Raw genomic sequence first — 61,238 nt, forward strand, 5'->3', positions numbered from 1 at the left:
ACTGGAAAAGATGTCATGTTCTTGAGTAAGGTACTCAATAATTAAATGGTGTTTATTTTCATAAGGTGAATATTTATTTAGTAAACACTACTCTTGAGAAACCTATATGCAGGTCAGGAAGCAACAGTTAGAACTGGACATGGAACAACAGACTGGTTCCCAATAGGAAAAGGATTAGGTCAAGGCTGTATATTGTCACCCTGCTTATTTAACTTATATGCAGAGTACATCATGAGAAACGCTGGGCTGGAAGAAGCACAGGCTAGAATCAAGATTGCTGGGAGAAATATCAATAACCTCAGATATGCAGATGACACCACCCTTATGGCAGAAAGTGAAGAAGAACTAAAAACCTCTTGATGAAAGTGAAAGAGGAGAGTGAAAAAGTTGGCTTAAAGCTCAACATTCAGAAAATGAAGATCATGGCATCTGGTCCCATCACTTCATTGGAAATAGATGGGGAAACAGTGGACACAGTGTCAGACTTAATTTTTCTGGGTTCTAAAATCACTGCAGATGGTGATTGCAGCTATGAAATTAAAAGACACTTACTCCTTGGAGGGAAAGTTATGACCAACCTAGATAGTATATTAAAAAGCAGAGACATTATTTTACCAACAAAGGTCTGTGTAGTCAAGGCTATGGTTTTTCCAGTGGTCATGTATGGATGTGAGAGTTGGACTGTGAAGAAAGCTGAGTACCGAAAAATTGATGGTTTTGAACTGTGGTGTTGGAGAAGACTCTTGAGAGTCCCTTGGACTGAAGGAGTCCATCCTAAAGGAGATCAGTCCTGTGTGTTCATTGGAAGGACTGATGCTGAAGCTGAAACTCCAATACTCTAGCCACCTCATGTGAAGAGTTGACTCATTGGAAAAGACCCTGACGCTGGGAGGGATTGGGGGCAGGAGGAGTAGGGGATGACAGAGGATGAGATGGCTGGATGGCATCAGTGACTCGATGGACATAAGTTTGAGTAAACTCTGGGAGTTGGTGATGGACAGGAAGGCCTGGTGTGCTGCGGTTCATGCGGTTGCAAAGATTCGGACACGACTGAGCGACTGAACTGAACTGAACTGAACTAAACTGAAATATGAGAGTCCTAATGTAGATCGATTTCATATGCAAACAAACACACACATAAATATATAACAAAGGGAAAGTAGGAAGGCATTATGGTGACTAAACTAGCAAGTAAAGTCCATATAGAAATATGCATGTGTATTATAGAAAATTTTGTGTGGACATAATAGAGATTAATCATAGTATTTAGGTGTACAAGATGAATAGGAGACTTGTACATTAGTGAGGGGGAATTTGTTTTCTATTCCTCTATAAAATTCTATTTTCTTACCAGGAGTTGTTTTAAATTGAAGTTGTTTTAACAAGGTCAATATAAATACTTGAAATGTAACTTTGCTATCTTATTCAGCATCCCAGCTGTCCTCACTTTTATATACTATTAATATTTGGGGGACTCAGTCCTATACATTTCTTCTTCCGCCTTTACCTCTCACTTCAGGCAGCTCAGGGAAGTACCCTGGTAGCATTTGGCACCTAAGGGACATATTCCAAAACAGTTGGAATATATGCAGGATGGAGAACCTGGAAGGGTCTGTGGCATTCACAGGCTGTGAGGTTAGGGTGCCTGGCAGACACTCCCTCCTCTTTCTCTCTTCCCAGGTTCCCATAACTCTGGTCAGAGAGTATCTTGTAGGTGAAGTGCAGAGATCATCGGGAAAAGATGGGATTCCTGGGATGAAGGAAAACTTTTGACAGAGGCTCTTTGGTAGCTTTTGGGTTTTGATATGTTTTAGAGGCAGTTGAGGTGTGTTCTGTTTGTGGGTCACTAGGCTCTGCAGGGCTGAATGGAATCAGGGAGACACAGAAGAGAGCAGGGTCTGGCTATTTTTTGACTGTTTTGATGAGAACCAGGACCTGGGGTCTGAGGGAAGGCCCGCGGGGTGTTGAGAAACTCCTTGCCTCAGGGATTTCAAGTTTGCCCATTTAGAACTTTTCCATGTTCTAAACTTGATTAGCCTCCAGAGAAACAGGGAAAAGTTTCTCTGACTCTCTTTTCACTGATTCTCTAGGGATTTTCTGAACTTAACAGATTTAGTTAATCAGTGAATCAGTCTCTCTAGGGACAGAGAGGTGAAGGAAAAATGGAGAGAGATACAGAGAACCATGTCCAGGCTCTCACAGCACTTTTATCACTAGACTTACCCCTCAGTTGCTGGTGTGAGGTGTTCCCTCTTTCACTGAGAGTGGAGAGAGCAGCAGTTTGCTGTGACCCACAGACCATGCCCAGCACTCATCACCAAGCAGGGGGTACCCAGTGCTGATCCCAGAGCCATAGAACTTTGCAGGCCAGTCCCCTTCTCTGGAGGTGAGTGTCTGCCAGTGGTTCCTCTCTGTGAAGGAGCTAGCAGAAGAGGATTAGGATAGGAGTTCTGGGCTTTGCTACCATGTAGAGGAAAGACACCTGGAACATGAAGAATGGATGATGGGAGCTGCATGGTGAACCCGTGTTTCCTTCAGAGCAGAAAACTCATTTTGCTGTTGTGAGTCCTGGTGACAGACACAGCTCTCTGTCATTACCTGAGACCCTGCTCGCTCATCTCTCCCTATTTCTTTCTTTTGTATGCTTCCTATTCTGTAGGGGATCCCCAGGAAGAGAGGCCACAGATTGACCAGACAAGTCCTCTGTAAATAGAGTCCTATCCTGTCAGCAGAAGGAAAAGCAGGTCAGGATGGATACTCTTTGTTCACTTGTTGACCTGTTTGTGATTCATTCACTGATTTATTTACTGAATAAATATTAAAAGATTACTTGTTCACACTCTGTCAGGCTCTGTTCTTGGCATTGGAGGTGTAATGGTGAACAAGGAAGAAAAAATCCTTGAGGTACTTCAGTTTCAGCTTCTGATGAGAGCTAATAAGAGGAAAATAGAGCTTAAAGAGGGAACAATGTGTGAAGAGGCACGTGTGTAGCTTTAGAAAGTCTGGAAGGGCCACAGGATTTGAGACCTTTGAGATATCAGCTGCAGGTGGTGAGGGCCTTCACTTATCCACTTATCCAGTGGAGCTCAGGGTAATCTTTTTTGATGTTTTTTTGACAGTTTTCCTTATTTGTAGAACTCAGTGGACAGTGGAGGAGTTAGGCAAGCAAATGTTCTCTCGGGACGTTTCCACACTTCCTATAGTACTCAGATAATAATGGGTTGAAATAGGGACGTACTGCACCTTTGGATGTCTCTTCTTCCTAGAGCTAGAAGTCTGAAACTCCAGAAGCCCAACAGATGCTACCATTAAATCATAGCCCCTTTCTAGTTTCTGGTCCCAGATTATGCAGAAGGGATGGGAGTGATGGAAGTTGGCAAAGGGAGTCCCAGCCTCTTCACTCTTCCTGGTCCCCTACACTCTGCAGTCCCCTGTTGACAAGAGGAATCATCAATCTGAGCTGGAAATCACTAACTAGGTTCTGCTGAGGCTCTTCCTGTTAGGAGGAGACACGCTGAGTGAAATGAGAGGCAGAAAGGGACTTTTTCCATTAGAATAAGGAGGGAAAAGTGGAGAGCTCCCTCCAGAGAGCCTGCTGCCCAGAAGTCAGGAAAAGACTCAATAGTTTGTCTCAAAACAGCTCTTATCTTAGGACATCAACCCATCTCCCTGCCTGTCATCCTTCCCAAGAGGCAAAAATGATACAGATAACTGAATTGAAATCTTTAAAGGGATGATAAGGCAAATGAATCTGTGTTCAAAGGAAGGAAGGAGGAGGAAACATGTCTCAGTGAGATTGACTAGGAATACTTTCTTTTAGCTGTTGAGATGCAGGGTTATTTCAGGGCATGGATGTAAGAAGGCAGATTAGGACACTCAGGATGGCAGGGGTCAGACTGTAAATGAGTATGTTGAGGCCTCGGAAAAAGACAAGGTGGTCAGGGATGGTGGCAGAGTTGGAGTCCAAATGTCCAGTGAAATGAGAGACAAAAGTGATTCCTTGGTTTGGTGTGTTCTTATGCATAGAGTGATATTGTTGACTATTTCTTATCTTACTGGAGATCCACACTTATCTTCACATTATCATATACTTGTTCTTGTTTTTCAGTCACTAACTCATGTCCGCCTCTTCATGAACCCATGGATTGTAGCCCACCCTACTCCTCTGTCTGTAGGAATTCCCAGACAAGATACTGGAGTGAGTTGCCATTTCCTTCTCCAGGGCATCTTCCTGGATCCAGTATCTAACCCGTGTCTCGCGCAATGGCAGGCATATTCTTTACCACTGAACCACCAGGGAAACCCTCATATTGTTTATAAAATATTTAACATCAACTTTGTACAGAGAATAGTGAAATATGAACCCACCTGTTCATTCTGTGGAGCCTGAAAGAGCAAGAGATAATATCTTGTCAACCTGTGAATGTCTTTAGTGCTTTGAAATTAGCAGCATGTTGTCTCTCCTTTGCCCTCCAGATTTCATAAAGAACACAAGCACCCAGCTAAATGTTGAAAAATTACTCTAGTAACATTGAATTTTATCTCCTTGGCTTCCCTGGCTCTAAAGAACTACGCAATATTCTCTTTGCCACCTTCTTTTTCTTCTACTCTGTGTCATTAATTGGAAACATGGTCATCATCTTTATGGTCTGTATTGATAAGCGTCTGCAGACCCCCATGTATTTCTTCCTGGGTCACCTCTCTGTCCTAGAGATGCTGACCACAACTGTGACTGTCCCCTTGATGCTCTGGGGTCTCCTCCTTCCTGGGATGCAGGCAATATCCTTGACTGCCTGTTGTGTACAACTGTATTTGTACCTGTCTTTGGGAATGTCGGAGTTAATATTATTTGCTGCGATGGCTGTGGACCGTTACGTGGCTGTTTGTAACCCTCTGCGGTACAACGTCATTATGAACAGCCATACCTGTCTCTGGGTGGTAATTGTGTCCTGGGTATTTGGCTTCCTCTTTGAAATCTGGCCAATCTATGCGACGTTTCATCTTACTTTCTGCAAATCAAATGTGCTAGACCATTTTTACTGTGACCGAGGACAACTGTTCAAACTATCGTGTAATAATAGCCTTTTCACTGAATTTATTCTTTTTTTAATGGCTATTTTTGTACTTTTTGGTTCTTTGATCCCTACAATAGTCTCCTACCTCTACATCATCTCCACTATCCTCAAGATCCCTTCAGGATCTGGCAGGTGGAAAGCCTTCTCTACATGTGCCTCCCACTTCACCTGTGTTGTGATTGGCTACAGCAGCTGTTTGTTCCTGTTTGTGAAACCCAAACAAACACAGGCTGCTGAGTACAACAGGGTAGCATCACTGATGGTTTTAGTGGTGAACCCTTTTCTGAACCCTTTTATCTTCACCCTCCGAAATGACAAATTCACAGAGGTGTTTCGAGATGCCATGAAAAGCTGCTATCAACTCCTCAGGGCTTAGCTGTTGTAAGGACCACCATGGACTCATCATCTTGGGCCTGAGTAATGAGAGCCCTGATTCAAATCAGAAATAATCATTTTCTTCATCAAGTAGTTTATCGTCTAATGTAACTTTTAGCTTTTAATAATCACTTCCTTTTTTAAGTGGGTATATTCATTTATACATATTATTGTAGTTACATGGATATATTAATTTATACACATTATTCTAGTTAAAATACACCTAGCAAAATAAATTTAATAGGATTTACCAGATGGTCCAGTGGTAAAGAATCCGCCTGTCAATGCAGAAGACATGGTTTCAAAACCTGGCCCAGAAGATCCAACGTGCCATGGGCAACTAAGCTTGTGTACCACAAATACTGAAGCCTGTGTACCCTAAAGCCTGTGCTCTGCAAAAGAGAAGCCATCACAATAAGAAGCCTCAACTAGAAAATAGCCCTGCCTCACCCCAACTAGCATAAGCCTGCATGCAGCAAAAAGACCCAGCACGGTCAAAAAAGTAATAATAAATAAAAATAAAACAAATACATATAATTAAAAAAATAAATTTAACAACTAAAAATGTAAAAGATGTTCATGGTTATTAAAAACAATGCTGTGATGTTTGAATGTGAAATGTGTAGAGAAGAATCATTCATTCTCTGACAACTGACCTAAATGTTTGAATCTAGGTGCTGGGTCATCTTCACCTATATTGTCCTGTGTTTCCCTGGTTTTCTCAAAGCCTCAGTTTCCCATATGATTTCCATGAGTGATGCCAAGTCCAACTCCAGGGTCTAACCTTTTCTTGAGGCTTCTGGTCCAGGGTGCAACAGTGATGGTGCCTTTTTGGAGATTTTCTCAACCAGCAGTTGTAAGAGGAATTCACTGTTTTCCAACATCAATGTTGAATGTGTTAATACAGACAAGTCTCTACCTATTATGCTAAAAATTTGTTTTAATATTTAGCTCTAGGAAATGGATCAGAAGACTCAAGCAGAGGGGGAGAGGGACATTGATGTTCCATCATTCCATTTGATTTTTAACTATGACTTGTGCTCATTTTTATGAAAAATGGCAACTGTTTTTGCAAATGTAACAATAAATATTTCAGATGTGATTTTACAATTTTACTTAGCATCTCAGCCATTCTTATTTTTGTGTAGCACTTTTGGGATTAATTTTGAATATTTTTTAAACCTCTATCCGTCAATCCAAGCAGCTGAGGTTTTTGAGCAGGTCTCTGAAACCCAATCGCATTTGAAGACCTAGAGGGAAATGTATGACTGAACAACCCCACCTGGAATGCATGCATGTTGGAGAGATGGGAATGGGCCATGGCATTAACACATTGGGGGTAGAGAAGGTGGCAGATCCTCTCTGTGGATCTCTGACCAGGATCCATAACTATGATCAGAGGCTGTGGGGTACAGAGAGGGTAGAGATCATCTGGGAAAGACAGGCTTCTCGTAACCCTGGAGATGAAGAGAGGAATTGGACAGAAGTCCATTTGGCTGCTAGGTTTTTGACACGTGTCTTGAATCCACTTGTGGGGTCACAGCTTGGGGGTGGCTTAGGCTCTGTAGGGGTCCATGTAATCAGGGAGAAGCATGTAGCAGCTGCGTTGGCTGATTTAGACAGCTGGGAATGTGTGGTAGTGGGTAAGGAAGGTCCAGGGAGTAAGGCAGCTTGTGTGTTGAGAAGCTCCTGACTGGGAGCTTTCAATTTTGCCGACTGCACAACACATCCAGGGTCTCCAACTTGATTAGCCTCAGATGGGAAGAGTGGAAGTGTCTTCAGCTTTTCCTTGACTACATTTCTGCTGTGTCTCTGAACCTGTGCAAATTTTTCCTCAGTGAACAACCATCCTTGGGGGTAGACAAGGGAGAGGAGGAAAGAGGCAGAGAAAATGAGAGAAAGGGAGACGGCCAGATTCCTATTAGCACCATTATTTCTGTACTTTAAGTTTTTACGCTTGGCTATTTATTCCTCATTATGAGTGAAGAGGACAGAATCAGGCTGCCTACCAAGCATTGCCATGTGGGGGTGGCGGTTGATGCCTGAAGGACAGGAGACCTTTTAGTCTTTCCCCTTCTCTTGAGATGAATGTCTTCCAAGTGATTCTCCTCTGAGAAGGAGAGAAGAGACAAGCATCCCTTTGGGAAAGGTGAGCTGGGCTGGCTTCTCAAAGAAGGAGTGAAGTGAGGCAGCTGCAGAGTAGGTCAGCTGGACTTCAGATCATCCCTCCATAGCAAAGAGCAGGGTGAGGATGTGCAGTGCTGGGTGTAGGCACAGCCCTCTGCCTGAGAGACCCACCACCCTGCTCCCTCTTCACCTCTTCCTTGTATCACTTCTCATTTTGTAAAGGATCTGCAGCGAGAGAGATTACAAGTTGACTGGAAAATGCTTTAGGAAAGAATGAGTGGAGGGAAAGCTAGTCAGGTTGGACATTCTTTGTCTATTGTTTTGTTCTTTAATATACTAATTGATATATTCACTGAATAGTATTTATAGAGTACACATTTTGTCATTCTCTCTTCTTATCACTGGTTGTGATACTAGGATGCCAAAGAAGGTGCCTTCAAGGTACTTAATTCCAATGTGGGATTTTGATGTTAAAATGATAAGTACAAATGTAATATGATTTGAGATATTGATGAAAGTGTATAGAAAGATAAATGCAGTTTAGAGAGTTTAGAGAACGAGATTTGTATAATGAAATTGTTATATAAGCAATGAGTGTGAAAGGGGTGAATTGAGCAAAGGTCTCTAGTGAGCGAGGAGCCTGGCAACTAAGGAACATAGTACCATCTGGTTTGGCATTTTCTAACATTTTTCTTGGCCTAGGGCTCTAGACAAAATAGAAAAGTCATAGACAAGCAGATATGTTTTTGCGGCCTTTACACATTGCTCTATGAAGCTGAGATGATGGCAGTTTGGTCCGAGGCACAGACTATTTATTTGAATGTCTAGCTCCTTGCTGCAACTAGAGATTTGGGACCTCGGAATATAGAGAATTTTGTCTCTAACTTTCAGCTGCTTTTTTTGTTTTGTGAACTCCAGATGGAGACTGGGGATAGATGTGTAGGATAGATGGGACATAGGGATGAAAGTCTTGAGCCTCTTCATTTCTTGGGACCTCTCCTCTCTCATGGCATGGGATCACAAGTGGAAATATAATGTCAGAACTTAAGGTCATCAACTTGGAGCTGGCTGGGTTCTTTGTGCTTAGAGGAGACACATTCACTAAAAGCACAGATAGAGGAAGACTTTTATCACAAGAATAAAGTTGAGGATAGTGGATAATCCACACTAGGAAGCCAGCTCCCCAGAAATAAGGGAATGATTCAATACTCTGTGTCAAATTGTTTTATGACAATGTCCTTGATAGGCACAATTCTCAACAGCACACCTAAAGTGATACATAAAACAAGTAACAACTTTAAAATGCATATAATCCCAATGCAGCCTGTGTTCAGTGGATACAAAGAAAAGAAGTAGCCATGTCTGAGTGGGATTGGTAAGGAAAACTTTCTTTCATTTTGTATGCATCATGGGGCTTGCAGGATCTTAGTTCCCCAACTGGGGATTGACCTGGAAACCTTGGCAGCGAAAGCTTTGATTCCTAACCAGTGGACCAACAGAGATGCCCAAAAATATTTGCTTCAACTGTTAATATACAGCAGTTTTTTCAGGATGTCAACAAAACTGGCACAGAACACAGTTGATATCCAATTACAATACAGTGGTTTCCCTGATGACTTCAGTAGTTACTTCTTTTCTCAATCCTTCAACTTCTGAAGTGACAAAGCCATAGGAGCACATCAGGATGGAAGGAAACTATGTTGTAGATGTCCACTTCAGGAGATATTTGCAAGATAATGGTCTTTACTTCAACATCTCTTCCTCCTCACTGTCCTATAAAACAACCTGGCATCCACACCCCTACAAAATGGTTGTTTTGAGACATTAGCCTGCCATCTTCTTGGTCAATTGGCTTTCCAAATAAAATCATGTTCCTTGCCTCAATACCATGTTTCTTGGCTATATTGACTAAAATGATATACAACATGAGAGTTGCCAGTGGGGGAACTCTGGGGGAGTTTTATTTGGGGGCAAAATGAGGACTGAAGCCTGGGAGTCAGCACTTCAGATAGGTCTGAGAAACTGCTCCAAAGAGGCAGTGGGGGAGGGTCATTATATAAGATTTTGGTGAGGGGGAAGTTCAATGCAATCAAATGCTTACTTTACAAAAGATTTTTTGCTAGTCACGAGGATCTGATGTCACCATGAAGGGATTTAGTGCTTTCCTAAATATGAAGAGATGCAAGGATTGGGATCTTGAGATTAGTTCCTGAAAATATCTATCTAAAGACTTGTTCCCTTGGCAAAATGCTGTTAACCTTTGCCCTGCAGTGCATGAGGTCACAAAGAGTCAGACACGACTGGGCAACTGAACAACAACAAAAGACCTGTTGACCAGATTCCTTGGAGCACAGAGTGCCTCACTCTCACGCTGAACTCCCTCAGGGGGTGTTGAAGGCCAGCAGCTTCAGCAGCACAGGGTTCAATCTCTGCAGAAGCAGATGGCAAATACTCTTGGCAAGTGCCAATTTGTAATTGACAGTTAACCAAATTTGTGTTTACTGATTACATCTTCCTTTTGTCAACTAATCAGTATATAACTCTGTTTTCTCTTTGTTTCTATTCAATGCTGCTGCTGCTAAGTCGCTTCAGTCTATTCAATGACACCTTGCTTAATATGTATTATTGATCCATGAAGATTGACACACAGCCAACAGCTTGTAACTCATGCCTGAAGAATTTTACCAAACACATATTTTAAATAATGAAGCTTGTTTAATTCTTATATAAACGTGTTTCTCCCACAAGGCACATAACAGCCTTCTTGCCCTTAGCACCAAGAGATAAGCATTTCAGCATTATGCTTCAGTTCAGTTCAGTCACTCAGTCATGTTCAAGTCTTTACCACCTCATGGACTGCAGCACACCCAGCTTCCCTGTCCATCAGCAACTCCCAGAACTTGCTCAAACTTATGTCCATTGAGTCGGTGATACCATCCAACCATCTGATCCTCTGTCATCCCCTTCTCCTCCTGCCTTCAATCTTTCCCAGCATCAGGGTCCTTTCCAATGAGTCAGTTCTTTGCATTAGGTGGCCAAAGTACTGGAGTTTCAGCTTCAGCCTCAGTCCTTCCAATGAATATTCAGGACTCATTTTCTTTAGGATGGACTGGTTTGATCTCCTTGTAAGAGTCTCCTCCACACCACAGTTCAAAAGCATCAATTCTTTGGTGCTCAGCTTTCTTTATGGTTCAACTCTCACATTCATACATGGCTACTGGAAAAACTATATCTTTGACTAGACGGACATTTGTTGGCAAAGTAATGTCTCTGCTTTTTGATAGTCTGTCTAGTTTTGTTACAGCTTTTCTTCCAAGGAACAAGTACCTTTTAATTTCATGGCTGTAGTCACCATCTGCAGTGATTTTGGAGTCCGAGAAAATAAAGTCTGTCATTATTTCCATTCTTTTCCCATCTATTTGCCATGAAGTGTTGGGACTGGATGCCATGATCTTCATTTTTTGAATGATGAGTTTTAAGCCAACTTTTTCACTCTCCTCTTTCACTTTCATCAAGAGGCTCTTTAGTTCCTCATTGCTTTCTGCCATAAGGGTGGTGTCACTTACATATCTGAGGTTTATTGGTATTTCTCCCTGCATCTTGCTTCCAGCTTGTGCTTCATCCAGTTCAGCATTTCGTATGATGTACTCTGCATATAAGTTAAATAAACAGAGCCACAATATACAACCTTGATGTACTTCTTTCCTGATTTGGAACCAGTCGGTTGTTCCATGTCCAGTTCTAACTGTTACTTCTTGACTTACATACAGATTTCTCAGGAGGCAGATATGGTGGTCTGGTATTCCCATATGTTTAAGAATTTTCCACAGTTTGCAAAAACATTATGCTTAAGCATTATGCTTAAGAGTCATCAAACTGGACAATCTTAAAGGACATCAACCCTGAATACTCTTTGGAAGGACTGATGCTGAAGCTGAAGCTCCAATACTTTGGCCACCTGATGCAAACAGCTGACTCACTGGAAAAACACATGATACTGGAAAGAATGAAGACTGAAAGAGAAGAAGGTGACAGAGGATGATATGGTTGTATGGCATCACAGAGTCAATGGACATGAATTTGGGCAAACTTCAGGAGATGGTGAGGGACACGGAAGTCTGGCATGCTGCAGTTCATGTGGTCGCAAAGGGTCAGACTCGTCTTGGTGACTGAAAAGCAACAATAGCTTAAGCAGCAAAATCACCAACAAAATGCAAACAAATGTCAAAAACATGTTACTAATTGGATAGCCAAAAGACATTTATTTACAGTATAGAAGCTGCAACAAGAGGGAGGTTTGTGCCTTCTTCAACCTCAGTTGAGAACATGTACTCCAGGTGACTCCAGTTTTCTGCTATGAGCATTCATGCCCATGTTGATTAATGACCTTGGAAATTGCTTGGAAATACTGATTTTGAGGCTACACATAAGTTTTTGTGAGTAGATGAATGTGCAGATAGAGAATATGTGAATAATAAAGATTGACACTACCTTTCCTTTGTTGGAGCTATTTGTTTTGTGTCACTTGATGTAATGAATTAAACTGCTAGGAACATGAGAACAGACAGATTTATCTTTTAATTTCTTAGGTAAATTTCTGGGAGCAGAATTGCTGTGTCATAGTAGCTATATCCTTAGCTTTAAGAAACTGACAAAATTTTTCCTAATGGGTTTTGTTAGTGTACATTCCTTCCTACTTTTGAGGTGTCTGTTGAGCTCCCATGGCCATAAACATCACTGTAGGGACATGTAGGGTCAATGAACCATGTTCTGAATTAGGGAAGTTGGCTTTGCAATAAGCATTCTTAGAGGAAATGTCTACCTACCTTACATCCCTCAGATTTCCTCATGTGCAGGTAGCCTTGCTTCACATATTACAAACTGTCTTGATAGAAGCTGACACGTTCAGAGCTCAGAGGCTGAGAGGCAGTAGCTGAGACACCAGTGTCTTGGGCAGCTGTCATCACAGTTCCCATGGGGATGAGGAACCCTGGGATGTTCCTCCCCTTCATAATGTAATTATTGTCTCCTTGTATGTTAGTATGATTACTGGGAAGGTCATATGGTGAACACGAGAATAAAAATTTCCTGCAACTTCCTGTAGGAGTCTGTCTGGATGACCCCAATATAATCTCATTTCAAGATTATAAATTGATACAACTTTTTGGAGGGTGATTGGAAAGCAGCCAAGAAATGTAATATGATTTAGAAGCTGTTACTGTACAAATGTACATGTTACAGGTGAAGGGATTTATAGAGCTATGCATGTGTATGATAGAAAATTTCTGTATGGACATCATAGAAATGAATCATAGTATTTAGATGTATGAGATGATCAGGAGAATTGTACATTTGTGAGAGGGAATTTGTTTTCTATTCCTCTGTAAAACTTCATTTTCTTACCAGGAGTTGTTTTAAATGGAGTTGTTTTAATAAAGTAATTATAAATATTTTAAATGTTATTTTGCTATTTTATGCAGCAATCCAACTGTCCTCACTTTTATATACTATTAATATTTGGGGGACTCAGTCCTGTATATTGCCCCCTCTGCCTGTACCTCTCACTTCAGGCAGGTCAGGAAGGTGCCCTGGTAGCATTTGGCACCTAAGGGAATACATGAATGAGCAGCACAGTTGGAATGTATACAGGGCGGAGAGCCTAGAAGGGTCTGTGGCATTCACAGGCTGTGAGTTTAGGGTGCCTGGCAGATCCTCCCTCCTCTTTCTCTCTTCCCAGGTTCCCATAACTGGGGTCAGAGAGTATCTTGTAGGTGGAGTGCAGAGATCATCGGGAAAAGATGGGATTCCTGGGGATGGGGATGAAGGAAAACTTTTGACAGAGGCTCTTTGGTTGGCTGTTGGGTTTTGATGTTTTAGAGGCAGTTGAGGTGTGTTCTGTTTGTGGGTCACTAGGCTCTGCAGGGCTGAATGGAATCAGGGAGACACAGAAGAGAGCAGGGTCTGGCTATTTTTTGACTGTTTTGATGACAACCAGGACCTGGGGTCTGAGGGAAGGCCAGCTGGGTGTTGAGAAACTCCTTGCCTCAGAGGTTTCAAGTTTGCCCATTTAGAACTTTTCTATGTTCTAAACTTGATTAGCCTCGAGAGGAAAAGAGAAAAGTTTCTCTGACTCTCTTTTCACTGATTCTCTAGGGATTCTCTGAACTTAACAGATTTAGTTAATCAGTGAATCAGTCTCTCTGGGGACAGAGGTGAAGGAAAAACGGAGAGAGATACAGAGAACCATGTCCAGGCTCTCACAGCACTTTTATCACTATAATTTCCCCTAATTTGCTGGTGCGAGGTGTTCCCTCTTTCACTGAGAGTGGAGAGAGCAGCAGTTTGCTGTGACCCACAGACCATGCCCAGCACTCACCAAGCAGGGGGTACCCAGTGCTGATCCCAGAGCCATAGAACTTTGCAGGCCAGTCCCCTTCTCTGGAGGTGAGTGTCTGCCAGTGGTTCCTCTCTGTGAAGGAGCTAGCAGAAGAGGATTAGGATAGGACGTTCTGGGCTTTGCTACCATGTAGAGGAAAGACACCTGGAACATGAAGAATGGATGAAGGGAGCTGCATGGTGAGCCCATGTTTCCTTCAGAGAAGAAAACTCATTTTGCTCTTCCAAGTGCTGGTGACAGACACAGCTCTCTGTCATTACCCAAGACCCTGCTCTCTCATCTCTCTCTATTTCTTTCTTTTGTATGCTTCCTTTTCTGTAGGGGATCCGCAGGAAGACAGGCCACAGATTGACCAGACAAGTCCTCTGTCAAGAGTGAAAGGGAGTCCTATCCTGTCAGCAGAAGGAAAAGCAGGTCAGGATGGATACTCTTTGTCCATTTGTTGACCTGTTTGTGATTCATTCACTGATTTATTTACTTAGTAAGCATTAAAAGAGTACATGTTGACTCTGTGTCATACTTTGTTCTTGGCACCAAATGTGTGACGACAAATGAAGAACAGGCTCCCTGAGGTACGTCAATTTCAGCTCCTGATGAGAGCTAATAAGTGGGAAATACAGCTGAAGCAAAGTCCAGAGTGTGAAGAAGCACATGTGTAGCTTTAGAGATTCTGGAAGTGCACCAGGGTTATAGACGTTTGAGCAATGAGCTGCATGGGGTGAGGGAAGGAATCCAGTTAGTCTAAGGAGCTCAGAGTGAGCCATTTTGATGTTTTCTGACACTTTTCCTTACTTGTAGGACTCAGGAGACTATTGAGGACAGAGATGAGTAAATGCTCTCTGGGGACTCCCATACTTCCCCATATTTCTAGGTCCATTGCTGGTTGAACACAGGGACACATTTCCCATTTGGAAGTCTCTTCTTCCTAGAGCTAGAACTTTGAAACTGTAGACAAGCAGAGCATGCTACCTTATATCATAGCTACTTCCTAGTTCCTGGTTCCAGATTTTGCCGTACGAATGGGAGTGATGGACGTTGGCAAGGAGAGTCCCAGCGTTTCACTTCTCCTGTTCCCCAACACTCTGCAGTCCCCTGGTGACAAGTGGAATCATCATCTCTGAGCTAGAAGTCACAAACTCAGAGCTAGTGAGGCTTCTCCTACTGAGGGGGCACATTCACTGTAATGAGCAGAGGAAAGTGACTTTTACCATAAGGAGGAAAAATTGGATAGTGAGCTCCAGGAAACCGGCTACCAGAAGTCTGGAAAAGACTCCATAGTTTGTCTCAAAATAGCTCTTATCTTATGACATCATCCTGAGTGGACCCCACCCCGCTGCCTGTCATCCTTCCCAGGAAGAATGATGATACAGGTAACTGAATTGAAAACCTCAAATTGAAGATGAGGCAAATGAATCTGTGTTCAAAGGAAACAAGGAGAAGGAACCATGTCTCAGAGACTAGGAGTACTTTCTTGGAACTGTTGAGATGCAATAGTTATTTCAGGGCATGGACACAACAGGCTCAGAAGACAGATTAGGACACTCAGGATGGAAGGGGTCATGCTCTAAATGGGTATGTTGTGGCCAGGGAAGTCGATAAGGTGGTCAAGGAAGGGTGCAGGCAGAATGTCTAGTGAATTGAGAGACAAGGGTGATTCCTGGGGTGGGTGTGATCTTACGCATAGAGTGGTATTGATGATTATCTCTTACTGAACTGGACATGCCCACTTATCTTCATATATTATGCATGTTGTTCATAAAACACTTAACATCAACTTTTTACAGGGAACAGTGAAATGTGGACCCTGCTGCTCATGCTATGGAGCCTGAGAGCAGGAGGGGTATTTGTCAAACTGTGAATGTCTTCAGTGATTTGAAATTAATAGTGTCGTATTCCACAGGTTAAGGGTCAGTGCCTGTGCTTGTGACCATAGATCAGATCAGATCTGGCTATAGATCAGAGGCTCCCCTGACCCTTTTCAACATTTCATTAATTCTGCTCACAGAACTCAGGGAAGTATTTAATTTATTAGATTGCTAGTTTATTATAAAAGGAGATAACTCAAGGACAGCCAGATGGAAGAGATGCATAGGGCAAGGTATGTGAGAAAAGGGTACAGAGCTTCCATATTCTCTGAGCTTCTGACTCTCCCTGAATTGCACATTTTCACCAACTTGGAAGCTCTCTGAACCTCTTCATTTTGGGTTTTTATGGAGGCTTTGTGAAAACAGTTGATTGGATATTGGCCTTTGGTACTTGATTCAATTATCCAGTTCCTTTTCACATCCTGAAAATAAAGCATGTGACTGAAAGTTCCAATCCTCTACTTATGGTTGGTTCTTTGACAACCAGGCCTCCATATTAGGGGATTTCTGGAAGTCACCTCGTTAACATAAACTTAGTTGTGGATGAAAGATCCTTGATGTGAATAACAATACACCCATTTCACCTCTATGGCTCTGAAGGGATTTCAGGCTTTTAGGAGCTGAAGTCAAAATACCAAATATAATAACAAAGGGTGGCTTTTATTGCATAGGACATTTCAAGGATTTTGGGAGCTCTGTGCTAGAAAAAGAGGACAAAAACCAAATATATATTTCTTAATATAAATTACATGTCACAGAAAGACTGTTAATAGAATGGAAAGAAAAGCCACAGTTTGGGAGAAAATATTTGCAAAACACCTATGAAATATAGCACATGTATCCAAAATATTGGGGGATTCCCTGGTAGCTCAGCTGGTAAAGATTCTGCCTGCAGTACAGGAGACCCCAGTTTGATTCCTGGGTCAGGAAGATCCACTGGAGAAGGGATAGGCTACCCACTCTGGTGTTCTTGGGTTTCCTTTGTGGCTCAGCTGGTAAAAAATCCACCTGCAATGGAGGAAACCTGGGTTTGATCCCTGGGTTGGGAAGATCTTTGGAGAAGGGAACAGGTACCCACTCCAGTGTTCTGGCCTGGAGAATTTCATGGACTATACAATCTATACAGTCCATGGGGTTGCAAAGAGTCAGACAGGACTGAGTGACTTTCACTTCACTTCACATCCAGAATATACAAAGAACTCTTAAAACTCAACAATAAGAAAATTTAAGATAAAAATAAAATGGCCAAAGTATCTGAACAGACACCTCCATAAGAACATAGGCAGATGACAATATGCCATGAAAAGATGCTCAGTATCATAGATCATCTGGAAACTTCAGATCAAAGCAACAATGCAATCACACTACACACCTAACAGACAATATGCACATGAACAGATGCTCAGTATCATATATCATCTAGAAATTATAGATGAAAACAACAGTGAAGTCACACTACACACCTAATAGAATGACTCTAATCTGGGACACTAGACATCACCAAATCCTGGTGAGCAACAGGAACCTTCATTACTGATAGTGGGAATGTAAAACGATGTAGCCACTTTGGAGGACAACTTGAGAGTTTCTTTCAAAGCTAAGTACAGAGGGTCACCAACTTCTAATGGCTTGACTTACAATTTTTTGACTTTAGGATGGTGCAAAGAGATATACATTCAACAGAAACCATACCTTGAATTTTGAATCTTGTTCTTTTCCCTGGCTAGTGATACGAGGCATGCGATAGACTTGTAATGCTAGGCAGCAGCAGCAAGCTGCCACTCCCACCTAGCCACTTGATCACAAGGATGAACAACTGATACAACCATTCTGTTTTTCTACTTTTAGTATGGTATGTAATGAATTACTTGAGATATTTAATACTTATTATAAAATGTGTTAGATGATTTTGCCCAACTGTAGACTAATGTAAGTGTGCTGACAAGGTTAAGTTTTACTAGGCTAAGCTATGCTGTTGAGTAGGTTAAGTGTATTAAATGCATTTTTACTTGTGATAGTTTCAATGTGATGAGCTTCTCTAGATGTAACCCGTCATCCAAAAAGGCCAGGAATATCTATATGCTGTCACCATACAATCCAAAATTGAGCTCCCAATTTGCTTGTTTGGATATTTACCCAAATGAGTTGAAAGCTTATGTCCAGACGAAACCTGCACGGGAATGTTTACTGTAGCTATATTCATAATCCCCCCAAATTGGAAGCAACCAAGATGCCTGATATGGGTTGAATTGCATCCCTCAAAATTCATTTGCTGAACTACTAACCCCAGTAGCACAGAATGTGAACTTAATTAGAGATAGATCATTGCCAACGTCATTAGTTAAGATGAGGTTATACTGCAGTAGGCTGAGCCCCATCCTACACAGTTATGTAATTGTAACATGGAAAAGTTCAATGCACACACACATACACAGGTAGATATTATATAGCTGAATATTCAACCCTGTATTTTCATTGGAAGAACTGATGCTGAAGCTGAAGCTCTGTTACTTTGGCCACCTGATGTGAGGAGCCAACTCATTGTAAAAGACTCTGATGCTGGGAAAGACCAAGGGCAAGAGGAGAAGGGAGTGACTGAGGATGAGATGGTTGGATGGCATCACCCACTCAATGGACATGAATTTGAGCCAATTCAGGGAGATGGTGAAGGACAGGGAAGCCTGGCGTGCTATAGTCCATCAGGTTTCAAAGAGTCTGACACGACTGAGAAATTAACATTTTTTTGTCTTCTAACTGTTTACATACAGCAGTCTTTGCAGGATGTGGACAAACAGGTACAGAAGACAATTTAGGGCATTCAGGATGGAAGGGTCATTGTATGAATGAGCATGTTGTGTTCCAGGACTAGAGAGGGTAGCAGAGCAAAGATGTGAACTGAGAGGCAACGGTACATACTGGGGAGGGTGGGGTTTCATGCCTAGGGTGGTATTGGTGACCGTTGCTCATTTTTTTGGACCTATGCTATTATCTTAATATACTGCACATTCCTTCATAAAGTATCAACCATTAACCTTGTATAGAAAATAGTCATGTTGTAGAGCCAGGAGTATGGTGTATTTCCTCAAGTTGAAAATGTCTTTCCTCTTTCTGAGGTTAGAAGTATGTTCTCTCTCCATTGCTCTCTAGACTTCACAAGGAACAAAAGTTCAGAGCTACATGTTGGGGAATCACTCCAGTGCCACTGAATTCTATCTCCTTGGCTTCTCTGGATCTAGAGAACTACGCCATATCCTCTTTGCTACCTTCTTCTTCTTCTACTTAGTGACATTAATGGGTAACACAGTCATCATTGTGATTGTCTGCCTGGATAAACATCTGCAGTCTCCCATGTATTTCTTCCTTGGTCATCTCTCTGCCTTGGAGATCCTGGTGACCACCATTATCATCCCCGTGATGCTCTGGGGGCTGCTGCTCCCTGGGATGCAGACAATATCTCTGGTTGCATGTGTCGCCCAGCTCTTCCTGTACCTTGCTCTGGGGACCACAGAGTTTGCACTGTTGGGGGCGATGGCTGTGGACCGGTACGTGGCTGTCTGTAACCCCTTGAGATACAACGTCATTATGAACAGCCGCACCTGCAACTTTGTGGTAATTGTGTCGTGGTTGTTTGGGTTCCTTTTTCAAATTTGGCCAGTTCATGCCACATTTCAGCTTTCCTACTGCAAATCGAATGTGGTGGACAATTTTTTCTGTGACCGAGGGCAATTGCTCAAACTATCTTGCGATAATACTCTTTTCATGGAATTCATCCTCTTCTTAATGGCTGTTTTTGTTCTTTTTGGTTCTTTGATCCCTACAATTGTCTCCTACACCTACATCATCTCCACCATCCTCAAGATCCCCTCGGCCTCTGGCCGCAGGAAAGCCTTCTCCACATGTGCCTCCCACTTCACCTGTGTCGTGATTGGTTACGGCAGCTGCTTGTTCCTCTACGTGAAGCCCAAGCAGACACAGGCCGCGGATTACAACAGGGTTGTTTCCCTGATGGTTTCCGTGGTCACTCCTTTCCTCAATCCTTTCATATTCATTCTCCGGAATGATAAAGTTATTGAAGCACTTCGGGACAGAGTGAAACAATGCTGTCATCAATTCAGGAACTAGTCTTGCCCTAAAGCTTTTTATATGAATTCTAGAATGGTCTGAAAAACACTTTGAACTGGAGCCTAATCATCATCAAATAATCTGTGTGCAACAGAACTCTTTCACATTATGGCCATGGTGTTTATCATTATAGATTGTTATTTAAAAATTCACTTTATTTTATATATATATGTTTCACTTATGACGCACTGCAAAATGAAATGTTTTAAAATTAAATGTAATAATAATACATGTGATATTTAGCTTTCCGAAGAAGACAGTATCAGAAATATATTCTCTGGCTCCAGAATTGAATAACTTCTTGATTCCAGGTTCTTGAATCATCTTCTCATAGATTGTCCTTAGCTTTATATCCTCTGACTGTGTGAAGCTCCCTATTCCTTCTCTGGCTCCAGCATATTCTCTTGTTTTCCTATCCCAAAGTGCTGTGGCCTTAATACGTCTCTGTACATTTTATTGGCTGGCTCTGAACTCAGTGCACAGTCTGACACCTGTACAGTTTCAGGGGTGGTCGTTGTTTAGGTGCAGACATGCCTCTCTAATCTGTGGACCTTCTCAGGGTGTGGGAGGAAGGGCTGAGCAAGGAGTTCTCCCACCTGCTGGCCCCCAGGTTGTGCTGCCCGCCAGGAGGGGGCTGGGTCCGCAGAGCTGCTGTGCCCCAGCTAGAACAGAGTGGAGCGCTGGCCTTGCCGGGTGGCTGGGCTGAGGGAATTTGAAAAGATGGTAATGATAACCCTATATGCAAAACAGAAAAAGAGACACAGATGTACAGAACAGACTTTTGGACTCTGTGGGAGAAGGCGAGGGAGAGATGTTCTGAGAGAATAGCATTGAAACAAGGATACATTCAAGGGTGAAACAGATCACCAGCCCAGGTTGGTTGCATGAGACAAGTGCTCAGGGCTGGTGCACTGGGAAGACCCAGAGGGATGGGATGGGGAGGGAGGTGGGAGGGGGGATCGGGATGGGGAACACATTTAAATACATGGCTGATTCATGTCAATTTATGGCAAAAACCACTACAATATTGTAAAGTAATCAGCCTCCAACTAATAAAAATAAATGAAAAAAAAAAAAAGAGTAAGAGTGGAGGAAGAGGCAGCCTTTGCCCCCTCCCTGTATTTCTCACATTCTGCCATCCCTTCAAGGTCCCTGCTTCCTGTCCCTTCATTTGTTCATCCTCTCCTGGCCGCTTTCCCTCCTGATTCCTCTCTATAGTTCTCTTTCTGTGGTTCCAGGTCTTTGATTCATCTCTGGGGCCTTCTTTTCCTTTCCCCTCACAGACCCCGAGTTTACCACACTAGTATCCAGCTTTCCACAGAGATGTCTCATGCCTCCCTTATAGCATTGGCAACCTCACCACACCCCTAATCAGCACCCCCTACCCCAGTCCGAATCCACCTTCCCATTTCTTATCTCATTAGCACAATGTTATCAGCATCTTTGTTAGTGTCTTTGTAATAACAACATATTGATGACAATGAGATAGCTAGGTGACTGGTTAAATAAATTCTGTTTCATCTGTATAATAAAATATTTTGTTGTTCAGTTGCTCAGTCATGTCCGACTCTTTGTGACCTCATGGGCTGCAGCACACCAGGTTTCACTATCTCCTGGAATTTGCAAAGCTCCTGTCCATTGTGTTGATGATGCCATCCAACCATCTCATCCTCTGTCGTCCCCTTCTCCTCCTGCCTTCAATCTTTGCCAGCATCAGGGTCTCTTTCAATGAGTCAGCTCTTCACATCAGGTGACCAAAGTATTGGAGTTTCAGCTTCAACATCAGTCCTTCCAATAAATATTCAGGACTGATTTCCTTTAGGATTGATTGGTTTGTTCTCCTTGCTGTTCAAGGGACTCCCAAGAGTCTTCTCCAGCACCACAATTTAAAAGCATCAATTCTTTAGCCTTCTTTATGGGCCAGTTCTCACATCCGTACATGACTATTGGAAAAGCCATAGCTTTGACTATATGAACATTTGTCAGCAAAGTGATGTCTCTGCTTTTTAGTATGCTGTCTAGATTTCTCATGCTTTCCTTCCAAGGATCAAGTGTCTTTTAGTTTCATGGCTGCAGCCACCATCTGCAGTGATTTTGGAGCCCAAGATTATTTTATATTAATCTATAAAAAATGTGAGACAGAATTTTTCCTGTGTGATCCTGGTGATGCTGAGATAAAGAGCTTCTTCTACACCAAGTTCCCAGCATTTGGAAGTCAAGAACTTCTTCACTTCAGAAGATAAAAGTAACAAAAAACGATGTTTTTGCACTTGATTTCTGACGAGGGAAGGGACATGGTTAACTGGTTGAAAGAATTGCATCAGAGTCTCTCGAGAGAAATTCTGAGTGATTTTGTGCTGGAGGTATTAGTAGAAGCTGAGTTAACGTATATGCCATCTAAGAAGGAGATAATTGCTTTAATTCCTTACAAAGTTTTCAAAGTGAGAAAATAATTAATTAGTCCCTGTGAGTCAGTGCAGAGAAACTTTTCAGCTGGAGAAAAATATTTTTCCTGGTTTAGAATGCCGCGCAACAGTTACAGATGCTCAAAAATGGAGAAATCTCCCCCTCCTGACTAGTAGCTTTTGGAGAAGATCCTAAATTAGGGATTAAACAGCTCTGTGTTGTCTAGAGATTAACATTCATAAATTATGTCCCTATCATATACTTATTGTGTGCACACGTGCCAGTGCATTCATGCACATGCCTGAGTTTAACCCACCTCTCCATCTCCTGTGCAAAACCAGCCTCCTTGGGTCAGAGCCTAACCGTGCACTCTGATATTTGTGTTAGAAATGTGAGCGATGCCACTTCTCCAGTTACAGTGTCAGCAGTTTCCTTGTAGTATTGAGGGTCAACTTATAAGTATTTATAGCTTCCCTGGTGGCTCAGAGGGTAAAGCGTCTGCCTGCAATGCAGGAGACCTGGGTTCGATCCCTGGGTCGGGAAGATCCCCTGGAGAAGGAAATGGCAACCCACTCCAGTATTCTTGCCTGTAAAATCCCATGGACGGAGGAGCCTGGTAGGCCATAGCCCATGGGGTCGCGAAGAGTCGGACATGACTGAGCGACTTTGCTTGCTTGCTTATAAATATTTATCTTCTTACTTTTTTGATTTTGACCCTTTCCACACTCAATGTCAGCAGGTATTTTTAAGCTCTTCATGCATGCCTCCTCTCTGCCTGACTCCCTAATTTCCAGAGGGAGCTCAGAGTAGGCACCTCCCCTAAATCTGCCCCTTTTCAGCCATTCCAGTCCTCCAAACCAAAGCACAACTCTAGTTTGTTCTCTCCCTTGTTCCAGATAGGAGCACATTCACTCTATGTGAGTGCCCTAGTAACTCCTTTGTTCCCTAACAAGTCCAGGGCCAGAAGATAGAGAATGAAGCACCAGGGAGGGTCAATAGTCATGAAAATGAAACAGCTGACCCCTCACCCGGGATGCTACAGTTAAGTTCCAGGGAGGAGAATAATAATTCTTTCTGTTTAATATGGTCAGCTGACCACTTCCACTCAGTCTCCCAGTCATACTAAAAGGCAATGTAGGAATCAAAAATTGTTAATTAACAAGGACAAAGAGAATGGGGAAAGGGTTACAATGGATAATATTTTACAGTTTTTTAATATGGAAAGCAAAAATAAGTGTTTCCAAGGTAATACGACTGAGATACAAACTAAATTCTGCAACGGGGAAAGCAAGAAGAAACAGGTCGATTCACCCAACAGAACTGGTCAGTCAGCACATAGAGGCCTCAGCTGCCAAGGATTGTGAGAGCGAGAGCTTATAAATAGGCGTATTGCTTAAAAGCTTGTGTAAATAGCAGCCAGGCACTGCAGGTCCCTTGCATTTTCTGTGTAGGCAAGGAAATACCTGTTCCACAAGTAGAGTGACCCTTCATCCCACTTTATCCTGGACTTTCCCATTTTAAAAACTGAAGGTCCCATATCCCAGAAACTCAGTCAACTGTGAAGCCAGGATGGTTGGTCACATTATCTATATCCAGCTGACCTACCAAAGCAGTTGGAAGAATCAAGAGAACGAAAAACAGAAGAAAAAAAATTCGAGGCAAATGAAGATCAGTTAGGGAAGAAAAACAATTTTAAAAATCCTATGATACATATCCTTTTAAAATTAGAACATGTTTTGACCTGAAGAAGAGGATGTGGTGTGAAGAAAATCACAAAATAAAGGAAAATGCTCCTAGAATATAATATTAGGACTAGTAAAAAGAAATTCATAAATAGGCTGAAGAAGAAAATAAAAATGCCCAAAACATATAAAAAATAGGCTACAATTTGGAAAATCAGAAAGGTAAGCAGCTTAAAAGATTAATTCAGGAGTCCCATATCTGAAGATAAAAGTTCTACGAAGATAGAACAAGGGAAGCATAAATGAGTGAATTACAAAAGAAAGTGTAAGTAAATCTCCCAGTTCTGAAGCATTTGTCTCTGCAGTTTGAAGAAGTCTCTAAATGCAGAGCACTGTGAACATATGAACGAAAACCTGCACAAAGGCACCTAGCATCCAAGGGGGCAGCTAGAATACTGCAGCGTCAAGATTCCATGGCATGGATACAGTGACTGATAAGATTTTGTATAGAATTTTGAAGATTTAAGTGAGAAGATACTTAAAAGCCAGTCCATGTAACTCAGGGCTTCCCTTGTGGCTCAGATGGTAAAGAATCTGCCTGCAATGCAGGAGAGCTGGGTTCAATCCCTGATTTGGGAAGATACCTTGAAAAAGGGAAAGGCTACCCACTCCAGTATTCTTGCCTGGAAAATTCCATGGACAGAGGAATCTGGCAGGCTACAGTCCACGGGGTCACAAAGAGTCGGACATGACTGAGCGACTAAAACTTTCAGTTTTTTCCTGTTCCATGTGACTCAAAAGGGTAGAAGTTGGACAGAGGTAGATGTTACATTAAGTTAGTTTAAGGCTTGACATAAAGTTAAAGAGTTCAATAATTAAAGCTCCCTTCCACAGACATGTGTTCATCCCTAGAAATGGAAAAGCTGTGTTCCAATTTTCACCTATTAATAATGTTACAGGGAAGAGTCTTTCAATAGGGAATCTCCCCATTGCCTTCTCGTTTGTGAGTTTTTAAAAATTTATTTATTTTAACTGGAGGCAAATTACTTTACCATATTGTAGTGGGTTTTGCCATACACGACATGAATCAGCCATGGGTTTGTGAGTTTTGAGTTTGTCACATCACTCTTACATTTGGGAAAGTTATCCCTACATACGTCTCTGATGTACATCCCAGGACAAATAGACAAAAAGTAAGAATAAGAAGCCCTAACATACTCACTAAGGAAGAATTTAAGAATATATATGTAGACATCACACACTTTTTCCATGGAAAAACCCAAATGACCATTTTGACCCATACAATATGTCTTATTCTCAAAATTCCTTTAAAAGACACATGAATCTTTAAAGCAAAAATCATGATCTGTGTATAGCTCCTGTAGATCTAGTATATGTGATAACAATACCATGATAGATAGGGGCATAAATGTAATTGTACTTTTACAAAGCTTTACATTTTTATGCTAAGTGGTGTGATATTAATTCCTGATTGTTGTTGTTCAGTCACTAAGTCATGTGTGACTCTTTGCAAACCCATGGACTTTTCTTCACTATTTCCTGGAGTCTGCTTAAATTCATGTGCATTGAGTGGGTGATGTTATCCAACCATCTCATCGTCTGCCAGCCCCTTCTCCTCCTGCTTTCAATCTTTTCGAGCATCAGTGTCTTTCCCAATGAGTTGGCTCTTTGCATAAGGTGGCCAAAGTATTGGGGCTTCAGCTTCAGCGTCAGTCCTACCAATAATATTCAGAGTTGACTTCCTTTAGGATTGATTGGTTTGAACTCCTTGCTGTCCAGGGAACTTTCAAGAGCCTTCTCCAGCACCACAATTTGAAAACATCTGTTCTTTGGCGCTCAGCTTTCTTTATGGTCCAACTCTCACATCCGTACATGACTACTGGAAAAACCATAGCTTTAACTCTATGGACCTTTGTTGGTAATATGATGTCTCTGCTCTTTAATATGCTGTCAAGGTTTGTTATTGCTTGCCTTCCAAGGAAATAGGACCTTTTAATTTCATGACTTCAGTCACCATCCACAGTAATTTTGGAGTTCAAGAAAATAAAATCTGTCACTGTTTCCACTTTTCCCCCTCCTACTTGCCATGAAGTGAGGGATTGGATGCCATGATCTTAATTTTTTGAATGTAGAGTTTTAAGCCAGTTGTTTCACTCTCCTCTTTTACCTTCATCAAGAGATTCTTTAGTTCCTCTTCACTTACTGCAATTAGAGTGGTATCATCTGCATATCCGAGGTTGTTGATGTTTTTCCTGGCAATAAGTCCTAGTAGACTGTGATAATTTAAGAGTGCATATTATAATCCCAGATAGCAACACTAAAGTAATCAAAAAAGTTATGTATAAAATGCCAAAAGAAATTATACTAGAAAAGATAAATATTTAATTAATCCAGAAAAGGAAGAATAGAAGAAAAGAAATGTACTAGGAGAAAATAAAAAGATAGGAAAATGGTACACTTAAAAAATAAAAAATCATATTCTATGTAAATGGACTAAATGCTAAACAAAATTGTCAGGCCAGCTCTTGATGTCTATCCTTGACTCACTTGAAATATAAAGATAGATTGAAATAAGAATGACAGGTAGAGTTATAACATGAAAACAAGAAGCTAAAGAAACCTGGCAGTGTTCTATAATACTAGAAACCATAGACTTAAGAGAAGAAATATTATCAGATGTAGAGAGTCTACCCAGATACTCCCAGACAATCTCCCCATTTAAAAAAACCTTAACTTAATCACAGCTTTAATGTCCTTTTTGCTGTATAACATTCACAGGTTCTGGCAATTAGAGTGTAGATTTTTTGGGACAGGGTGATCAGGCATTATTTAGCTACCACAACTTGTAATTACAAATTTTCCTGCAAAGAAACTCTTGTAATCAAATTCTCCAAATATTTCAGGGGGAAACATAGGCATACTTCAGAGACATTACAGGTATGGCTCCAGACCACTGCAATAAAGTGAATAATGCAGTAAAATAAGTGAATTTTTAAATTTTTACTTTTAATTTTTAAAAAAAATTTTCCAGTGCCTATGTTGTGTTTAGGCTATGTTATCTGCTAAGTGTGCAATAGCATTATGTGTAAAACAGTAATGTACTTACCTTAATTAAAAATACCTTATTGCTAAAATATTCTGAACATCATCAAACAAGGCAGAGTTGCCACGTTCTATTTGTAAGAAACTCAATTATCTGCAAGGCACAGTAAAACAAAGCACATTATAATGAAGTGTGCCTATAATGCCGTATTTTCCCATAAGATAGAAAGAGGTAAAGAATCCATCTGCTAATGCAGGAGATCAGGAAACACGTGTTCAAACCCTTGGTCAGGAAGATGCCCTTGAGAAGGGAATGGCTACTCACTGCAATACTCTTGTCTGGAGAATTCCATGAACAGAGGAGCTTGGTGGGCTATAGTCCATGGGGTTGCAAAGAGTCAGATGTGAATTAGCAACTGAGCATGCACAGAAAAAGGAGACACATTTCCCAATTCACTTTATAATAACCAAAATGACCTTGATACCAAAACCTGAGAGAGATCTTATAAGAACAGAAAACTGCAGGCTGATATATTTCATAAAGATAGAAGTAAAAATCCTGAATAAAAAGGTAGCAAATAGAATTCAACAGTATATAAAGGAGATAGTGTATTCCAGAATTCACTCATAATCTTTCCTAGTCAATTTCTTTCCAGGACCAAGGCAGTCACTTTGGGGATTTCTGAAAACATGGATTATGATTATTTTTGACCTACTTTAGAGCATTTATAGTGGAGTCATAAAGTTGGAGAAGGGAAAGGCTAGCATTCCAGTATTCTGGACTGGAGAATTCCATGGACCATATAGTCCATGGGGTCGCAAAGAGCTGGACACGACTGAGTACTTTTCCCTTCACCTCACAAAGTATCCAGTCTTTGGCGTGTCTGGCTCCTTTCATTCCGTGTAGTGTAGGTGAGGATTGCCCACGCTGTGTATCTCAGTAGTTCGTTACTTTTCATTGCTGAGTAGTATTTCCTCACATGACTATGCAGCTGACTCTCATTATTTGTGTGGTTATGTCTTTCAAGTTTCTGGGAACACTGAATACTAAGTCACTGCTGTAGGAGAAATGTTCCTGGAAACATTTACCACAAGATTTTCGTCGACTGATGGGCACATAGCCTTGTTTTATGTTTGTTGGTATTCAAACACACCTTACTTGGTAAATATTATTTATCCATTAATATGGACACAGAGCCAACCTCTGTAACTCATGCCTGAAAGAAGTTGTTGTTTAGTTGCTCTGTCATGTGCAACTCTTATGTGACCCCATGGACTGTATCCTGCCAGGCTCCTCTTTCCATGGGATTCTCCAGGCAAGAATACTGGAGTGGGTTGCTGTTTCCTTCTCCAGGGGATCTTTCTGACCCAGGGATGGGACCCGCATCTCCTGCGTTGGTAGGCAGATTCTTTACTACTGAACCAGCAGGGAAGCCCAAAAGTAGTTTGCCTAACACATTTCTCTGTGTGTGTGTGTGTTTATTTTTAGTTTTGGTTGTGCTGGGTCTTTGTTGCTGGGCGCCAGCTTTCTCTAGTTGCGGTGAGCAGGCTTCTCATTGCCCTGGCTTCTCCTGTAGTGGAGCACAGGCTCTCGGCTGGAGGCCTCACTATTTGTGGCTCAGGAGCTTAGTTGCTCTGCTGCATGTGGACTCTTCCCAGACCAGTGATAGAATCCGTGTCCTCTCCATTGGCAGGCAGATTCTTATCCACTAAGTCCCTGGTATATGTATTTTGGGTAAAAAATCTTGTTTAATGCTTATCTAAGCTCATTTTCTCTGTAAGTAACTTAACATCTTTCTTACACTTAGCAACAGTAGGTAGGCACCTCAGCACTCTGCTTGGGAGTCGTCTTTAAGAGCAAAATCACCAATAAAATGCCAAAAACATGCTGCTAATTAGACAGCAAAGAAGCCATTGTTTACATTGTAGGAGTTCCAACAAGATGGGAATTTTGCCAATTTCCACTTTAGTTGAGAACATGTGCTCCATTGAAAGCTCTTGGAAATATTGATTTTGGAGCTACACGTAAGTTTTCATGAGTAGATGAATCCACAGATACAGAATGTGTGAGTAATGAGGATTGACTATACCATTCTCTTGCTGATGGACATTTGTTTTGTGTCACTTGATGTAATGAAGATTATGCTATGAAGATTAAAATAAACATCTCAGTGAGGACATATTTTTTCATTTCTTGGATAGATAACTGGGAGCAGAATTGCTGAGTCATAGAGGAGGTGTATACTTAGTTTTAAGAAACTGACAACATCTTTCCTAATGAGTTTTGCTAGTATCCACTCCTTCCTACTTCTGAGTATCTGTTGGGCTCCCGTGGCCTTAACACTGGAGGGACATCTGGAGTAAATGAAGTGGGCCCTGAATTAGGGAAGTTGGTTTTGCAACAAGGGTTCTGAGAGAAGAGTGTAGTTTCCTTGGATTCCCTCCTTTGCCAGCAGCCTTGCCTCATGCATCTCCAGCTGTCATGACAGGAGCCAACGTGATCCGAGCTCAGAGGCTAAGAGGCAGATGCTGGGTCAAGGGTGTCCTGGGCAGCTGGCAGTGCAGTTCCCATGGGGGTGAGAACTTCTGGGATGTGTCTTTATTTCATGATGTAAATACTGGCTCCTCATATGTTAGTATCACTACTAAGAATTGCACACAATGAACATGGTAATAAAAATTTCCCACATCTTCCTATGGAAATCTGTATGGCTGGCCCACATATGATCTCATTTCAAGAGATGTAAATTGATCCAATGTTTTGAAGGGTGCTTAGATAATAGCTAAGAAATGTAGCATAATTTAGGGAACTATTGCTGTACAAAGGTACATGCCTACAGGTAAAGGTATTTATTGCAGCATCATCTTACTCATGAAAAACTGGAGAAGATGCAATATTCTTAAGCAGGGTCCTCAATAAATAAATGGTGGTAATTTTCATAAGGTGAGTATTTATTTAGTAATAATATGATGTAAGAGATATATGAGTGCTAATATGGAAGGGTTTAATACACCCACACACAAACATACAACAAAGAAAGTAGCAAGACATTATTTCAACTAAACAAGCAAGTAAAAGCCCATAGAGAGATATGCATGTATATGATAGAAAATTTCTCTTTGGATTTAATAGAAAGCTAATCATAGTATTCAAACATATGAGACAGATCAGGAGAATCCAGGATTGGTGAGAGGGACATTTGTATTTTGTTTTCTATTCCTCTATAAATTTTTTTAACCAGGAGTTTTTTTTTTTTTTTTACTTTTTATTTTGTATTGATCAAGGAGGAAGGCTTTCTTATCTCTCCTTGCTATTTTTTGGAACTCTGCATTCAAATGCGTATATTTTTTCTTTTCTCCTTTGCCCTTTGCTTCTCTTCTTAGGTATTTGTAAGGCTTCCTCAGACAACCGTTTTGCCTTTTTGCATTTCTTTTTCTTGGGGAAGGTCTTGATAACTGCCTCCTGTACAATGTCATGAACCTATATCCATAGTTCATGGGGCACTCTGCCTATCAGATCTAATCCCTTGAATCTATTTGTCACTTCCACTGCATAATCATAAGGGATTTGATTTAGGTCATACCTGAATGGTCTAGTGGTTTTCCCCGCTTTTTTCAATTTAAGTCTGAATTTGGCAATAAGGAGTTCATGATCTGAGCCAGAGTCAGCTCCTGGTCTTGTTTTTGCTGACTGTATAGAGCTTCTCCATCTTTGGCTGCAAAGAATGTAATATATCTGATTTTGGTATTGACCATCCAGTAATGTCCACGAGTAGAGTCTTCTCTTGTGTTGTTGGCAGAGGGTGATTGCTATGACCAGTGCGTTCTCTTGGCAAAAGAGATCGCTTCAAGAAAATTAGAGATACCAAGGGAACATTTTATGCAAAGATGGGCACAATAAAGGACGGAAATGGTATGGACCTAACAGAAGCATAAGATATTAAGAAGAGGTGGCAAGAATACACAGAAGAAGCATACAAAAAGATCTTCATAACCCAGATAACCAGGATGGTGTAATCGCTCACCTAGAGCCAGATATCCTGACATGCGAAGTCAAGTGGGCCTTGGAGGTGATGGAGTTCCAGCTGAGCTATTTCTATCGTAAAAGATGATGCTCTGAAAGTCCTACATGCAATATGCATGCAAATTTGGAAAACTCAACAGTGGCCACAGGACTGGAAAAGGTCAGTTTTCATTCTAATCTCAAAGAAGGGCAATGCCAAAGAATGCTCAAACTGCTGCACAATTGCACTCATCTCACATACTAGAAAAGTAGTGCTCACAATTCTGAAAGCCAGGCTTCAACAGTACCTGAACCATGAACATCCAGATGTTCAAGATGGATTTAGAAAAGACAGAGGAACCAGAGATCAAATTGCCAACATCCGTTAGATCATCAAAAAAGCAATGGAGTTCCAGAAAAACATCTATTTCTGCTTTATTGACTATGCCAAAGCCTTTGACTGTGTGGATCATCACAAACTGTGGAAAATTCTGAAAGAGATGGGGATACCAGACCACCTGACCTGTCTACTGAGAAATCTGTATGCAGGTCAGGAAGCAACAGTTAGAACCAGACATGGAAAAACAGATTGGTTCCAAATTAGGAAAGGAATATGTCAAGGCTGTATATTGTCACCCTGCTTATTTAACTTCTAAGCAGAGTACATCGTGAGAAATACTGGACTGGATGAAGCACAAGCTAGAATCAAGACTGCCGGGAGAAGTATCAATAACCTCAGATATGCAGATGACACCACCTTTATGGCAGAAAGCAAAGAAGCACTAAAGAACCTCTTGATGAAAGTGAAAGAGAAGAGTGAAAAAGCTGGCTTAAAACTCAACATTCAGAAAAGTAAGATCATGGTATCCAGTGCTATCACTTCATGGCAAATAGATGGAGAACAGTGGAAACAGTGGCTGCCTTTATTCTTGGGGGCTCCAAAATCACTGCAGATGGTGACTGCAGCCATGAATTTAAAGATGCTCCTTGGAAGGAAAGCTATGATCAATCTAGACAGAATATTAAAAAACAGAGACATAACTTTGCCAACAAAGGTCCATCTAGTCAAAGTTATGGTTTTTCCAGTAGTCATGTATGAATCTGAGAGTTGGACTATAAAGAATACTGAGTGCTGAAGAATTGATGGTTTTGAACTGTGGTGTTGGAGAAGACTTTTGAGAGTCCCTTAGAGTGCAAGGAGATCCAACCAGTCCATCCTAAAGGAAATCAGTCCTGAATATTCATTGGAAGGGCTGATGATGAAGCTGAAACTCCAATACTTTGACCACCTGATGTGAAAAACTGACTCACTGGAAAAAACCCTGATGCTGGGAAAGATTGAAGGTGGGAGGAGAAGCAGACAATAGAGGATGAAATGTTTGGATGGCGTCACCAACTCTATCGATATGAGTTTGAGTAGGCTCCAGGAGTTGGTGATGGACAGGGAGGCCTGGCGTGCTGCAGTCCATGGGGTCGGAAAGAGTCGGATATGACTGAGCAACTGAACTGAACTGACTTTGTATTGAGGTATAGTCAATTAACAATGTTGTGATAGTTTCAGGTAACAGTGAAGGGGCTCAGCCATATATATGCATGTATCCATTCTCCCCCAAACTCCCTTCCCATCCGGGCTGCTACATAACACTGAGCAGAGTCCATGTGCTATACCGTCGGTCCTTGTTGGTTACCTATTTTAAATACAGCAGTGTGTACCCATCCATCCCCAACTCCCTAACTATCCCTTCCCACATCCTCCCCCCAGAAACCGTAAGTTCATTCTCTTAAGTCAGTGAGTCTCTTTCTGTTTTGTAAGTAAGTTCATTTATATAATAATTTCTTTTTAGATTCCACATATAAGAGGTGTCATACAATAGTTCTCCTTCTCTAACTTACTTCACTTAGTATGATGTTCCAGGTCTGTAGACGTTGCTACAAAGTTCATTCTTTTTAATGGCTGAGCAATATACTATTGTAGTGTACCACATATACCATTGTATATATGTAGCACATCTTTTTTTTATGCATTTCTCGGTTGATGGACATTTAGGTTACTTCCATGTCTTGGCTATTGTAAACAGTGCTGTAATGAACGCTGGGGTACATGTATCCTATTGGATCATGTTTTTCTCTGGATATATGCCCAGAACAGGGATTGCAGGGTGATATGGTAGCTCTGTTTTTAACTTTTTAAGGAACATCCATACTGTTCTTCCGGAGAAGGCAATGGCACCCCACTCCAGTACTCTTGCCTGGAAAATCCCAGGGATGGAGGAGCCTGGTAGGCAGCAATCCATGGGGTCGCGAAGAGTTGGACACCACTGAGTGACTTCCCTTTCACTTTTCACTTTCATGCATTGGAGAAGGAAATGGCAACCCACTCCAGTGTTCTTGCCTGGAGTATCTCAGGGACGGGGGAGCCTGGTGGGCTGCGGTCTATGGGGTCGCACAGAATTGGACACAACTGAAGCGACCTAGCAGCAGCAGCAACATACTGTTCTTCATAGTGGCTGTATCAATTTACATTCCTACCATAAGTGTAGGAGGGTTCCTTTTTGCCACACCCTCACTAGCATTTATTTTTTGTGGATTTTTTGATGTTGGCCTTTCCGATTGGTGTGAGGTGATACCTCACTGTAGTTTTAATTTGCATTTCTCTAATAATTAATGATTTTAAACATCCTTTCATATGCCTCTTGGCCATGTAAATGCCTTTGGAGAAATGTCTATTTAGATCTTTTGCCCATTAGTTAGTTGGGTTGTTTGTTTTGATGGTACTAAGTACCATGAGCTGTTCTTAAATTTTGGAGACTAATCCCTTGTCAGTCACATAATTTGCAAATATTTTCTCCCAACCTGTGGATTGTCTTTTCATTTTGTTTATTATTTCCTTTGCTGTGCAAAAGCCATTGAGTTTAAGTAGGGTCCATGTGTTTATGTTTGTTTTCATTTCCATTATTCTGGGAGATTGACCTATATTTCTGTTTTTGTGCCCATATCATAGTGCTTTGATCATAGCTGTGTAGCATAGCCTGAAGTCAGGGAACTTGATTCATCCAGCTCTTTTTTTGTCTCTCAAGATTGCTTTGGTTATTCAGTGTCTTTTGTGTCTCCACACAAATTTTAAGATTTTTTTTTGTCCTAGTTCTGTGAAAAAATGCCATTGGTAATTTGATAGGAATTGGATTGACTCTGTAGATTGACTTGGGTAGTATAGTGATTTTGACAATATTGCTTCTTCCAATCCACAAGCGTGGTATATATTTCCATCTGTTTATGTCTCTTTGATTTCTTTCATCAGCATCTTAAAGTTTTCAGAGTGCAAGTCTTTTGTCTCCTTAGTTAGAACTATTCCTTTTCTGCCTTAGATATTTTATTCTTTTCAATGTGATGGAAAATGTAATTGTCTTGAATTTCTCTTTCTGATCTTTCATTTCTGGTGTATAGAAATGCAACAAATTTCTGAGTATTAATTTTCTAACCTGCAACATTAGCACATTCATTGATGAGTTCTATTAGTTTTCTGGTAGAATCTTTAGGATCTGCTATGTGTAGTATCATGTCATCTGCAAACAGTGGAAGTTTAGCTTTTCTTTTCCAATTTATATTCCCTTTACTTCTTTTAAGTTCTCTGATTGCTGTAACTAGGACTTCCAAACTGTGTTGAATACAAGTTACCAGGAGTAGTTTTAAATGGAAGCTGTTTTTAACAAGGTAAATATAAATATTTTAAATGTGATTTTGCTATTTTATTTAGCATCTCAGATGTCACTTTTACATACTATTTTTTGGGGGTCAGTTCTGTATGTTGCTTCTTCATCCGTTACCTCTCAGTTCAGACAGGTCAGGAAGGTGCCCTGGTAGCATTTCAGTTCAGTTCAGTTGCTTAGTCGTATCCCACTCTTTGTGACCCCATGGACTGCAGCATGCCAGGCCTGCCTGTCTCAGTACCTAGGGTAACATATAGCTGAACAGCACAGTTGGAATGCATGCAGGTTAGAGAGACTGGAACCAGCTGTGGCATTCACAGGCTATAGGTTGGTGTGCATGGAGGTTTCTCCCTTGTCTTTCTCTCTTCCGAGGTTCCCATAACTGTGATCAGAGAGTATGTGGTAGGTGGAGTGCAGAGATCATCTGGAAAAGATGGCATTCCCGGGGATTGGGATGAAGGAAAACTTTTGACAGAGGCTCTTTGGTGGCTGTTGGGTTTTCATATGTTTTAGAGCCATACGAGGTGTCTTCTGTTTGTGGGTCTCTAGGCTCTGCAGGGCTGAATGGAATCAGGGAGACACAGTGGAGAGCAGGGTTTGGCTGTTTTCTGACCGTTTTGATGACAACCAGGACTTGGGGTCTGAGGGAAGGCCAACTTGGTGCTGAGAAACACCTTGCCCCAGAAATTTCAAGTTTGGCCATTTAGAACTTTTCCATGTTCTAAACTTGATTAGCCTCGAGAGGAAAAGGGAAATGTTTCTTAGACTCTCCTTTCACTGCTTCTCTAGGGATTCTCTGAACTTGGGTGGTTTATTTCCTCGTTGAATAAGTCTGCTTGGGGACAGAGAGATGAAGAAAAGAAGAAGGGACAGAGAGAGAGAGACAGAGAGACATGCTGGGGCTCTCATAGCACTTTGATCATTGGGCTTTCTTTAAGCTGCTCATGTGAGGTGTTCCTCTTTCACTGAGAGTGAAGACAGCAGTTGCTTGCTCTGGCTCACAGACCGTGCTCAGCGCTCATCAAGCGGGGGGTACCCAGGGCTGATCCCAGAGCCATAGAACTTTGCAGTCCAGTTCCCTTCTCTGGAGGTGAGTAAATGCCATGGGTTCCCCTCTGGGAAAGAGTGAGTGAGAGAAGATGAGGATAAGAAGTTCTAGGCTTTGCTACCATGTAGAAGGAAGACATGTGGGATGCAAAGAGCAGACTCGGAGCTGCACGGTGAACCAACTCTACAGGCACTGTTTCCTCTAGAGCCAGGAGCACATGCAGCTGCTCTCAGTGCTGGTGACAGACAGCTCCGCCATTGCCGAAGACCCTGCTCTCTGACCTCTCTGCTCTCTCTCACTTCTCCCCACTTCTTCCTTTTGTACACTTGCCATTCTGCAGGGGATCACCAGGGAGAGACCCCACAGACTGACTGGAGTAGTCCTCACTAAAGAGTGAAAGAGAGCCTTATCATATGTAGTAAGAGGGAAAGTAGGTCAGTATGGACATCCTTTTCTATCCATTGACCTGTTAGTGATTCATTCACTGATGTATTTACTGCATAAATACGTAATAATACATATTACATAATAAATACATAATCCTCTGCGGTACACCATCATTATGAACAGCCACACCTGTCTCTGGGTGGTAATTGGGTCCTGGGTATTTGGCTTCCTGTTTCAAATCTGGCCAGTCTATGCCACGTTTCATCTTACTTTCTGCAAATCAAATGTGCTAGACCATTTTTACTGTGACGGAGGACAGTTGTTCAAACTATCATGTGATAAAGGCCGTTTCACAGAGCTTTTGCTGTTTTTAATGTCTATTTTTGTTCTTTTTGGTTCTTTGATGCCTGCAATTATCTCCTACACCTACATCATCTCCACCATCCTCAAGATCCCTTCAGGCTCTCACCGCTGGAAAACCGTCTCTACATGTGCCTCCCACTTCACCTGTGTCGTGATCGGCTACAGCAGCTCTTTGTTCCTCTATGTGAAACTCAACCAAACACAGGCAGCTGAGTACAACAGAGTGGCATCACTGATGGTTTTAGTGGTGAACCCTTTTCTGAACCCTTTTATCTTCACCCTCCGGAATGACAAATTCACAGAGGTGTTTCGAGACGCCATGAAAAGCTGCTACCAACTCCTCAAGGATTAGCTATGTCATAAGGACCAGCATGGACTCATCATCTTGGGCCTGAATAAGCTAAGAGTTCTGATTAATCATTTTCATCATCAAGTAGTTTATGATCTACAATGTGACTTTTAGCTTTTAATAATCACCTCCTTATTTTTCAGTGGATATATTCATTTATACACATTATTCTAGTTAAAATACATCTCACAAAATAAATTTAATGCAACTTCTCTGGTATTTCAGTGGTAAAGAATCCACTTGCCAATGCAGGGAAATGGGTTTGATCACTTGTCCGGAAGATCCAACATGTCACAGGCAACTAAGCTTGTGTACCACAACTACTGAAGCCCATGTACCCTAGAGCCTCTGCTCTGCAAAAGAGAAGTCATCACAATAAGAAGCCTGAGCCCCAACGAGAGAATAACCCTGACTCATCCCAACAGGCAAAAGCCCTCATGAAGCAAAAAGACCCAGCACGGCCAAAAAAATAGTAATAAATAAAAATAAAACAAATACATAAAATTAAAAAAAAATTTAACAACGAAAAGTTTAAAAGGTGTTCATGATTATTAACAACAACACTGAGATATAAGTGGGAAATGTATAGAAAAGAATCATTCATTCTCTGACAACTGACCTAGATATTTGAATCTAGGTGCTGGGTCATCTTCACCTATATTGTCCTGTGTTTCCCTGGTTTTCTCAAAGTCTCAGCTTCCCATGTCATTTCCATGAGTGATGCTAAGTCCAACTCCAGGATTTAGCCTTTTCTTGAGGCTTCTGGTCCAGGGTGCAACAGTGATGGTGCCTTTTTGGAGATTTTCTCAACCAGCAGGTGTAAGAGGAATTCACTCCTTAACAACATCAATGTTGAATGTGTTAATACAGACAAGTCTCTATTTATTATGCTAGAAGTTTGTGATAATATTTAGCTCTAGGAAATGGATCAGAAGACTCAAGCAGAGGGGGAGAGGGACATGGACGTTCCATCATTCCATTTGATTTTTAACTATGACTTGTGCTCACTTTATGAAAAATGGCAATTGTTTTTGCAAATGTAATAATAAATATTTCAGATGTGATTTTGCAATTTTCCTCAGCATCTCAGCCATTCTCATTTATATGTAGCACTTTTGGGATTAATTTTGAATATTTTAAAATCTTTATCCCTCAATGCAAGCAGGTGAGTGTGTGAGCAGGCTCTGAAACCCAGTCGCATTTGAAGACCTAGAGGGAAATGTGTGACTGAACAACCCCAATTGGAATGCATGCATGTTGGAGAGATGGGAATGGGCCATGACATTAACACATTGGTGGTAGAGTAGGTGGCAGATCCTCTCTGTGGATCTCTGACCAGGATCCATAACTATGATCAGAGGCTGTGGGGTACAGAGAGGGTAGAGATCATCTGGGAAAGACGGGCTTCTCATAACCCTGGAGATGAAGAGAGGAATTGGACAGAAGTCCATTTGGCCACCAGGTTTTTGAAAAGTGTCTTGAATCCACTTGTGAGGTCACAGCTTGGGGGTGGCTTAGGCTCTGTAGGGGTCCATGTTGTCAGGAAGAAGCATGTAGCAGCTGCGTTGGCTGATTTAGACAGCTGGGAATGTGTGGTAGTGGGTAAGGAAGGTCCAGGGAGTAAGGCGGCCTGTGTGTTGAGAAGCTCCTGACTGGGAGCTTTCAATGTCTCCCACTGCACAGAACACCATGGTCTCCAACTTGATTAGCCTCAGGTGGGAAGAGTGGGAGTGTCTTCAGCCTTTCCTTGACTACATTCCTGGTGTGTCTCTGAAACTGTGTAAATTTTTTCTTCAGTGAATAACCATCCTTGGGGGTAGATAAGGGAGAGGAGGAAAGAGGCAGAGACATTGAGAAACAGGGGGACAGCCAGATTCCTCTTAGCACCATTATTTCTGTACTTCTTTCAGTTTCTGCTCTTGGCTAGTTAGTCCTCGTTATGAGTGAAGACAACAGAATCAGGCTGCTTCCCAAGCATTGCCTGGTATCAGCCATGTAGTGGTGGCATTGATGACTGAAGGACAGGAGACCTTTTAGTCTTTCCCCTTCTCTTGAGATGAATGTCTTCCAAGCGATTCTCCTCTGTGAAGGAGAGAAGAGAAAAGCATCCCTTTGGGAAGGCTGAGCTGGGCTGGCTTCTCAAAGAAGGAGTGAAGTGAGGCAGCTGCAGAGTAGGTCAGCTGGACTTCAGATCATCCCTCCATAGCAAAGAGCAGGGTGGGGATGCGCAGTGCTGGGTGTAGGCACAGCCCTCTGCCTGAGAGACCCACCACCCTGCTCCCTCTTCATCTCTTCCTTGTATCACTTCTCATTTGTAAAGGATCTGCAGCGAGAGAGATTACAAGTTGACTGAAAAATGCTTTAGAACGAAGTGAGCGGAGGGAAAGCTAGTCATGTTGGACATTCTTTGTCTATTGTTTTGCTCTTTAATCTATTAATTGATATATTCACTGGATTATATTTATAGAGTACACACTTTGTCAGACTCTCTTCTTATCACTGGTTGTGATCCTAGAATGCCAAAGATGGTGCCTTCAAAGTACTTAATTCTAATGTGGGATTTTGATGTTAAAATGATAAGTACAAATGTAATATGATTTGGGATGTTGATGGAAGCCAACAGAAAGAGAAATACAGCCTAAAGAGTTTAGAGAGTGATCTGTGTTTGTGTTGTTATACAGGCGATGAGTGTAAAAGGGGTAAGTTGAGCAAAGGTATGCATCTATTGAGCGAGGAGCCTGGCAACTAAGGGACATAGTACCATCTGATTTGGTATCTTCTAATATTTTCCTTGCTCTAGGGTTCTCAACAAAATGAAAATTTCATAGAGAAGCAGATATGTTTGGGGGACTTTACAAGTTGCTCTATGAAGCTGAGATGATGGCAGTTTGGTCCGAGGGACAGACTATCTATTTGAAGGTCTGGTTCCTTGCTGCAACTAGGGATCTGGGACTTCAGAATATGGAGGATGTTGCTTCTAAATTACAGCTTGTTTTTTTTGTGTCCTTGTCCTCAGATGGAGACTGTGTCAGACTGATGGGACATAGGGATGAAAGTCCCGAGCCTCTTCATTCCGTGGGGCCTCTCCTCCCTCTTGGCATGTGACCACAAGAGGAAATATAATGTCAGAGCTGAGGTCATCAGCTTGGAGCTGGCCAGGTTCTTCCTGCTTAGAGGAGACACATTCACTGAAAGGTCCTTCAGGTTCTTGATGTCTCATCTCAGAAAGAATTCAGTGAGAGACAAAGTCATAAGTAAGAAGTGGATTTCTTTAGAGTAGAGAGAAGCACACTGCGCAGAGTGTGGGCCGTCTCAGAGGGCAAGTCTGGCCGCCTTGAAATGTGGCGTGGTTAGCGTTTATGGGCTTTGTAATTTCATAGGCTAATGAGTGGGAGGATTATTCCAATTATTTTGAGGAAGGGGGAGAGAATTCTAGGATTTGGGCCACCACCCACTTTTTGGTCTTTTGATGGTGACTTGAAACCATCACGGCACCTCTGGGTGTGTCATATAGCTTTCTGTTGAGGATCAGTTCATTTCACTTACTCAGTCGTGTCAGCTCTTTATGACCACGTGGACTATAGCACACCAGGCTTCCCTGTCCATCACCACCTCCCGGAGCTTCCTCAAACTCATGTCCATCAGGTCGGTGATGCCATCCAACCATCTCATCCTCTGTTGTCCCCTTCTCCTCCTGCCTTCAATCTTGCCCAGCGTCAGGGTCTTTTCCAATGAGTCAGTTCTTCACATCAGCTGGCCAAAGTATTGGAGCTTCAGGTTCAGCATCAGTCCTTCCAATGAGTATTCAGGACTGATTTCCTTTAGAATTGACTAATTTGATCTCCTTGTTGTCCAAGGGACTCTCAATAGTCTTCTCTAACACTACAGTTCAAAAGCGTCAATTCTTCGCTTTTGAAGTGCTCAGCCTTGTTTATGGTCCAACTTTCACATCTGTACATGAGTACTGGAAAAACCATAGCGTGTTTTCAAGGTCTAGTCAAAGTCGACTTGTCTTCCACCTTGGACCCATTTGACTCGAATCTGTTTATATTGTGTCCTTAAGCTATGTCATTGTATGTCGTTCTTTCAAAAGTTCTGCCCTATCCCTTTTCCTCCTGTTAACACTCTCAGCAGGGCAAACTCAGAGTCCTAACCAGTGGACCACAGGGAATCCCAGGGATGCTTTCTTCAATCTCTTCACATAGAGTGGTTTTTTCAGGACGTGGACAAAACAGTCACAGAACGCAATTTACAGTTGATTATGGTCGTTTCCCTGATAGTTTCCATAGTTATTGTTTCCCTAATGGTTTAAGTAGTTATTTCTTTCCTCAGTCCTTCACCCCCTGAAGTGACAAAGTCATTGGAGCAGTTTGCGATGGAATGAAATGATGTTGTCATCTCCATTCAGGGAGATATTGGCAAGATAATGGTCTTTACTTCTTCAACTCCTCCCCCTCTCTGTCCTATAAAATAACCAGGCATCCACAATCCCCATAATATTGGTCTGAGATATTAGTCTGCCATCATCGTTGTCAATCGGCTTTCCAAATAAGGTATTCCTTGCCTCAACACGTTGTCTCTTGGTTTCTTGGCCTGTCCTGTGGTGAGCAGACTGATGTTGAACTCGATAACAAATTCTAGGTTTGACTCTTTGCCAACTCACCAAATTTGTACTTACTGATTTACTTTTCCTTTCATCAGCAAATCAGTATATAACCTCGTTTTATGTTTGGTTCTGCTGAACAATATGTTGCTTAATATGTATTACTGATTCACTAACATTGACACACAGCCAAGAGACTGTAACTCATGCCTGAAAGAAGTTTATCAAACAGGTATTTTATTTTTTTATTTTATTTTATTTTTAAACACCAGACACATTTATTATTTCTTAGAGGTCATAAAGCAATTAGTATACATTAATAATACAAAATTCCCTGTGTATGTGTATTAGGGACATTTTCTTTAGAGAGGGTTACGTTTTCCTAAGGGAGGGGTAGGATTCTTACAGAAGCATCTGACCCCCCAGTTAAGAGTCACTCATCTAACACAGCCTCCTTATTTTAGAGATGAAGAGACTAAAGTCAGAGAAATAAGTACTGCTTTATCAGCTTTCAAAGAACCAGAACATGGTTAATCTCAAAACCAGATTATGTCTGCTTCATTATCAGCACCATTACTGTGTTTCTTTGTCCCTATTAAATGTTGGAAACATTCATTTAATCTTCACAACCTTAAATTAGGTACTATTTTTATCCCAACTCCACAGATGAGAAACCTAGAATATATAGAGGTTAAATAATTTACCCATGGCCACGGAGCTTTTAACTATACCAGAATCAGGATTTGAACCAAGACCAAGGTGTTTTGTTTCCTGAAGTTATAGTCCTTTTTGTGGGAGGGAGGAAGGTCTTTTAAAGTTTGATGATTCATTTATATAGTGTAATGCATAGATATTAAGTGGACTGTAAGGTTTTGTGAAGTGCACACTTCTATGTAACTCATATCACCCTTATCAAGATACACAAATATCCTAACACTCCAGAAAGTTCTTTGGTACCCCTTCCCAATCCTAGACAACCCCTTCCACTAAGGCAACCACTGTTCTTGTTGCTATTATCACAGACTAAGCCTCTCCGTTCTAGAACCTCACATAAATGGAATTATACTGTATGTAGAGTTTTGGGTCTGGCTTCTTTTTTGCTCAATATAATATCTTTGGTGCTAGTGGTGAAGAACTCACCTGCCAAAGCAGGAGATGTAAGAGGTGTGGGTTCAATCCCTGGGTCAGGAAGAGCCCCTGGACGAGAAAATGGCAACCCACTCCAGCATTCTTAACTGGAAAATCTCATGGACAGTGGAGCCTGGCGGGCTACAGCCCATGGGGTTACAAAGAGCTGGACACGACTAAAGCAACTTAGCATGCAAGCACACACATATATACATGCAGGTGCTAATGTATATAAGTCATTCATTCCTTTCTATTACTTAGCATTTCACTGAATTTAAAAAAACAATTTGTTTATCCTTTCCATTTGGGGGCTATCATGAATAAAATTTAATACTTATACTGTTTTACAAGTCCTTTTGTAGATACATGTTTTCATTTTTGCTGAACTATAAATATATGCTTAATTTTATAATAAACTGCTAAGCAAATTACCAAAGTGGTTACATTTTATATTTTCCCCAACAATGGATCGAGGTTCTAGTTATTTCACATCCTTGTTGGTATTTGGTGGTGTCAGCCTTTTTAATTTAACTATCCAGTATGGTGTGGTGGTAAGCTTTTAATTTTCATTTCCCTGATTTCCTAGATGACTGGTGACATTGGACAGTTTTTCAAGGGTTTACTGGATACTTGTATCTCTTTTTTATTACTGATTTAGAGTGCTATAGTATTTCATACACATCCTTTGTCAGATACATAAAGAGAAAGCAAATAATTTCTCCCAGCCTGAGACCTATTAAAGTTCATTGATCTTGTTTTCTGCAGTATCCCATTTATTGTTGTGATCTTGCTAGGATCACATGGAATACTTGTTTTGCTCTGCGTGGTCTCTCCATTCTGGCTGGTTGGAACTCGGGTCTCCAGCACTGGGCTCATTCAGTAATATCCACTTACTTCACAGCCTTTCAATAGCTATCTTCAGCCAGGGTATGCAGCGTCTTGCCTTGCACAAATGCCGCTTAGTATCTGGGCAAGTACTCAAAAAATCCCTTGGTAGATTTCCGGAGACTCTTCTCTGTGAAGCTCCCTCGTTTCCAGGACCCTGCCCCAGCCCGGGGAGCTGAATTGCTGGCTTGCTTCCTCCACCCAGACGGCTGCTCCTGGACTCCAAACGGAGAAAACGGCAGTGCATTTGAAGCTCATCTTTTGGTTTCTCTCTCCTCAAGGATCATAGTCCTCTATGTCTGTGTCCAATGCCAAAAAATTGTTGTTCATGCACTTTACCCACTTTTATAGCTCTTTGTGGTAGAAGGGTGATTCTGACACCCGTTATTCTGACTGCCAACACCAAAGGTCTGAGTCTTCATCGTCTGTACTGTTCCTGTTCCTTCAGATGGCCCGTGTGGTTCCTTCTGACCTGGTCTCTGTCCCGCTCACAGGTTTCATCACAGAACTTGTGTTACCTGCACGGTCACACCCCTCACACATATAAGCACATTCAGACGCTCCGGCTTCCCCGTCTCCAGGACTTCCTTCACGCCGTGCCCATCCTCCGGGACTTCCTTCACGCCGTGCCCATCCTCCGGGACTTCCTTCACGCCGTGCCCGCCCTCCGGGACTTCCTTCACGCCGTGCCCGCCCTCCGGGACTTCCTTCACGCCGTGCCCGCCCTCCGGGACTTCCTTCACGCCGTGCCCGCCCTCCGGGACTTCCTTCACGCCGTGCCCGCCCTCCGGGACTTCCTTCACGCCGTGCCCGCCCTCCGGGACTTCCTTCACGCCGTGCCCGCCCTCCGGGACTTCCTTCACGCCGTGCCCGCCCTCCGGGACTTCCTTCACGCCGTGCCCGCCCTCCGGGACTTCCTTCACGCCGTGCCCGCCCTCCGGGACTTCCTTCACGCCGTGCCCGCCCTCCGGGACTTCCTTCACGCCGTGCCCGCCCTCCGGGACTTCCTTCACGCCGTGCCCGCCCTCCGGGACTTCCTTCACGCCGTGCCCGTCCTCCGGGACTTCCTTCACGCCGTGCCCGCCCTCCGGGACTTCCTTCACGCCGTGCCCGCCCTCCGGGACTTCCTTCACTCTGTGTCCATCCTCCATGCCACTTGCACCACTCTTTCATCTCTTGGCTCCTATTAGTCCTGAATCAGCTTAAACAGCACTTCCTCTGGCACCTCTGACAGGTGCTCCCAGAGCAGGCTACACCTTCCCCAGTCAGAGACATAAAACTTGATGGCCGCTTCTCATTTTATATGAACTGTATTTTTCTGCTTGATTCCAAGTTCTGTCAGGGCAAGGGTGGGAATTTTCCATTGATGTTACCACCAAGGCAGGAGAAAAGCCCCTTGTGAGATAGAAAAAGAGCTCAATCACCTTATACTTTTCATGGTAGAGAAATACATAAATGGTTCCTCCAGCTGCCATGAGCCAGATAAACCAACGCATATGAGACGCCAGGGGTCCAAGTTCACGGAGATTTAACCATGGCGCGTAGGACGCAGCAATGAAGAAACAGATGACCATCCTGTCGCACATGTGAAAGCAATGCTCCACCGTCCTTAAGTGGCTCCTTTTCCATGCTACGATGTGGAATACTGTGGAAACGATGAAGAGGGCGCAGAGGCCCATTCCATAAATCCAAGCTGTTATCTTTTCCCAGCAGTCATCAGCGAGCCGGTGAAGGAGGGCACTGCCCACAATGGCCGGAACAATGAGGAACGCATGTTCGTAACAAGTTGGCTTGTAGCGGCCATTGGCGGGGGCCCGGTGGTTCATGAACCGCTGGAATCGGCTCTGGAACCGCATCGATGCTCCTGCTCCTCCGTGGGGGCCGCGAGCTCCGTCTCTTCAGCGCCGGCGGCCGGGCGCGCGGCCCGCAGGAGCTGTGGCGGCTCCGGGGGCCGCCGCGGGCCGGGCGGACCGCTGGACCGGGCAGCGCAGACGGGGCCGGGCAGGGGGTCGGGACCGGGCCAGAGCCAGACCGTCAAACAGGTATTTTAGACGATGATGCTTGTTTAATACTTACCTAGGCTTCCCTGGTAGCTCAGCTGGTAAAGAATCCACCTGCAGTCAGGAGACACCGGTTCAATTCCTGGGTCAGCAAGATCCCCTGGAGAAGGCATAGGCTGCCCACTCCAGTATTCTTGGGCTTCCCTGGTGACTCAGATGGTAAAGAATCTGCCTGCATTGTGGGCGACCTGGGTCCAATCGCTGAGTTGGGAAGACCCCCTGGAGGAGGGAATGGCTACCCACTCCAGTATTCTCCCCTGGAGAATCCTCACAGAGACAGGAGCCTGGTGGGCTGCAATCCATGGGGTTGCAACGAGTCAGACACAACTGAGCGACTAAGCACAGCACAAGCTTATTTTCCCCATGAGGCACCTAACAGTGTTCTTGCACTTAGCAGCGGGAGATCAGCATTTCAGCACTATGTTTAGAGCCATCTTAAGCAGCAAAATCACCAAAAAAATGCAAAGAAATGCCAAAAACATGTTGCTAAATAAACAGCACAAAATATTTACTTATGGTATAAGAGCTGCAACAAGATGGCAGGGTTGTTGCCTTCTTTAACCTCCGTTGAGAACATGTGCTCCAGGTGACTCCAATTTTTGACTATGAGTATACATGCCCATGTTGATTAATGAACTTGAATGTGCTTGGAAATATTCATTTTGGAGCTACATGTAAGTTTTTGTGAGTCGATGAATGTGTAAATAATGAATGTGTGAATAATGAGGATTGACTGTACCATTCTCTTGTGGGGTCTATTTGTTTTGTGTCACTTGAGGTAATGAATTAAACTACTATGAACATTAAAGCAGATCTTTGTGAGGATGTGTTTTCAGTTCTTAGGTAAATACCTGGGAGCAGAATTGCCGTGTCAAAGGGGTAGGTATATCCTTAGCTTGAAGAAACTGACAGAAGTTTTCCTCTTGGGGTTTGCTAGTATACACTCCTTCCTACTTGTGAAGTGTCTGTTTGGCTCCTGTGGCCTTCACCAACACTGGAGGGGCCTCTAGGGTCAATGAACCATGGCCTGAATTAGAGAAGCTGCCTGTGCAATAGAGGTTCTGAGAGAAAGTTATCTACCTCCCTCCTATATCCTCATGTGCCAGCAACCTCATTTCACATTCAATGAACAGTCATGATAGGAACTGACGTTTGGAACTCAGAGGCTAACAAGCAGTACTGGGACAGTGGTGGACTGGGCAGCTGATAGCACTGTTCCCATGGAGATGAGCACCTCTGGGATGTGTCTTTCTTTCATGATGTAATTACTGACTCCTCATATGTTAGTATCATACTGGGAACTCACATGGGTGTTCATTGGAAACACTGATGCTGAAGCTGAAACTCCAATACTCTAGCCACCTCATGCGAAGAGTTGACTCATTGGAAAAGACCCTGATGCTGGGAGGGATTGGGGGCAGGAGGAGAAGGGGATGACAGAGGATGAGACGGCTGGATGGCATCACTGACTCGATGGACATGAGTTTGAGTAAACTCTGGGAGTTGGTGATGGACAGGAAGGCCTGGTGTGCTGCAGTTCATGCGGTTGCAAAGAGTCGGACACGACTGAGTGACTGAACTGAACTGAACTGAACTAAACTGAAATATGAGAGAGTCCTAATGTAGATCGATTTCATATGCAAACAAACACACACATAAATATATAAGAAAGGGAAAGTAGCAAGGCATTATGGTGACTAAACTAGCAAGTAAAGTCCATATAGAAATATGCATGTGTATTATAGAAAGTTTTGTGTGGACATAATAGAAATTAATCATAGTATTTACGTGTACAAGATAAATAGGAGACTCGTACATTAGTGAGGGGGAATTTGTTTTCAATCCTCTATAGAATTCTATTTTCTTACCAGGAGTTGTTTTAAATTGAAGTTGTTTTAACAAGGTCAATATAAATACTTGAAATGTAACTTTGCTATCTTATTTAGCATCCTAGCTGTCCTCACTTTTATATACTATTAATATTTGGGGGACTCAGTCCTATACATTTCTTCTTCCGCCTTTACCTCTCACTTCAGGCAGCTCAGGGAAGTACCCTGGTAGCATTTGGCACCTAAGGGACATATTCCAAAACAGTTGGAATATATGCAGGATGGAGAACCTGGAAGGGTCTGTGGCATTCACAGGCTGTGAGGTTAGGGTGCCTGGCAGATCCTCCGTCCTCTTTCTCTCTTCCCACGTTCCCATAACTCTGGTCAGAGAGTATCTTGTAGGTGGAGTGCAGAGATCATCAGGAAAAGATGGGATTCCTGGGGACTGGGATGAAGGAAAACTTTTGACAGAGGCTCTTTGGTGGTTGTTGGGTTTGATATGTTTTAGAGGCAGTTGAGGTGTGTTCTGTTTGTGGGTCACTAGGCTCTGCAGGGCTGAATGGAATCAGGGAGACACAGAAGAGCGCAGGGTCTGGCTATTTTTTGACTGTTTTGATAACAACCAGGACCTGGGGTCTGAGGGAAGGCCAGCTGGGTGTTGAGAAACTCCTTGCCTCAGGGATTTCAAGTTTGCCCATTTAGAACTTTTCCATGTTCTAAACTTGATTAGCCTCCAGAGGAACAGGGAAAAGTTTCCCTGACTCTGTTTTCACTGATTCTCTAGGGATCCTCGGAACTTTACAGATTTAGTTAGTCAGTGAAATCAGTCTCTCTAGGGACAGAGAGGTGAAGGAAAAACGGAGAGAGATACAGAGAACCATGGTCAGGCTCTCACAGCTCTTTTATCACTAGACTTACCCCTCAGTTGCTGGTGTGAGATGTTCCCTCTTTCACCGAGAGTGGAGAGAGCAGCAGTTTGCTGTGACCCACAGACCATGCCCAGCACTCATCACCAAGCAGGGGGTACCCAGTGCTGATCCCAGAGCCATAGAACTTTGCAGGCCAGTCCCCTTCTCTGGAGGTGAGTGTCTGCCAGTGGTTCCTCTCTGTGAAGGAACTAGCAGAAGAGGATTAGGATAGGACGTTCTGGGCTTTGCTACCATGTAGAGGAAAGACACCTGGAACATGAAGAATGGATGAAGGGAGCTGCATGGTGAACCCATGATTCCTTCAGAGCAGAAAACTCATTTTGCTGTTGTGAGTGTTGGTGACAGACACAGCTCTCTGTCATTACCTGAGACCCTGCTCGCTCATCTCTCCCTATTTCTTTCTTTTGTATGCTTCCTATTCTGTAGGGGATCCCCAGGAAGAGAGGCCACAGATTGACCAGACAAGTCCTCTGTAAAGAGTGAGAGTCCTATTCTGTCAGCAGAAGGAAAAGCAGGTCAGGATGGACACTCTTTGTTCACTTGTTGACCTGTTTGTGATTCATTCACTGATTTATTTACTGAATAAATATTAAAAGATTACTTGTTCACACTCTGTCAGGCTCTGTTCTTGGCATTGGAGGTGTAATGGTGAACAAGGAAGAAAAAATCCTTGAGGTACTTCAGTTTCAGCTTCTGATGAGAGTTAATAAGAGGAAAATAGAGCTTAAAGAGGGAACAAAGTGTGAAGAGGCTCATGTGCAGCTTTAGAAAGTCTGGAAGGGCCACAGGATTTGAGACATTTGAGCCATCAGCTGCAGGTGGTGAGGGCCTTCACTTATCCACTTATCCAGTAGAGCTCAGGGTGATCATTTTTGATGTTTTCTGACAGTTTTCCTTATTTGTAGAACTCAGGGGACAATGGAGGAGTTAGGCAAGCAAATGTTCTCTCGGGACGTTTCAACACTTCCTATAGTACTCAGATAATAATGGGTTGAAATAGGAACGTACTGCATGTTTGGATGTCTCTTCTTCCTAGAGCTAGAAGTCTGAAACTCCAGAAGCCCAACAGATGCTACCATTAAATCATAGCCCCTTTCTAGTTTCTGGTCCCAGATTATGCAGAAGGGATGGGAGTGATGGAAGTTGGCAAAGACAGTCCCAGCCTCTTCACTCTTCCTGTTCCCCTACACTCTGCAGTCCCCTGTTGACAAGAGGAATCATCAATCTGAGCTGGAAATCACTAACTAGGTTCTGTTGAGGCTCTTCCTGTTAGGAGGAGACAGGCTGACTGAAATGAGAGGCAGAAAGGGACTTTTTTCATAAGACTAAGAAGGATGAAGGGAGAGCTCCCTCCAGGGAGCCTGCTGCCTAGAAGTCAGGAAAAGACTCAATAGTTTGTCTGAAAACAGCTCTTATCTTAGGACATCAACCCCTCCTCCCAGCCTTTCATCCTTCCCAAGAGGCAGAAATGATACAGATAACTGAATTGAAATCTTTAAAGGGAAGATAAGGTGAATGAATCCGTGTTCAAAGGAAGGAAGGAGAAGGAACCATGTCTCAGTGAGATTGACTAAGAATACTCTCTTGTAGGTGTTGAGATGCAGGGTTATTTCAAGGCGTGGATGTAAGAAGGCAGATTAGGACACTCAGGATGGCAGGTGTCGGGCTGTAAATGAGTATGTTGTGACCACGGAAATAGACAAGGTGGTCAGTGATGGTGGCAGAGTTGGAGTCCAAATGTCCACTGAAATGAGAGACAGAAGTGATTCCTTTGTTTGGTGTGTTCTTATGCATAGAGTGATATTAGTGACTGTTTCTTATCTTACTGGAGATTCACACTTGTCTTCACATATCATATATTTGTCCTTGTTGTTCAGTCACTAAGTCGTGTCTGACTCTTCGTGATCCCATGGACTGTAGCCCACCCTACTCCTCTGTGGGAATTCCCAGACAAGATACTGGAGTGAGTTGCCATTTTCTTCTCCAGGGCATCTTTCTGGATCCAGTATCTAACCCATGACTCACGCAACGTCAGGCATATTCTTTACCACTGAACCACCAGGGAAGCCCACATATTGTTTATAAAACATTTAACATCAACTGTGTACAGAGAATAGTGAAATATGAACCCACCTGGTCATTCTGTGGAGCCTGAAAGAGCAAGAGATAATATCTTGTCAACCTGTGAATGTCTTTAGTGCTTTGAAATTAGCAGCATGTTGTCTCTCCTTTGCCCTCCAGATTTCAAAAAGAGCAGAAGCACCCAGCTAAATGTTGAAAAATTACTCTAGTGCCACGGAATTTTATTTCCTTGGCTTCCCTGGCTCTAAAGAAGTACACCGTATTCTTTTTGCCGCTTTCTTTTTCTTCTACTTGGTGGCAATGATGGGAAATATCCTCATTATTGTGATTGTCTGTGTTGATAAGCGTCTGCAGAGCCCCATGTATTTCTTCCTGGGTCACCTCTCTGTCCTAGAGATGCTGACCACAACTGTGACTGTCCCCTTGATGCTCTGGGGTCTCCTCCTTCCTGGGATGCAGGCAATATCCTTGACTGCCTGTTGTGTACAACTGTATTTGTACCTGTCTTTGGGAACGGCGGAGTTCATATTATTTGCTGCGATGGCTGTGGACCGTTACGTGGCTGTCTGTAACCCTCTGCGGTACACCATCATTATGAACAGCCACACCTGTCTCTGGGTGGTAATTGTGTCCTGGGTATTTGGCTTCCTGTTTCAAATCTGGCCAGTCTATGCCACATATCATCTTACTTTCTGCAAATCAAATGTGCTAGACCATTTTTACTGTGACCGAGGACAACTGTTCAAACTATCATGTGATCATAACCTTTTCACTGAATTTATTCTTTTTTTAATGGCTATTTTTGTACTTTTTGGTTCTTTGATCCCTACAATAGTCTCCTACACCTACATCATCTCCACCATCCTCAAGATCCCTTCAGGATCTGGCAGGTGGAAAGCCTTCTCTACATGTGCCTCCCACTTCACCTGTGTCGTGATTGGCTACAGCAGCTGTTTGTTCCTGTTTGTGAAACCCAAGCAAACACAGGCCGCTGAGTACAACAGGGTAGCATCACTGATGGTTTTAGTGGTGACCCCATTTCTGAACCCTTTTATCTTCACTCTCCGAAATGACAAATTCACAGAGGTGTTTCGAGATGCCATGAAGAGCTGCTGTGGACTCCTCAGGGCTTAGCTGTTGTAAGGACCACCATGGACTCATCATCTTGGGCCTGAGTAAGCTGAGAGCTCTGTTTCAAATCTGAAATAATCATTTTCATCATCAAGTAGTTTATGGTTTATGATGTAACTTTTAGCTTTTAATAATCACCTCCTTATTTTTCAGTAGATATATTCAATTATACACATTATTGTAGTTACAGTGGATATATTCATTTATACACATTATACTAGTTAAAATACATCTTGCAAAATAAATTTAATAGGATTTACCAGATGGTCCAGTGGTAAAGAATCCACCTGTCAATGCCGAAGACATGGTTTCAATACCTGGCCCAGAAGATCCAACATGCCATGGGCAACTAAGCTTGTGTACCACAAATACTGAAGTCTGTGTACCCTAAAGCCTGTGCTCTGCAAAAGAGAAGCCATCACAATAAGAAGCCTGAGCCCCAACTAGAGAGTAGCCCTGCCTCACCACAACTAGCAAAAGCCCGCATGCAGCAAAGAGACCCAGCATGACCAAAAAAATAATAATCAATAAAAATAAAACAAATACATAAAATAAAAAAAAATTCAACAACTAAAAATGTAAAAGATGTTCATGGTTATTAAAAACAATGCTGAGATATTTGAATGTGAAATGTGTAGAAAAGAATCATTCATTCTCTGACAGCTGAACAAGATGTTTGAATCTAGGTGCTGGGTCATCTTCACCTATATTGTCCTGTGTTTCCCTGGTTTTCTCAAAGCCTCAGTTTCCCATATGACTTCCGTGAGTGATGCCAAGTCCAACTCCAGGGTCTAACCTTTTCTTGAGGCTTCTGGCCCAAAGTGGAACAGTGATCATGCCTTCCTGGAGATTTTCTCAACCAGCAGTTGTAAGAGGAATTCACTGTTTTCCAACATCAATGTTGAATGTGTTAATATAGACAAGACTCTATCTATTACGCTAGAAGTTTATAATAATATTTAGCTCTAGGAAATGGATCAGAAGACTCAAGCAGAGGGGGAGAGGGACATTGATGTTCCATCATTCCATTTGATTTTTAACTATGACTTGTGCTCATTTTATGAGAAACGGCAATTGTTTTTGGAAATGTAATAATAAATATTTCAGATGTGATTTTGCAATTTTCCTCAGCATCTCAGCCATTCTCATTTTTATGTAGCACTTTTGGGATTAATTTTGAATATTTTTTAAACCTCTATCCCTCAATCCAAGCAGCTGAGGTTTTTGAGCAGGACTCCAAAACCCGATCACATTTAAAGACCTAGAGGGAAGTGTATACTTAACAACCCCACCTGGAATGCATGCATGTTGGAGAGATGGGAATGGGCCATGGCATTAACACATTGAGGGTAGAGAAGGTGGCAGATCCTCTCTGTGGATCTCTGACCAGGATCCATAACTATGACCAGAGGCTGTGGGGTACAGAGAGGCAGAGATCATCTGGGAAAGATGGGCTTCTCGTAACCCTGGAGATGAAGAGAGGATTTGGACAGAAGTCCATTTGGCCACCAGGTTTTTGACAAGTGTCTTGAATCCACTTGTGGGGTCACAGCTTGGGGGTGGCTTAGGCTCTGTAGGGGTCCATGTTGTCAGGAAGAAGCATGTAGCAGCTGAGTTGCTTGATTTTTACAGCTGGGAATGTGTGGTAGTGGGTAAGGAAGATCCAGAGAGTAAGGCGACCTGGGTCTTGAGAAACTCCTGACTGGGAGCTTTCAATTTTGCCCACTGCAGGAAACATTCATGGTCTCCAACTTGATTAGCCTCAGGTGGGAAGAGTGGGAGTGTCTTCAGTCTTTCCTTGAATACATTCCTGGTGTGTCTCTGAACCTGTGCAAATTTGTCTTCAGTGAATAACCATCCTTGGGGGTAGACAAGGGAGAGGAGGAAAGAGGCAGAGAGAATGAGAGACAGGGAAACGGCCAGATTCTTCTTAGCACCATTATTTCTGTTCTTTTTCCAGTTTCTGCTCTTGGCTAGTTATTCCTCGTTATGAGTGAAGAGGACAGAATCAGTCTGTGTCCCAAGCATTGCCTGGTTTCAGCCATGTGGGGGTGGTGGTTGATGCCTGAAGGACAGGAGACCTTTTGATCCTTCCCCTTCTCTTGAGATGAATGTCTTCCAAGTGATTCTCCTCTGTGAAGGAGAGAAGAGAAAAGCATCCCTTTGGGAAGGCTGAGCTGGGCTGGCTTCTCAAAGAAGGAGTGAAGTGAGGCAGCTGCAGAGTAGGTCAGCTGGACTTCAGATCATCCCTCCATAGCAAAGAGCAGGGCGAGGATGTGCAGTGCTGGGTGTAGGCACAGCCCTCTGCCTGAGAGACCCACCACCTGCTGCCTCTTCATCTCTTCCTTGTATCACTTCTCATTTTGTAAAGGATCTGCAGCAAGAGAGATTACAAGTTGACTGGAAAATGCTTTAGAAAAGAATGAGTGGAGGGAAAGCTAGTCAGGTTGGACATTCTTTGTCTATTTTATTTTTCTTTAATCTACTAATTGATATATTCACTGAATAATATTTATAGAGTACATATTTTGTCATTCTCTCTTCTTATCACTGGTTGTGATACTAGAATGCCAAAGAAGGTGCCTTCAAGGTACTTAATTCCAATGTGGGATTTTGATGTTAAAATGATAAGTGCAAATGTAATATGATTAGAGATATTGATGAAAGCCAAAAGAAAGATAAATGCAGCTTAGAGAGGTTAGAGAATGAGATTTGTATAATGAAATTATTATACAAGCAATGAGTGTGAAAGGGGTGAATTGAGCAAAGGTATGCATCTAGTGAGCAAGGAGCCTGGCAACTAAGGAACATAGTACCATCTAGTTTTGCATTTTCTAGCATTTTTCTTACCCTAGGGCTCTAGACAAAATAGAAAAGTCATAGACAAGCAGATATGTTTTTGCGGCCTTTACATATTGCTGTTTGAAGCTGAGATGATGGCAGTTTGGTCCGAGGGACAGACTATTTATTTGAATGTCTGGCTCCTTGCTGCAACTAGAGATTTGGGACTTCGGAATATAGAGACTCTTATCTCTAAATTTCAGCTGCTTTTTTGTTTCGTGATACCCAGATGGAGACTGGGGAGAGATGTGTAGGATAGCTGGGCCATAGGGATGAAAGTCTTGAGCCTTTTCATTTCTTGGGACCTCTCCTATCTCATGGCATGGTATCACAAGCGGAAATATAATGTCAGAACTTAAGGTCATCAACTTGGAGCTGGCCAGGTTCTTTGTGCTTAGAGGAGACACATTCACTAAAAGCACAGATAAAGGAAGACTTTTATCACAAGAATAAAGTTGAAGATAGTGAATAATCCACACTAGGAAGTCAGTTCCCCAGAAATAAGGGAATGATTCAATACTCTGTGTCAAATTGTCTTATGACAATGTCCTTGATAGGCACAATTCTCAACAGCACACCTAAAGTGATACATAAAACAAGTAACAACTTTAAAATGCATATAATCCCAATGCAGCCTGTGTTCAGTGGATACAAAGAAAAGAAGTAGCCATTTCTGAGTGGGATTGGCAAGGAAAACTTTCTTTCATTTTGTATGCATCATGGGGCTTGCAGGATCTTAGTTCCCCAACTGGGGATTGACCTGGAAACCCTGGCAGCGAAAGCTTTGATTCCTAACCAGTGGACCAATAGAGATGCCCAGAAATATTTTCTTAAAACTGTTAATATACAGCAGTTTTTTCAGGATGTGGACAAAACTGGTACAGAACACAGTTGACATCCAATTACAATACGGTGGTTTCCCTGATGACTTCAGTAGTTATTTCTTTTCTCAATCCTTCAACCTCTGAAGTGACAAAGTCATAGGAACACATCAGGATGGAATGAAACTATGTTGTAGATGTTCACTTCAGGAGATATTTGCAAGATAATGGTCTTTACATCCTCAACTCTTCCTCCTCACTGTCCTATAAAAGAACCTGGCATTCACAACCCTACAAAATGGTTGTTTTGAGACATTAGTCTGCCATCTTCTTGGTCAACCGGCTTTCCAAATAAAATCGTGTTCCTTGCCTCAATACTGTGTTCCTTGGCTATGTTGACTAAAATGATACACAACTTGAAGGTTGCCAGTGAGTTTTATTTGGGGGCAAAATGAGGACTGAAGCCTGGGAAACAGCACTTCAGATAGGTCTGAGAAACTGCTCCAAAAAGGCAGTGGGGGAGGGTCATTCTATAAGATTTTGGTGAAGGGGAAGTTTAATGCAATGAAATGCTTACTTTACAAAAGGTTTTTTGCTAGTCACAGGGCTGATGTCACCATGAAGGGATTTAGTGCTTTCCTAAATATGAAGAGATGCAAGCATTGGGATCTTGAGATTAGTTCCTGAAAATATCTATCTAAAGACTTGTTCCCTTGGCAAAATGCTGTTAACCTTTGCCCTGCTTCATTTTGTACTCCAAGGCCAAACTTGTCTGTTACTCCAGGTATATCTTGACCAGTCAATCATGAAGTAAATCAACCCTGAATATTCATTGGAAAGGCTGATGCTGAAGCTGAAGCTCCAATATTTTGGCCATCTGATGTGAAGAGCCAACCCATTGGAAAGGACCCTGATGCTGGGAAAGATTGAAGGCAGGAGGAGAAGGGGATTGCAGAGGATGAGATGGTTGGATGGCATAATTGACTCCATGGAGAAGTTTGAGCAAACTGTGAGAGATAGTGAAGGACAGGGAAGCCTGGCAGGCTGCAGTGCATGAGGTCACAAAGAGTCAGACACGACTGGGCAACTGAACAACAACAAAAGACCTGTTGACCAGATTCCTTGGAGCACAGAGTGCCTCACTCTCACGCTGAACTCCCTCAGAGGGTGTTGAAGGCCAGCAGCTTCAGCAGCACAGGGTTCAATCTCTGCAGAAGCAGATGGCAAATACTCTTGGCAAGCGCCAATTTGTAATTGACAGTTAACCAAATTTGTGTTTACTGATTACATCTTCCTTTTGTCAACTAATCAGTATATAACTCTGTTTTCTGTTTGTTTCTATTCAATGCTGCTGCTGCTGCTAAGTCGCTTCAGTCTATTCAATGACACCTTCCTTAATATGTATTATTGATCCATGAAGATTGACACACAGCCAACAGCTTGTAACTCATGCCTGAAGAATTTTACCAAACACATATTTTAAATAATGAAGCTTGTATAATACTTATCTAAAGTTATTTTTCCCATAAGGTACATAACAGCCTTCTTGCCCTTAGCACCAAGAGATAAGCATTTCAGCATTATGCTTCAGTTCAGTTCAGTCACTCAGTCATGTTCAAGTCTTTACCACCTCATGGACTGCAGCACACCCAGCTTCCCTGTCCATCAGCAGCTCCCAGAACTTGCTCAAACTCATGTCTGAGTCAGTGATACCATCCAACCATCTCATCCTCTGTCATCCCCTTCTCCTCCCACCTTCAATCTTTCCCAGCATCAGGGTCCTTTCCAATGAGTCAGTTCTTTGCATTAGGTGGCCAAAGTACTGGAGTTTCAGCTTCAGCATCAGTCCTTCCAATGAATATTCAGGACTCATTTTCTTTAGGATGGACTGGTTTAATCTCCTTGTAGTCGAAAGGACTCTCAAGAGTCTTCAACACCACAGTTCAAAAGCATCAATTCTTTGGTGCTCAGCTTTCTTTATGGTTCAACTCTCACATCCATACATGACTACTGGAAAAACCATATCTTTGACTAGACGGACATTTGTTGGCAAAGTAATGTCTCTGCTTTTTGATAGTCTGTCTAGTTTTGTTACAGCTTTTCTTCCAAGGAACAAGTACCTTTCAATTTCATGGCTGTAGTCACCATCTGCAGGGATTTTGGAGTCCAAGAAAATAAAGTCTGTCATTATTTCCATTCGCTTCCCATCTATTTGCCATGAAGTGTTGGGACTGGATGTCATGATCTTCATTTTTTGAATGATGAGTTTTAAGCCAACTTTTTCACTCTCCTCTTTCACTTTCATCAAGAGGCTCTTTAGTTCCTCTTTGCTTTCTGCCATAAGGGTGGTGTCACTTACATAACTGAGGTTTATTGATATTTCTCCCTGCATCTTGCTTCCAGCTTGTGCTTCCTCCAATTCAGCATTTCGTATGATGTACTCTGCATTTAAGTTAAATAAGCAGAGCGCCAATATACAACCCTGACATACTTCTTTTCCAATTTGGAACCAGTCCATTGTTCCATGTCCAGTTCTAACTGTTACTTCTTGACTTACATACAGATTTCTCAGGAGGCAGATAAGGTGGTCTGGTATTCCCATATGTTTAAGAATTTTCCACAGTTTGCAAAAACATTATGCTTAAGCATTATGCTTAAGAGTCATTAAACTGGACAATCTTAAAGGACATCAACTCTGAATACTCTTTGGAAGGACTGATGCTGAAGCTGAAGCTCCAATACTTTGGCCACCTGATGTGAATGGCTGACTCATTGGAAAATCATGTGATGCTGGGAAAGACTGAGGACTGAAAGAGAAGGTGACATAGGATGATATGGTTGTATGGCATCACAGATTCAATGGACATGAATTTGGGCAAACTTCAGGAGATGGTGAGGGACACGGAAGTCTGGCATGCTGCAGTTCATGTGGTCGCAAAGGGTCAGACTCGTCTTGGCAACTGAAAAGCAACACTAGCTTAAGCAGCAAAATCACCAACAAAATGCAAACAAATGTCAAAAACATGTTACTAATTGGACAGCACGAAAGACATTTATTTACAATATAGAAGCTGCAACAAGAGGGAGGGTTGTGCCTTCTTCAGCCTCAGTTGAGAACATGTACTCCAGGTGACTCCAGTTTTCTGCTATGAGCATTCATGCCCATGTTGATTAATGACCTTGGAAATTGCTTGGAAATACTGATTTTGAGACTACACAAGTTTTTGTGAGTAGATGAATGTGCAGATAGAGAATATGTGAATAATAAAGATTGACACTACCTTTCCTTTGTTGGGGCTATTTGTTTTGTGTCACTTGATGTAATGAATTAAACTGCTAGGAACATCAGAACAGACATCTTTGTTAAGATGTATCTTTTCATTTCTTAGGTAAATTTCTGGGAGCAGAATTGCTGTGTCCTAGTAGCTATATATTTAGCTTTTAGAAACTGACAAAATTTTTCTAATGGGTTTTGTTAGTGTACATTCCTTCCTACTTTTGAGGTGTCTGTTGAGCTCCCGTGGCCATAAACATCACTGTAGGAACATGTAGGGTCAATGAACCATGTTCTGAATTAGGGAAGTTGGCTTTGCAATAAGGGTTCTTAGAGGAAACGTCTACTTACCTTACATCCCTCAGATTTCATCATGTGCCAGTAGCCTTGTTTCACAAACTACAAAATGTCTTGATAGAAGCCGACACGTTCAGAGCTCAGAGGCTGAGAGGCAGTAGCTGAGACAACAGTGTCTTGGGCAGCTGTCATCACAGTTCCCATGGGGATGAGGAACCCTGGGATGTTCCTCCCCTTCATAATGTAATTATTGTCTCCTTGTATGTTAGTATGATTACTGGGAAGGTCATATGGTGAACATGAGAATAAAAATTTCCTGCAACTTCCTGTAGGAGTCTGTCTGGATGACCCCAATATAATCTCATTTTAAGTTTATAAATTGATACAACTTTTTGGAGGGTGATTGGAAAGCAGCTAAGACATGTAATATGATTTAGAAGCTGTTACTGTACAAATGTACATGTTACAGGTGAAGGTATTTATAGAGCTATGCATGTGTATGATAGAAAATTTCTGTATGGACATCATAGAAATGAATCATAGTATTTAGATGTATGAGATGATCAGGAGAATTGTACATTTGTGAGAGGGAATTTGTTTTCTATTCCTCTGTAAAACTTCATTTTCTTACCAGGAGTTGTTTTAATAAAGTAATTATAAATATTTTAAATGTTATTTTGCTATTTTATGCAGCAATCCAACTGTCCTCACTTTTATATACTATTAATATTTGGGGGACTCAGTCCTGTATATTGCTCCCTCTGCCTGTACCTCTCACTTCAGGCAGGTCAGGAAGGTGCCCTGGTAGCATTTGGCACCTAAGGGAATACATGAATGAGCAGCAGAGTTGGAATGTATACAGGGCGGAGAGCCTAGAAGGGTCTGTGGCATTCACAGGCTGTGAGGTTAGGGTGCCTGGCATATCCTCCCTCCTCTTTCTCTTTTCCCAGGTTCCGATAACTGTGGTCAGAGAGTATCTTGTAGGTGGAGTGCAGAGATCATCGGGAAAAGATGGGATTCCTGGGGACTGGGATGAAGGAAACCTTTTTGACAGAGGCTCTTTGGTGGCTGTTGGGTTTTGATATGGTTTAGAGGCAGTTGAGGTGTGTTCTGTTTGTGGGTCACTAGGCTCTGCAGGGCTGAATGGAATCAGGGAGATTGAAGAGAGCAGGGTCTGGCTATTTTTTGACTGTTTTGATAACAACCAGGACCTGGGGTCTGAGGGAAGGCCAGCTGGGTGTTGAGAAACTCCTTGCCTCAGAGGTTTCAAGTTTGCCCATTTAGAACTTTTCCATGTTCTAAACTTGATTAGCCTCGAGAGGAACAGGGAAAAGTTTCTCTGACTCTCTTTTCACTGATTCTCTAGGGATTCTCTGAACTTAACAGATTTAGTTAATCAGTGAATCAGTCTCTCTGGGGACAGAGAGGTGAAGGAAAAACGGAGAGAGATACAGAGAACCATGTCCAGGCTCTCACAGCACTTTTATCACTATAATTTCCCCTAATTTGCTGGTGTGAGGTGTTCCCTCTTTCACCGAGAGTGGAGAGAGCAGCAGTTTGCTGTGACCCACAGACCATGCCCAGCACTCACCAAGCAGGGGGTACCCAGTGCTGATCCCAGAGCCATAGAACTTTGCAGGCCAGTCCCCTTCTCTGGAGGTGAGTGTCTGCCAGTGGTTCCTCTCTGTGAAGGAGCTAGCAGAAGAGGATTAGGATAGGACGTTCTGGGCTTTGCTACCATGTAGAGGAAAGACACCTGGAACATGAAGAATGGATGAAGGGAGCTGCATGGTGAACCCGTGTTTCCTTCAGAGCAGAAAACTCATTTTGCTGTTGTGAGTCCTGGTGACAGACACAGCTCTCTGTCGTTACCCAAGACCCTGCTCTCTCATCTCTCTCTATTTCTTTCTTTTGTATGCTTCCTATTCTGTAGGGGATCCCCAGGAAGAGAGGCCACAGATTGACCAGACAAGTCCTCTGTCAAGAGTGAAAGGGAGTCCTATCCTGTCAGCAGAAGGAAAAGCAGGTCAGGATGGATACTCTTTGTTCGTTCGTTGACCTGTTTGTGATTCATTCACTGATTTATTTACTTAGTAAGCATTAAAAGAGTACATGTTGACTCTGTGTCATACTTGTTCTTGGCACCAGAGGTGTGACGACGAATGAAAAAGACAAGCTTCCTTGAGGTACGTCAATTTCAGCTCCTGATGAGAGCTAATAGGCAGAAAATACAGCCTAAGGAGAGTCCAGAGTGTGAAGAGGCACATGTGTAGCTTTAGAGATTCTGGAAGTGCACCAGGGTTATAGACGTTTGAGCAATGAGCTGCATGGGGTGAGGGAAGGAATCCAGTTAGTCTAAGGAGCTCAGAGTGAGCCATTTTGATGTTTT

At 42.4% G+C, this 61,238-nt stretch overlaps 5 protein-coding genes across 5 annotated transcripts; 4 read left to right on the forward strand and 1 right to left on the reverse strand.

The window, feature by feature from the left end:
• Window positions 1-4,506: 4,506 nt before the first annotated feature.
• LOC133073054 (olfactory receptor 9A4-like) lies at window positions 4,507-5,451 on the forward strand. The gene has a single exon (XM_061166546.1). The coding sequence runs from the start codon at window positions 4,507-4,509 to the stop codon at window positions 5,449-5,451; it is 945 nt and encodes a 314-aa protein (XP_061022529.1).
• A 13,565-nt stretch (window positions 5,452-19,016) lies between these two features.
• Window positions 19,017-19,961, forward strand: LOC133072911 (olfactory receptor 9A4). Its single transcript, XM_061166442.1, has one exon. The coding sequence runs from the start codon at window positions 19,017-19,019 to the stop codon at window positions 19,959-19,961; it is 945 nt and encodes a 314-aa protein (XP_061022425.1).
• Window positions 19,962-36,408: 16,447 nt separating this feature from the next.
• Window positions 36,409-36,972, forward strand: LOC133073055 (olfactory receptor 9A2-like; the record flags this gene model as incomplete). The annotated part of the gene is made up of 1 exon (XM_061166548.1): window positions 36,409-36,972. A coding segment is annotated over one exon (564 nt), but the record flags the coding sequence as incomplete, so codon positions are not given.
• Window positions 36,973-44,821: 7,849 nt separating this feature from the next.
• On the reverse strand, window positions 44,822-45,441 carry LOC133072912 (monocyte to macrophage differentiation factor-like). The gene has a single exon (XM_061166443.1). It carries the CDS (start codon window positions 45,439-45,441, stop codon window positions 44,851-44,853), a length of 591 nt encoding a protein of 196 aa, XP_061022426.1. The 3' UTR covers window positions 44,822-44,850.
• Window positions 45,442-50,674: 5,233 nt separating this feature from the next.
• LOC133073056 (olfactory receptor 9A4-like) lies at window positions 50,675-51,619 on the forward strand. Its single transcript, XM_061166549.1, has one exon. It carries the CDS (start codon window positions 50,675-50,677, stop codon window positions 51,617-51,619), a length of 945 nt encoding a protein of 314 aa, XP_061022532.1.
• Window positions 51,620-61,238: the final 9,619 nt, after the last annotated feature.

This window comes from Dama dama, chromosome 18 (genome assembly GCF_033118175.1).
Source record: "Dama dama isolate Ldn47 chromosome 18, ASM3311817v1, whole genome shotgun sequence".
Taxonomy (NCBI): Eukaryota; Metazoa; Chordata; class Mammalia; order Artiodactyla; family Cervidae; genus Dama; species Dama dama.

Bases quoted from the DNA above. Each gene is read 5' to 3' on its own strand.
- LOC133073054 (XM_061166546.1), top strand. From the start codon at position 4,507: ATGTTGAAAAATTACTCTAGTAACATTGAATTTTATCTCCTTGGCTTC.
- LOC133072911 (XM_061166442.1), top strand. From the start codon at position 19,017: ATGTTGGGGAATCACTCCAGTGCCACTGAATTCTATCTCCTTGGCTTC.
- LOC133072912 (XM_061166443.1), bottom strand. From the start codon at position 45,441: ATGCGGTTCCAGAGCCGATTCCAGCGGTTCATGAACCACCGGGCCCCC.
- LOC133073056 (XM_061166549.1), top strand. From the start codon at position 50,675: ATGTTGAAAAATTACTCTAGTGCCACGGAATTTTATTTCCTTGGCTTC.